Source organism: Lemur catta, chromosome 11 (assembly GCF_020740605.2).
Source record: "Lemur catta isolate mLemCat1 chromosome 11, mLemCat1.pri, whole genome shotgun sequence".
In the NCBI taxonomy this organism is placed as follows: Eukaryota; Metazoa; Chordata; class Mammalia; order Primates; family Lemuridae; genus Lemur; species Lemur catta.
The window spans coordinates 20,858,108-20,919,055 of NC_059138.1; the positions used below are offsets into that span (position 1 = coordinate 20,858,108).

The window sequence follows — 60,948 nt, forward strand, 5'->3', positions numbered from 1 at the left end:
TTTAATTATTTGTAGAGACTGGGGGGTCTTACTCTTGCTCAGGCTGATCTTGAACTCCTGACCTCAAGCAATCCTTCAGGCTTGGCCTCCCAATGTGCTAGGATTACAGGTATGAGCCACAGCACCTGGCCATTTTTTTTTCTTTCCCTTCCCTCCCCTCCCCTCCCCTTCCCTCCTCTTCCCTTTCCTTCCCTTCTCTCTCTCTCCTTTTCCTTTTCTTTCTCTCGCCCTCCCTCCCTCTCTCCCTCTCTTTCTTTCTTTGGTGTTGCTCTGTTGCCCGGGCTGGAGTGCAGTGGCTCACTGCAGCCTTGAACTTCTGGGCTCAAGGGATCCTCCTGCCTCAGCCTCTCGAGTAGCTGGGACTACAGGCATGCACCCCCACACCCAGTTAATTTTTAAATTTTTTTCTAGAGACGGGGTCTCACTATGTTGCCCAGGCTGATCAAGGTAGACACTTTTTAAAAACTAAAACATAGTCACTATTTTTAGTAAAGATATACCATGAGATCTATGTAAGATACTACTTCCTCTCCCAAAGAATGTTGGGAGGAAAATATATATAATGACTACATATTGGAGTGAAATGATTCCAGGAAGGAAATATTTGACAAGAATTCTCTCTGTACTCTCAAGGAAATTAAATATAATGTGGACTCTGTGAAATAAAAAATTAGAAAAACCAAAATAAGATGAAAAGAGGACCGGAAGGAGTAAAGAAAGAAACAGAAGAAAAACCCACTAACTATCTGGAAGTCACAAGTGGAGTTGACAGGACAGAAAACCGAGTCAGTGACGTGGGTGATGGGCGTGAGACTATCACATGATAAAGGTGACATGTATATCACACAATAAAGCCGGGTAGACAGATGAGGTGACTGGAGAGAAATCATACATTGTAGGACAGTTACGCTGAGCCAACACACAGACAGAATCCCCGATGACAAAGGAAAAGATGGAACTCCAAAAAGTAGTCAAAAACAAAAGAACAGAGTCATTTCTGAAACTTAAAAGACCCAATATGGCAAAAGAACAGAATTTACTATATTTCAGGTAAACTGAGGTAAGAAATCATTGAGACCAGAATAGCTCTAAAAAAAGGCTTCCTACTACAAACGTCCAGGTAAGAGAAGCAGACAATCTACTAAAGGGAGTAAAATGAGACTGGCCTCAGACTTTTCCCCAGCAATTTTAGATGGCATAAGGCAATGGAACAATGTAGAAAGAATGTTGAGGAGGAAAGGATGTGACCCCATAATTCTATAAATGACTTAAAATTAATTCAAATGTAAAGGTAGCAAAAATAATCTTAAAATAATAAGTGCACTAAAATAAATAACTCCATAAGCTGGTTCTTTGAAAAAAATTGGTTGAACCACTAGCTAACAGTTTAATTTTTTAAAATATGGGCATAAAACATAAAATTTGAAATAAGAAAGCATAAATATATATAAATAGAGGTACAGGCTTCTGGGTAAAGGTAGTGGCACGAAGCTGTGCTACTTAGGATATAGTCCAGGTAGTCAAAGACCTCAAAACTTTTGTGACTTAAACAAACAGAATTCTGATTTTCTCTTACATAATAGTTCAAAGGAAGGCAGTCCAGAGCTGGTACAGTGTCTCTGCCATTCTCCACATGTGGCTTCCATCCCTGAGTCCCAAGGTGGCTGCTCCAGCTCCTGCAATCATGTTGGCATCCTGGCCAGTGAGAAAGGGGTAAAGAAAGGGGAGCACACGCTCATTCCTTTTAAGGGCATGACCTGGAAATGGCATAATCACTGTTGCTCACCTCCCATTGGTCAGAATTCAGACACATGGCCACACCCAGCTACAAGTGAAGCTGGGAAATGTAGCTTTTAGCTGGGTGGCCAAGAGCCCACCTAGAACTGGGGAATTATTTATTATTTAAGGATGAAGGATATCCGTGGACAATTAGCTGCCTCTGTGAAGAAGCCATGTCATAGAACTACTCCCGCTGACATACACATTAAATACATAATAACTTTTTTAATCGCAAAAGAGTATCTATAGACAACCTGACAAAGAGGTTGACTCAGGGTGCCAAAGAGTAGGGAGAACATAAAGTCTGGGGATGGCCTGGTGATAGAGAAAAAAGGCTAATTAATAAAATTGTGCATGGTCTCACAAATTACCCCCCACCACCAAATTACCCCCCACCACCAAATTGGAGAGAGGCAGTCTGAGGGAGGGAGTGATCAGCTCAAACAATCCAAGAAAAACGTCAAGAGTAGAAGCCCCTACAAATCACAGCACTGTCTCAGCACAGGAAGAAAAGCTCAGCAGGGCTCACTGTTTTGCAGATCGTCAGCCTGAGTAGACAGAAAGATTACCCTGTGAGAATAGGATGCAGCCCCAAGTAGAAAAAAGGACATCTGAGCCGGGCATGGTGGCTCATACCTGCTATCCTAGCATTTTGGGAGGCCTAGGTGGGAGGATTGCTTGAGTTCTGCAGTTGGAAAAGAGGGCATCTAAAAAACTTTCAGGAGAGTTTGCAGTCTTAAAAAGGAAGAAAATTCTGCCATTGGCAACAACATGCATGGACCTGGAGGACATTATGCTAAATGAAATGAGCCAGGCACAAAAAGACAAATACTATATGATGTCACCTATATGTGGAATCTAAAACAGTCCAACTCATAGGAACAGAGAGTACAATAATGGTTTCCCCGGAGTAGGGGAGGGGACAATGGGAAAATGATAGTCAAAGGGTACATACAAAGCTCCAGCTATGCAAGATAAACAAGCTCTGGAAAGCTACTATATAGTGTAGTGCCATAGCTAATAACACTGTCTTGTGTAGTTAGAATTTGCTGAGAGGGTAGATGTTGAGTGCTCTTACCACACACACACATGTAATATTATTATTATTACAAATAATTATAATAAGGGGACAAGAGAAAACTTTAGGAGGTGATGACCTTGATGACCTATGACCTGGATGGCAGGGATGGTTTTATAGGTGTGTACTTACCCTCAAACTCATCAATTTGTATACATTAAATGTGTACAGCTTTTTACATATCAATCATACCTCAATAAAGTGGTTTAAAAAAAAAAACTTTCAAGAGAGCATAGCCCATGTTCTCCGACCAAGGCTATAGACAGCCCCACTGAGTCCTAGTCAGCCCGTACCTTCAGGCTACAGAAGAGGAGCTGTAAATAACACAGCTTGCAGCCTTCAAAAGTCTTGTAGCCCTTTGCATTTTCCCTTCCCAGAGTTTGATGTGGAGCTGCCCTACTGCCTGCTGCGTGGCAGCAAGGGGGAAGGAGGCAGTGATGTGCCCGCAGACCCCGGGGACACAGGATGCCCAGGGATGGAGATGGGGTAGATCAGAGAGCTTCCCAAAGGCAGAAGGCTTGCTCAGTCGGGGCAGGTGGCAGGTGACGCAGTCAGCCAGCATGGTTGGGAGATTGGTTATGTTGAACAAACAAGTAAATATATCGAGGATAATGGTAACCAGGTTTCTCACTATTAGAGAAAGGACTTATAAACATGGAAAGTTTGGGAAGGCTAGAAAGAACCCTGAGATAGTTACAGATGCATGAGTGTACAAATATGTGTGTATATGAATCTATATGGGTGTATTTTTTCCCTAAATCTGTCCATCGAGAGGGCCTAGAAGCAGTGACACCACAGCACAAGGAGCATACCTCATGCCCAGATTGGTTCTCTAAATACCATCTTCCACTAGAAGGAACCAGGATTCCTTGGAGGAATGGCTGATTCCAAGGTTGAGGCAGGAAAAGTACAAGACAAGAGTGGAACCTCCTGCTTGCCAGCAAGGAAGGAGGTGCTCAAAGAATGAAGGGGACAAGGCAAAAGAACACAGAAGCCAGCCTGGAGGGACTCCCACTGGCCAAATCTGGGACAGTTAGAGTATCGAAGCAAATAACGACAGTAATGAATTACAAATCCTTGAATAAACCCATGAGTCATACTGATGAGAGAGAGAGACAGCGAAAGAGAGAGAGAGAGAGAGAGAGAGAGAGAGAGAGAGAGAAAGCTCTTCCTTACAGTAGAATGCCAACTATTAATTGTAGAAGGGATACCAGAAATAGCAAATCACCATTTGGCACCATCAGAGTCCTGGCTGATTCAGCCAGGAGCTTTCAATAGAGGCCAAGTCTGGTGAGGAGAAGAGGTTTGCTGAGGAACTTGGTATTGACACATTCCTGAAATATCTTCCCAGAAAATCCTACTGAATTATAGAGGGGGAAATGGTGATGTTATGGTGGAAAAACCTGGCAGACAACAAAATCAGACCCTCTGGTGTGATGCTCTGAGGATAGTATAGCACCATTCCCACTGTATTCCTGCCAGCAAAACATGACCCAAGTCTGATCGTGAGGACACATTAGACAGATCCAGGTGAACATGTAAAGCCTGTACTGTCTCAAACTGTTGAGAATATGAAAGAAAAGGAAAGGCCAAGAAACTGTTTCAGTTTTGAGGGTGGGGCAGGGTCCTGAGGACACAGAGAAACTAAATTCCATGCACGTTTATGAATGTGAATGTTTATAGCAGCTTTGTCACCCCAGACTGAGAACAACCCAGATGTCCTTCAACAGGTAAATTGATAAACAGTGTGACATCACACAATGGGATACTGCTCAGCAACAAGAAGGAACAAACTATCAGTTCATGCAATGACAAAGCTAAGTGAAAGAAGATGGAAAGCTACATAGTGTATGACTCCATTTATATATATTAAACTTTTCTCTTGGCAGTGAGAAAGCCAGCGCTCATCATCCACAATATGTTGCCTTATTTGTTCAACCCTAATATAAATGTAATATAGTTTCAGAACTACTAACCCATACCCTGTGAGAAACAAATTTACGACTAAAGTACAGTGTTCCTGCACTTCTTTGTCCTTTAGCTAATCACACAGTTTCCCAAAGTCCCTTAGGTCAGCTCTCTTCTTCTCCATCCCCATCAGTGGAGTTGTGCCATTCAATTGTGACACAGATTCATTTGTCATAGTCTGCATTCCACTCTGGGTTCCCCTGACATTCTGCTTGGTTTTTTTCTCTTTGCATCCAGTGAAACTCACTCTCAGTGGCAAACTCACTCTCTATGGGTTTTGACAAATGCAGAGTCATGTATCCACCAACATAGGGTCACCCCTGTGAATTCCCTCGTGCTGCTCCTTTTCAGTCAAACCTTCCTCCCCAACCCCCAGTTGGCACCACTGAACTGTTTACCATCCCAATAAGCACTGCTTTGGCCAAATCCTACACATTTTGATGTGCTGTCTTTTCGTTTTAAATCAGTTAAGTTCGAAATATTTAAAAATTTCCCTTGAGTCCTTTTTGACCCATGGGTTATTTAGAAGTGTGTTGATTTCCAAATATTTCAGGACTTCCCAGAAATCTTTCTGTTACTGATTGATAGTTTGATTTTGTTGTGGTCTGATTATACAGTTTGTATGATTTCTATTCTCTTAGATTGGTTGAGGTTTGTTTTATGGCCCAAAATGTGGTCTCTCTTAATGAACATTCCATGTGTACTTGTAAAGAAAGCGTATTGTGCTGTTATTGGATGGAATGTTCTATGAAAGTCAATGGGGTCTAGTTAGTGGATAGTGTTCAGTTTTCTAATCCTTATTGGTTTGTTTTTGACTATTTTATCAACTTATTAAGAGAATAATATTGAAGTCTTCACCTATAATTATGGACTTTGTTTCTTTTTTTCAGTTTTATTGGCTTTGCCTCATGTATTTTGAAGCTCTAATGTTACATGCATATGCCTTTGGGACTGTTAGCTTTTTGGAGAATTGATCTCTTTATCACTATGCAATGCTCCCCTTATCTCTGATAATGGTCCTTGTTCTGAAGTTTACCTTATCTGATATTAAAATAGCTACTCCAAGGAGCTCTTTCCTTTAGCCTCTTTGCACTCCTGAAACCTAGATGGGTCACCAGCAGTTTACTGGACCCACCTGTGAAAATGTGGCAAGTGTTCTAGCTCTTGTTATATCTGCCTAAATTGGCATCATCTGATCAGGAAATAAGACCTCAGTATGTGCTGCCAGGGTTTCCATCAGTCCTCGAAGGACATAGATTTTATTAAGCTGGACTAAGCAATCTTCCTGGAATGAATTATCCAAGGCATCCACCCAATGAGAGAAACCATGCTAATTTTTTTTCCTACCCTGTAGTTGGAAACCAACATGCTAGTTTTTTATATACATAATAAAATTTTTAGAAAGTTACTCCAGCTTTCTTTTGGTGTTTGTGTGTTTTATAGCTTTCTCTGTCCTGTTATTTTAGCCTTCCTGTGTCTTTATATTTATAGATTTCTTGCACAGAGCATACAATTGGGTTCTATTTTCTTTTTAACCCAATCTGATAATCTCTGACTTTTAACTGATGTACTTAAGAGTGATCACCCACATTTAATCTGGTTATTGTTACAGCTGGGTTAATATCTACCATATTGATCACTATTTTCTATTTGTTCCATCTGTTCTTTGTTTCTTTCTGTTTTTCTGTCTTCTTTTGGGTTTATTGATCATTTTTGATGATCCCATTTTATTATCTCTATTATCATATAAATGCATATCACATTTATAATGTATAAAAACTTCTTCTTTCCTAGAAATTTTAGTGGTTGCCCTAATGTTTATAATATGCATCTTTACCTAATCAAAATCTACATGCAAATAATATACTGCTTCCTGTGTAGTGTAAGAACCTTCCTTACAACAGGTCCTTCCTACCCCTGCTCCTGTCTTTTCTGCTATTGTCATACATTTTGTACTTTTATAAATGCCGTAAGCCCACAATATATTGCTACTATTTTTGCTGTAGGCAGTCAGTTATCTTTTAGAGAAACCAAAATTTAAACAAAAATGAATTCCATCTTACCTTCTTTCATTCAGTTTCTAGTGCGCCTCATTTCTTTGTGTAGATCTAAGTTTCAATCTGATAGCATACTCCTTCTGCTTAAAGAACTGTTTTTAACGTTTCTTGTAGAGTAAGTCTGCTGGTAATGCATTCTTTCAGTTTTTGTTTGTCTGGGAAAGTCTTTATTTCTCTTTCACAATTTGAAGGATAGATTTACTGAGTATAGAATTTTGTGTCGCCAGAGTTTTTTTTTTTTCCTAACTTTCTGCATTTTAAAGATGTCAGTCCATTTTCTTTTTCGCGTGTGTGGTTTCTGCTGAGAAGTTTGCTGTAATTCTCATTTTGGTTTCTCTGTATGTAAAACAGCTGACTCTTGAACAACATGGGTTTGAACTGCTCAGGACCACTTATGTGAGGGTCTTTCCAACACACAGTCAGTCCGGGTGGGGCGGCCTTGCCGTGAAGTTCATGGGTGGGGCCGCCTGCGCGGCAAGGGCCTGGGAGGGGCGGAGCCAGTCCCTTGGGTCCCCGCGGCGGCGTGGCGCCCCTGGTGGCCGCTGTTCGCGCTGCTTACGTGGCCGTGGGAAAAATTGGGGTCTTAGGGCCGGTTGGGCTTCCGGCCATGTCTGGGTCCCTTGGCTTGGGTGGGGAGAATACTGGACGCAAAGGAGCGGCCCTCCACCTCCAAGGCTGGTTGCCTGCCTTTCCCTGATAGCTTTGCCCTGCCCTCCAAGCCCCACTCAGAGTGAATCCCGACTAAAATCAGGTTTGGGTAGGGCTTTCGAATCCACTTATTAAATAGGTTTTACTGTACTATGACCAGCTTTGTCATGATTTTCCAAGCTGTGAACAACTTTTGTTCAAGTGCCAAACAAAACAAAGTACCATCTTTCCTAGATTTGCATTATGATTACATTCCTGGAGAAGTCTGTGTATATTAAAGTGGGAGTGGGGGTGGAGAGACCTTTGGCTTACTGAGTTGGGGTCTAGAATAGCTGTAAATGAGATCGTGCAGGATGCTGGCTAGGTCTTTATTCTCTGCCAGGCTTCTAGCATCATGGGACTTACCTTAGATGCTGTTAGAGCCATGGTGACTCCCCCAAACAGCTCCCTCTGAGACTCACTGACTTAGAATCTTAGACTTGGAAAAAGTACACAACATGGTCAGACATCTCAGTCTAGACAAAAGTCTAGTCCCTCTGAGTTGACAGAGGGCTAGAGAGAATTGATACAAAGACATCTAAAATGGCCAAGGGAGCTGGGGGTCGTGGCACGTGCCTGTAGTCTCAGCTTCTCAGAAGGCTAAGGTGGGAGGATCCCTTGAGTCCAGGAGTTCGAGGCTGCAGTGAGCTATGATCTTGCCATTGCGCTGCAGCCTGCGTGACAGAGCAAGATGCTATCTCTAATAAAGTAAAATAAAATAAAATAGCCAAGGGGACATAGGGGATTTGGGACAGAGAGAGAGAGAGAGAGAGAGGTTTCAAAGTACAAAAAACAAAAGTGTGTAGAAGTTCCACACAAGCATCCACACTTCCTTGGGGATACCTCTTAAAACCTGAAAAGTGAGTTTGTGAAGCATATTATTTAACACAATGTGTAGTATAGGTATGGAATTCCTTCTATGGGAGACATTAAGGAAAGTAAATAAAAATAAAGTAATATAAAAAATAAAAAGATGTTCAAGCAAGATTTATGTCTTTCTTCTGAACTGCATTCTTCAGAGTACTAGTGTCAAGGAGTATTACCAGAACTTTCATGAGGACAAAAGTGCTCTCAGTTCAAGTGGGCTGGGCCGGTGCTGTCTATCCTCCCTCGTGGTGGCCATGACCTCCAGCTGTGGGGAGACCCCATCTGTTGCCCCTCTGGATCCACCACTGCATTTGTGCCACTGAGTCCACGCTGACCACAGTTGTTCCTGCCAGTGGCTGAGGACAACAGGGGTGTGGGACTAAGAGGGGCCCACTCTGGGGACACACGGACTCCTCATCAGTCTGCTGGAACTTGCTTGGAACTGTGCTGCAGCCTGAGAGTCTCCTACCCCAGGCTTCTTGCTTTCCCATTGGCCAGACCCACCCAAAGCCAGAGGGCACCGGCCCCATGGACCCAGTCCCTAGAGTTCTGCAGCCTGTGGGGCAGAGAGCAGCATGGAGGACGGTGGAGAGTGGCCTGGCCTGGGCTGAGCTGGGCTGGGGCAGACGGAAATACCCAGCGTACTACCAGCGAACTTGGTTTGGCCTACACAGATGGTGACATCTTTTTCTTCAAAGGTTAGAAACAGTGAAATCATGATCTCACTCATAAGGCCCAGGAGAGGAAACTCCTAGTTATTTCAGCCACTGTTGCCTGGGTTCTCATTGCTCGCAGCTAAACACGAGGCTGACTGACATAGACCCTAAAGAAAGAAGCCAACTTCCTGTGAAGACCATGTGGAACACACAAAGACCAACGGATCAGGGAGGAAGGAGTCCAGGTAAGAGTTGAGCAAAGCAAATGTCAGTCTTTATAGCAAAGAAGGCTGGAAGTTCAGCCTTCAGAACTCCATGCAGAGTATTCATACTTGGGTGACTATATTTATGCCTTAATTAACTGCCTTGCAAAATATATTTAGTCTTTATCTTAGAATGTGAGTTTCATCATTCTTAACAAACCCTTTTCCTGTGCTCACAACCTCCCAAAGTGCTGTTATGTAAAGATGCATGGACCGAGAGAACTGAATTCTGATGCTCAGAGAGGAAAAATGCTGTGGTCAGTACCCCTTACGGAATTGTCTCATCAAAGTTTATTCATGTTAGGGTGGGCTGTAAGTTGCACATGCACTAAAGCCCACACACTGTTTTCTCATCTTTACTCAGCCTACTTCCTCTGATCTTAGAAATAGGCAACACAAACTAGGCCTCCTCTTTACTCTTAAAAAATATTTACAATCCCAAATATCCCCAAGAAAGTGGCTCTTCTTGATTGTGGGCCTTTTGTTTGCTGAGCACCTTGGCGAGCTTGTGTGTCTTGTTTACATGTAGGAGCTGGGGAGCTGCGTTACCCTGCATGTTAGAGGAAGAAGAGCTGGGAGCTGGAAGAGGGTCTGGGAGGAGGGGCTAGGGAGCCAGAGGCCTGCAGAGGGAGGAGGAAAAGCACATGTTAGGTGACCTCTCGATCTTTAATAGAGTCCCCAGACTCACAAAATGTTTGGGATAGATTTCTTTAGAAGCCAATGAAAGGACTGAGTCCTGCGCTCAGCCTGGTTGGGGGATTAAACAGTGAGGGCACACACTGGTGCCAGAGCAGAAATTAGCAGAGATGCTGAGAAACATGTGCCTGCCTCTCTAAAGGGCAAGAGGCCCGGGCTGAGTCTGGGTTACAAATGAGTTTAAGAAATGCACTCATCTGGTGTCTGGGCTCCCAGGGATTTGAGTAAGCCATGGGGAAGACTGTTAGTCAGGTACACAGAGAGCTGCTTTAAGAAGGCAGGAAGAAAATGTGGCAGGAAAAGTTTCCAGGAAAAAGATTAAATATTTTCTTTTAAAAAATACCTAAAGTGATATGATTTAGTTACCTGCTGGAAATGAGAGAGACAGAGAGAGAGAGAGAGAGAGAAGTTGGAAAAATTTGAACACCAGATGTTTGATGATGTTACGGTGTGGGGGGAACAGGTCCCACTTTCCAGGGAGGGCTCTGGAGAAGGGCAAGGCCAGCACCTTGGCTGCATGTGCTGGGGTCAGAGAAGGGCTCAAATCCCACGGAAACTGAGTCAACTTGGTGAGGGGAAGGGAAGGTCAGGACATCCATGTGCCCACTACAGGGACATGGCTCATCCCAGACTGCACCTGCTGAAGGTTGAACACCCACGGTACACCCTTCCCTTGGGTGCACTGGCTTAGAAGCTGGGCTGGGCTGAGCCTGCAACCCGAGGTCTCAGTGAGGACAGCTGAGAGGAAGGGGCACAGTGGGGCAGACCCCTAAGAGGAGAAGCCATCGCCCCACTGCCTGCTGCACTCTGAGAATCACAGCTGCCCAGAGCTTACTCCTGCACTCATAGGGCTTATTAATCTGGGCTTTACTTCTCTCATCTGTGAAGTACAGTTAACAATAACAGCTATTTTACACAATGATGAGAATCTCATTAGATTGTAGATGTGGAGACACTGTGAAAAATGCCAAGCATTTATAAATGGAATGTCCTGATATGTGTGTGTGACAATCCCCTACCACATTCTTTTGCATCTAGATATGGCCCTTGAATGGCAGGGAGGGGAGAGATGGCTGCGACAGACATTCCTTTCCTTCTCTGTCCGAGGCAATGTGCTTAATTGGAGACTTGAGGCAGGTTATAAAACCAACCTAGAATAAGCCATTTATGAATATTTATTTGCATGTCATGGATACATGGTGTGTTTCTGATTACTATGGCAATTATTAACATCATAATGAAAAATGTTTAGTGCTAGTTTACTAAAAAGCATTATCCATATCCGCCATGGAGAAAAAAATTGATTTATTCTAAGTCAGGCAGAAATCAGAGACAGAGCAAAAACCAGAACTGCCTTCTCTAAGAATCTCCAGATTGCTATACCTCTGGTCATTTCCATTGGAATTATACTCCTGTAAGTGGCTTTAGCCTTAGTAACTCTGCATGTTCATTTTTTGTGAAGCGTTACCACTCTCAGTGGTTGAAACCATTTGTGAAAGCATGGTCTTGGATTTCTGAGACTGGCCTCTTGTGTTTTGTTTTTTCTAAATCAATGGCCTGTGTGTGGTTCTGAGAGTTCATTAGTGAGTCCCTGGGAGCCCTGGGGGTGCAGGTCTAGGTACTCCCTGCGCTCCTAGCTTCTCTGCTTCCCTGCGGGCTGCCTCATCACCACCAGCAGAGCCCTAATGAACTCCATGTTTATTTTTGCTCTCAAGACTTCCAAGGGCATTTGTGAAGCTTTAATCTCATTTCCATCACATATTTTTAAATGGTATTATTCCCTGAGGACGTTTTCTCTTTTCTCTGAATTCCACCTCAGGAACTTTAAGATGCATCTTTACATTGTTCTGGAGATTGTTTTCGCAAATGCCACGTCCTGGTGGATTTTAATTGACTCTGGATAACAGTGTTTTGCTTCTTTTCTCTTTTAAATGGTGTGTTTATTGGTCATTAAACGCTTTAGCAATCCGTTGTATGATGCTATTTTCATCTGAGAAATCAGTTTCGGGGATAAGCCCGGTCAGCAAAGGTTGCAGTTTCTTCCTTTGTTTTGGGGAGGAAGAGTGTGGGGCAGCCAGAGCTGGCTGTGCAGACGTGGGTTTATTTCACAATGAACAGGCGCTGGAGGACAAGCAGGCACCAGAGGATAAACACACGAATGAGCCACGTATGTGTGGCATGTTTGCCTACATGGCATCCACTTTTCTGAGAACAGCACATATCAATTAGACTTCATGGCTGTCCACATAGAAAGTGGCCAACCTGAGCCAAAGTGAATTTATTGGAAGACTACTGGGGGCTCTTGACGCCAACTGAAGCTGAAGGAACGAGACATGGAGAATTTGCTGGAACCAAAAGAGAAGCAATAGGCTTCTGTCTCACAGCCAGAACGACCTAGGCAAGATGCTGTCCCCACTGCCACACCTGCGTGGAGATGAGAAGCACCCAGGTGCATGGTGCATGACGTGCAGTTTGGGACAGGGGAGGGGAGGGAGCGGTTACTGGAACCGGGGAAGAGTCCATGAGAGGAACCCACCACGAAAGGTGCAGTGTCCATCTGTGAGGAACACAGCCGGCCTTGTGTGACCACAAGGGAGGGAACAGCTGTCCTGACCTCATTCTCCTCTTACCTCCTGCCTGGGCTTCCCATTGGCCAAACCCCCCTGGAAACCAGAGGTGATGAGCCCTTAGATACAGCCATACAGATCAGCTTGGAGAACGGGCAGGAACCAAAGGAACCCTGGGACAAGGACATCCAACTATGGAAGAGGAGGATTTAATCTTCACCCTCCTTCCCCCAGCCCCCTCTCCCCACACGCTTGCTTCTCACCCACCCTCCAAATACAGTTTTTGGTTACCTTTGATTAAATCTATGTTCATTGTTTGCAATATTATGAATAGTTACAGATATAGTGCATACTTAAATTATATTTCTTTTTTTGTACAATCTTTTTCCCTTGGAGTTCATAGTTATATCCCTTTTTTGTTTGCTTGGTTTTATAGCTCTACTGCTAACACACCCCTAAACTCTGCCATACCTGTGAGCCTCCTCTCAGTGCGTTCAGACACGTCAGAGGTCCCAGCAGTGTGGCCTCTGCGGAGACGTGTTAGCAGAGGCCTGGCTCCTGCTGCAGGGAGAGCTGAGCACTCCCAGGGCTGCTGCTCTGGGCTCCCCCTTCACCAACACCCTCAATATTCCCTTCACTTCTTTTCTCCATTGAACCCCACCCCTTTCCTGGGTCCATGTTTTCCTTTTTCTGAATTGGCTTCATTTTTTTTTTTTTTTTTTTTTTGAGACCCAGGCTAGAGTGCCGTGGCGTCAGCCTAGCTCACAGCAACCTCAAATTCCTGGGCTCATGCAATCCTCCTGCCTCAGCCATCCGAGTAGCTGGGACTATAAGCCTGTGCCACCATGCCAGGCTAATTGTCTGACTAATTTCTTCCTATTTTTAGTAGAGACGGGTCTCAGTCCTGCTCAGGCTGGTCTCGAACTCCTGAGCTCAAGCAATCCTCCTGCCTAGCTTTTTTTCGCCCTTCCTTTTGCTCTTCCTTGGCTGCGACAATGGATCTGTTCATCATCTATGGCGTATGTACCATGCTCTGTAAACCTATATCTTGCTCTTGCCCTATAATACTATCTTTCTCTCCTCAATAAACCTCATTTTCATGCTTGCCTTAAAAAAAAAATAATCCTCCCGCCTCAGCCTCCAGAATGCTAGGATTACAGGCGTAAGCCACCACACCCAGCCAAGATTATTTTTAATAGTGAAAAAAATTACAAAATAAGAGTGTATGTGGGTTTGGACAGTGTCAGAGAAGGATCTAGGTCTCACAGAGGATGGCAAGGAGTAACAATATAAAACAATGACTAAGCAAGCAGGTTGAGTTACCACAATCACATAGGTGACCAAAGCAAGACAGTCTATTATTAGCGGCACAGCAGACAGCAGGGACATCATGACAGCAGTATCAGTTGCCCGGCCCCCAGGCAACACGATGGCCAGAGGAGCACCGTTCATGCCATGGACCACGCTATGGCTGAAGCAACCAGGGACAAGGGTCCAGTGCCCTTTACAGCAAACAATAACCAAACAAGTCCTTTCCCCTGGAGAGCAAGTAGTCATAAAGTAGTCATGCTTAGTCACCTGGACCTACTTAATTGCCTATGTGACTAGCTACAGAAATGGCTCAGAGTCAGAGGACATTTAGGTCTTGAAATTTGGCAGACTTAGCAAGGACGTGTAGAGATGCTAGAGGCTCACGCCAACTGCCTCTCCCAACAGACAGCAAAGAGTCAGACTTTGCTGGACATTCGTCATTATCAGCCACTAGACATTCACTCCCCCATTTGTTCTTGTGTAACACCCTCAATTTCCTTTGGGGAAGCCACCCAGCCCGCTGCAGCACTCGATGAGATGGTCAATTAGCCACCCCTACCCAAATTCCTGGAGCCATTCTGGTGTCAGTGCATCCCAAGACGGGCTCTTCAGTTGCTCTTTGATTCTGTGAGCCAACCCACATCTTTCCAATGAATTGCTTTCGGTTTCAATTAGAGTGAGCCTCTCTCATTGGCAACCAAAGAACTCTGTTATTAAATGATATCTGTTCTCAAAGAATTCATCATTCCACAAGGAGACAGGTATGTAAACAAATAACTATGGTGGTGTGAGAAATGGTATCACACACGGCACACGCAGGGCACGATAGCAGCATAGAAGAACTCCATCAATAAGGACAAGGGTCATGAGTGCAACGGGTATAAAAAACGAAACCTGGACAAGGTGGTGTATACCTGTAGTCCTCGGTACTTGGGAGGCTGAGGCCAGATGGAGTCCGCGAGACCAGCTGGGGTTGCACAACAGTCTAGGTGAGAGCTGATGGAGGCTCAAACCAAGGCAATAGAAGTGGGGGTGGAAGTCCTTTAAATGTTCGTAAACACGTCGTATTAGTAGGGTGGCCATAAGATTTGCCATTCATACAGGGACACCTCTGAGAGCTAAATGGGTATATGTTAATAATAACACTAGGACTGCAGGCATAAGTTGGGAAGTATGGTCACCCTTCTCATTAATCTCTTCTAAGTTCAGCTTCTAGATGTCCCTCACCAGCATCAACAATGCTCAGCTTATTTGACTGTAACATGTTGCAAGGAAATTTGCTTTGTTTTTTATTTTTATTGGGTACAGGAAGAAACCCACAAACATTAGGCCTCCTCTCAGCTCAGATGCCTTTTCTGGCCCAATCCAGCCAGGATTTGCCAGCCTAGCTGAGCACATGTGTCTGGCCCCTAGCAGAAGCTTGATAAATATTTATTGAATATTGTTTGGTATTTTCTGAGTAAATATCCCGTACTTGTCCAAAGGTTGGCCAGAGCTCCTTCCCCATCCGCAGTACACAAGATGCCTCTGTTTCCCTTTCCCCTTTGAAAGAGGAAGTTGGTTTCTCCCCAGAGGCCCTTTCCTTCGGCCTGGCTTTCTTGGCTTTGCTTGGCTGCTTTGTGGTTCCCATTGAGCAGACAGTAACTTTTTCCCCACTTATTTTCCCCATGAGTGAGCTCCTGTTCCCATGGTACAACTTACAACAATTAGGGACTCACTTGGAGGTTTATTGGTGGAAGCACAGAAGCGCCTTGTTATAAACACCATCTTACCTCTCCCAGGGTCACTCAGCCTGCAGTGGGAAAACAGCGTGATAGGAGGTGGTAGCAAGTGCATGGATGCCAGGGAAGATCACCCTGTTTTGGCTAGGTGTCAGGGTCCCAAAAAGTGCTCTCCTAGGGAACTGGCTACAGGAACGTGCTGGAAGTACTCATCTGGGTCCTCTTGTTCCCAGAGGCTGTGGCTCAAGGTGGCTCTCATGGGTACTTTCAAATTGATGGAAGATTCCACTGGCAAGGGTGTCTTGTTGTTGCTGATGAAATTGTCTATATCAATGGCAGTGTTGATGCTTCTGTTGGAGCCCAGAGATTTTGGGGTCATTGAAAGCAATAGAAGAAAAAGAAAATGTTGTTAAAATCTAACTTTAAAACCATTTTTTTAAATCATGTCTTTTCCAGTACAAGTGCCGTGAACATAAATGGAAATATGGAAACAAAAGGCAGTGACAATATGCACATATGGAATGATGTATCTAAGAGCGACCTGAGGAGAGAGGACGAGGAGGAGGAACTGGAGCTAAGCGCTGTCCTACAAAGGGGAGTACGCAACTCTCCAAACCTTAAGCCTTGCTTTGATGTGTTGAGAACCTAACGTGTGTTATGACCAAAAATTCAAGACCAGAAAAGTGAGTTTGAGCTGGGGCTGCCCGAGGGATTGCCAGCCTGGGGAACCAAGGGCTGTGGTTGTCACACGTGGAGAGAGTCCTTTGTAAAGAGCTGCTGTCTCCTTCTCCTCAAGCTGAAAGAAAGGGACTTCTTGGGGCCACCCAGAGAGCTGGAGCTGTGGCCCCTGGGCTGTGGAAGACCCAGCAGATCGGGGCACAACCCCTGCCCAGGAACATGGAGGGCGAGAGAGAGGGGACAGTGGGTTTCTCTGTTGGTGCAGTGAAGAAGAGCTGCTTCTGTGTCCAGGAAGCATGGCGCTCCTCTCCAGTGGCTGGCTGAAGTAGAGAGGACATTTCTTGAGGACTGGATGTGGACTATGCCAGAGAGAGAGAGAGAGAGAGGGAGGGAGAATGCCGGCCTGGAGCCACTGGAAGGCCTACCCAAGAGGAGTCTTACAGGGATGAGGGGACTCTGACAGCTAGTGCCTGGGTGGCATGGACCGCTGCAGAGCCAGGGCCTGAAGGTGGTGGTGGCCAGATAAAAGAGAGGTGTCACAACATCACCAGAGTTGCAGTTGAGGGGCCAGGGAGGGGACTTCAAAGAACACAAGAAAGCTCCTAAGAGAAAAAGTCAGCTTTAAACCTTAGGAAACAGAGAAGAGGAGTGACAACACTGTCGCCCACTAGGAAAGGCCGTCTTGACAGGGGGCCAAGCTGAGGGTAAGGGATAAGCTGTGATAAGTTCAGAGTTTTGGTAATTTTCAGGCACTGGACATTTTAACTTCAGAATTGAGGCTGCTTTTATCATTTGAAGGGACAAAAGCACCTTTTATGTCTAAGGGGGGCCCACATGCTATGGGGCCTGCCCAGAGAACCAGCTCCTATCCAGGGGCAAGAAGAAAACTTCTCCCACTGAAAAATTACAAAGAGAGGATGAAAATAAATTTGCATTTGACCACCCCCTGCAAGTTGTGCTTGTTCAGGGTGTTGGTTGCACTCCCTTGCTTTAGGTTTCTATCCCTTGGTACAGAAAGAGTCTAACACGATTGGTTAGCAAATGAATAATACTTTGGAGCTAGTGGCAGTGTCCCCTTTGGGGTCCTGTCTTCTCTGTCCATTTTACGGAAGAGCCAGGTGAGGCGGAGCACCAGGATCTTACACAAGGGAGCTTGCGGGCTGGGGTGGGAAACAGTAGCTAACTCCACCAACCCGCTTCATTTGCTTACACTTCTTTGAATTAATGTACTCATCACTCATTCCTTTTACTGAGCACCTGTCATTAGAAAACACTGCCATTTGCCTAGAGAATGAATACTCAGATCACAGACCCTGTTTTTTTTCAAGGACAGGCTTACAATAAAGTTGACAGAAAAAGTCAAATGCATGACTACCTAGAATAAAAAGAAGGAACTGAGATAGGTTGGCAGGGTGTCACTGACCCCAAGACTTCATGCTGGGGAAAAGGACGCCAGAGCCAACCCCCATGGAGGACACACCTGTCTGCTGTGAGCTGGGGCCTTGATGAGAGTTGTGAGAAGCTGCCACTGGTCTTCTCAGCCGCCTCCAGCATGAGGGTCTCGCTGGGCTGGGAGGATGATGAGAGGCTGCTTTCAGGCTGGGTGGAGAAATTCAGAGTCAGAGGGCCAGGTCTGTTCACTGAGAGTCCTCGGCCTCCTTAGGGCAGGACTTTGAAGGAACTCGTGGGCTTGCACTTGAGTTCCACAGCCCGGCCCTGGGAGCCTGCGTGTTAAGCATTAAGCCCCAGAATCATCAGACCAAAACTGGGACCCCAGGCAGGACCACTCCCCTCTCCAGGGGCTGCTCTGTCCAGATGACAAGATCTGGACGTTCAGAATCAGAGCAGCTGGGCTATAAAACAGCTGAACTTTTCAAAGTCAATAATAACAAACCTAAAGCATACAACTTAAATGAGAGAAGAAAAGCATCTAGATTCTGAAATCTGAAGGTTTGAGGCAACCTAATCTGTCAAGCTCCCCTCCTTGTGCTTCCACATGAGGCAGGTCCTCGAAAGTTCCTATCTGTGTCCAAAAAACACCCTAAACTGAAGGGGAAGAGCAAATCCTTGAGGAAATATTTATAAAAACTTGTAATTAAAGGGTCAAAAATCTTGATGTATAAAAAGCTTTATTTTACAAATCAATTTAGAAAAACACAAGATTGCCAATAGAAAGATGGCCACAGAACACAAAGACAAAAAAAAAAAAAGATATACACATGTATGTAACAATGTTCAAATTCACTGAAAATCAGAGATGTCTTGATTGACTATCCTGACTGGGAAAATAAAAAAAAAATAGATGTCACTTTTTACCTATCATATTAGAAAATTTATTAAAATTTGTACTACTCAATTGTGATAGGATACAGTGACATAGACACATATTATTGGTGAGAGCTTAATTTGGTGTGAAATTTATGGAAATAGTCTGGCAATGTGTGTCAAGAGCCTTGAAAATGTCCATGCCCTTTGATTTCTACTTCTAAAACCCTAGCTGAGAAAGTAATCAGAAATGTGGATGATACATACATATGCTTGTTTTAGCATTATTTATAATAATAAAACATTTAGACAACCTTAAATGTCTACTATTAGGGGACAATTTTAATTTTAATTCATACAAGTGATTAGTGTGAAATTATCAAAATGCTGTTTACAGAGCACTTTTAAAAGACATGGAAAGGTGTATATGATATAATCTAAAGTGAAAAAAGCAGCATTCAGAAATATATATTTATATATATGCATGCCCCCATACATATACATGACTGATCTTGGTGGGAGGGCCCCACTTACTGTTGTCCCGGGGCAGTTGCTGGACATCTTGGGCACCAGGCAGTGAGTGAATTGGATTCTCGGGTCTTTGGTGGTGATGGACAGGCCTTTCTGCAGAATTTTCACCAGGCGCATCCAGAATTGAAAGACAGCCTCTGGGTGTTTTTCGTGGAGCCTCAGGTAGTAGATCTTTCCTGTCACTGTCCTAACCCTCAGGATGCGTTGGAGCCGGTCACAGATTCGTAGCTCCACATACTTCAGGGGGAGAATCCTGGGCATAATCAGGAAATTCCCGTAGCGGAGCCCGTGAGTTTAATCAACCTTGCGGGGTGCCTACTTCGAGCTTGGCCTCCCACCTCTGATCGGGGGATGGCAAAGGGAGAAAGCTCGCATTCTAAGACTGACTCTCTGATTTTCAGGACTTTAGATATTAAGGAATCAGCCCACTTCAGTGACAATGGCTGATACTGATGTATAATATTTCATGTAATTCTCACACAACCCTTTAATGAAGGAAAGATAAGTACTACTAATCCCACTTTACAGATTTTGAAGCTGAGGCTCAGAGAACCAAGTGATTTGCCTCAGTTTAGATCTTACTAAGCAGGCACTGGGACTGCGGTGTCCTGCCTCCATCCCTAGGCCTCCTTCTCCCTGTGTCCTGATTCACCGTGTGGAAGGGGGAGGAGGAAGGACGGGCGTCTTCCATTTGTGCAATATGCTTTCTCAGTCTTAACACCTCAAAGTCCTATTTGACTTTTTATCCCCACTTTTTCTTTGGAAACCCCTTATATCTATGTTGACAAAATAAAAGCACACAAAAGCTTCTCAGTGTATCAGTTCTACAAGAGAAAAAAAAGGGCACAAAAGCCAAGATCCTCACAGACTAGGCTTGAGACAGGGATTGTGTACCGCTCTGTCCCAACATGAAGCACAGTGCTCGGTACATAGAGATATTAAATAAGCACTTGTTAAAGGAATGAATGAACGAATTCTGCATTGTTTATACACTAAAGAACACTATCCCTTCTTTTGATCTAAAATCCAGCTGTCATATTAATACAATGCATATGCCAGTCAATCGTCCTACCCCTTCTGACCCCTCCCTCAAGCTTTTCTTTACCTGCGGAGTGTGATAACAGGAGCATGGCCAGGTGTGCTCTGGGTGGAAAACCAACTCCGGGGCCAGGTGACATTGGCCATGAGGAGGACGTTGGGGAGTGGTAGGCAGGGCACTGAGGAGGTCACCCCAAGGATCATGGTGATAGGTCCTTCACAGACATCCATCCAGTTCCCCGGCTCAGTGACCTGGAAATCAGCCCCAGGTACACAGGTGAGAAAGGAGCAGGAGACAAGGGTGAAAGGACACAGGTGCTAGACAGGGGCACTTCATCTTGGTGACAGGTGTGTGGGACACTGGGCTGGGCCCCAACCTGCTATCGATCTTTTTTGTTGATGTCCCTAAATAAACTTTAAGCTCATTGGCAACAGACACTCTGTGTTGCACTTCTTCATGTCATCTGTTTTATCTAATTGCGAAAAGATGCACTAGTAAGAAAAAGCTGAGTGGCCCTGAAATCTTTATTCCCTCACCCTTGGGTAGGAGAAGCCAGCACTGGTTTCTAATGGCCAAGACAGGAGATTATGTGAAGAAATTTCAGGAAGGGGAGGAAAGTGTGGAAAGAGCTATTGAATGGGGAAGACCCAGACAGCCCAAGTTGAGGAAGGTTGAGGCTCTTCCCCCAGGATGAGAGAGGGTCCGTCTTGTTACTGGGTCTTCAGTGGAATAAGGATTGTTCTCTTGAAGCAACTGTGGACTGTGGCAGGGCGGGGAGACTGGATGCCCAGGCTCTGGGACCAGTGTCTTGGCTAAGACACCTCCCACCTCACTGTCCAAGGCTGGCAGGAAATCACCAGGGCTGTGGCTACCAAGGAGGCACAGAGACCAGGGTAAGGAACAGATGAGGAGAGACCCCTATGTTCCCAAGGCCAGAGCACCTTTTCCCAAGGTTCTAGACTTTGTGAGCCCATCGGCACCATTGCACAGCCCCTGGGGGAAGTGGGGAGGGGAAAGCTCCAGGAATGATTGAAATTGAATTTCCTATCAGCCTGCCCAGAGGGTGCACCAAGAAAAGTAAATTTTGATTTAAAAAAAAAAGTGACATTTCTTGGAGCCCATGTTGTGGAATGAAATTCATATTCCCTACAAAAAGTAGAGGATTGCACACACTGAGAGAAAGTGCTCAGTGAATGTTTGTGGGTGACGATGCTATAGAGGAGGGAAGAGAGGAGTCAGCGTGACCACACTGTGACTACAACTGTGACCGTGGGGGCTGCATCATCTCAAGCAAACTTTGAACTCTGCTGTGAGTCCGCCTCTCCCTGGCAAGCTCTGTGTTTCCTCCTGCCTGGGTTACTTAATATCCATTCAGAGAATCCAAACAGTTTTAACATTAGGCCAAAGAGAACAAACCTGCTGCCAAAACACCACACCCAAACAGAAATGACTAAAAATTAGATCTGAGTCTGGATTTCTCATGTTACTGCTCCTTCTCCACCAAGAATGTTAGGAATGACCATGCCCCCAGGTTTGCTAGTTGACCACCCGATTACCAATTATGCACACCCCCCACTCCTGCCGGAGGCAACACAGGGTCCACAGAACACCAGGAGCCGTGGACACAGCTCTGGGAAATCTGGGGGCTCCATTAGACAGTAGCTCACTGCTCTGTGGAGAGTCGCCAAATTAAGCCCAAGACCCACCTTGAATTGTTCCCACCTCTCTCCTTCAACTCCTCACTGCTTTTCCACTCCATTCAAAAGGATTCTTGTCTACAGATCTCTCTGTGCATTCCAGCCCCCCTACCTTTCTGTATCCAGGTACTTTGAAGTCCCTCTGTCTGGGATATCCTCATCCCCCACCCCAACTTTTACACTTTCCAGCAACTCAGCAATTCCTCAGAGAATGGCTTATGACCCGTCTGGAAAGCCTTCAACTGCTGAAGTCCCGAGAGAATGCTCTGAATGCCCCGGCACCCGCTGTCTGTACTCATGCCTTGGGGATCAGCTGGTCCAAACTCTCTGACACACAGCTTGCTTGGACAGTTACCGTTTTATACCAAGCAAACCAAACTTACAAGCTTCCTGGCCAGGGACACTCTCTGATCTTTCTTTGCACCTCTTGCCCTACACATAGGCGGGCGTTTAGTACGTGCTTGCTGGCTGATTAAACAGTATATGCCACACCTGCAAAGGAGCACAGGTGCATGGATTCAGGCTAGACTGCTAGAGGGAGGCAGGCAGCACCTGGGTAAGATTTCATATATATGAAAACAACCACCCCCCCACTCCCAGTGGCTCCACCCCAGGCCACAAATGCTCACTTCCATTGGTCATATCACCACCCCCTTGGGGGATGGTAGGAGCTGGGCAAGGCTGATTTACCCCAGTGGCTTTGGTTTCAGATAAAGTTGTTTCTAAACCATCCCAGAGAGAGGAGGTTGGATTTAAGAGCAGGGTTTCTACCTTCGCTCCCTGTAACCACCCAGTTTGGAGACTGAGCTCTAATTAATCCTTTTGTAAGGTATAAATCTATTTCCTTAAAGCATATGACCTGCAGGGAGCTCCATCATGCTGTAGGCATAAACAGAGGTGAGCGTGGGGCCCAAACCTCCTCCTGTTCTCTAGCCTTGGAGGCTTTTTTGTCCTCCCCAGGGCTTTCAAAGGCCACAGCATTTCCTTACCAACTCCTAGGAACAAGTTTTGAAAAAGCAAAGACAGCTGGCCCTGAGCTGCACAAGGGTACCTGGATAAAGTAGCTTTCAAATACCACTGAGTCGGAGAACAAGTTGAATTCTGGAGAATGAATCAGTTGACAAAGAAGACCATCTTCCACCCCAAGTTCCACTCCAGGGCCTGGTTCCCTGACCTCAGGTGGGAGGCCCCTGATCTTATTCATCGGTTCTTGGGGGAAAAGGGCTGGGGAACATCTCTGGGGCCCCACGCAGACCCAGCCCAACTCCAAGCTGTTGATGTTGGTGTGACCACTGCCGACCCCTCGCCCCAGCTCCACCTCCCCTCCTTACTTGCGGGCTGTCCCCCAGGGCCGGGAGGCTTGTCAGCTCACAATGGCAGGAATGACATCAAGGAATGTGGTGGCTAACAGCAGGAAAGGAAAAATAGAAGAGGAAAGGGAGGAGAGAGGATGCACAGGGCTCTTTTCTCCCCGTTTCTACCAGCTACAAACCAGCAGTAATGTAGCCTATCCCACTTTTCAAGCATTCAGTCTTACCCTAGATGAGAAAAATGATCCTCTCCAGCTGTACCAAGGCAGCAGTGAGCTGGCCAGAACAATAAGCAAGGCTCCCAGGGAGCACACAGGCTCTGATCCTCTCCCCCGACAGCGAAGCCTCTCACAAAACTTCCTCTGTAAGTAAGGGCGACTTGTTCACCGAAGTCAGGCCCTGACCTGCCCAGAGGAGTCTCAGGGCAGGGGAAAGGGAGTTCCTCTTCCCTACATCATCTGATGAGATAAAATAAGAGTTTTATTTTTAAACACCAGGCTGTTAACAAAACCAAAAGGCTTATTTATTTGGAAACAGTGGGCGAAGGAGAAGGTAGGAGCACAGTGGTACACTGCAGCCAGCTCCAAATGGGTCATGAGAGCTGGTGGTTAGCGTTTCAGGAATTTTATAAGCCAGTTGTTAAACAAAACCGTTTTGAAAATATAAATGCTATGAACTTATGGTGAAATAACATATCAAAAACAAAGGTAATAAATTAATTTCTTAATTATTTTACTACTTCTTAATTTACTACTCTACGTTCTTGAGCTTATTTGCGTCTACTGTATCTACATGGTAGAAACGGTGTACAATGGTGTGCTGCTGTGTGTCCGCACAGTGCGTGTTCAGGAATCTCGTGTTGGCAGCTAGCTTGAAACATCAGCCCTGTTGGGAGTTATTTACACCATGGGAATCAGCAAATGCTGCAAATCTGGGCTTGCTTTATTGTTTTGTTGATTGTCTAGGCTAAAGTGACAGAGAAAATGTTAGTGATGCAGATTAAACTTGAAAGTGTGTCTGTAGCTATTATATTGTGGGCACAGAAAAATCGGAGGATATTGTCTTCCAGTACTTGAAGACTATTATCTAATTTCACAAAGAAGTTGCTCATGTCATTGACAGATGAATAAAGTTCCAACATACAACTTTGTTATTTCATTTTTGCCTTGCTCATTAACGTAAATGAAAATATCAACCAATATTCACACAGTGCTGCGGTCCTGCCCGTGATTAGGGTTAAATCTCCTGGTACTTCTCTTATCCTCAGGAGGAACACCTGCTTCTCGTTGGTGTTTCCCCAAAGCTGCAACATTGGAAACAGGAGCTTGCTTAGATCTCATTGGCTTATTTCTTCCTAAAATTCGCTCATCAGAAAACGAATATCGGTTGCCTAACAAGAAGGTGATACAAAGTTAGTAACAGCACTAATGTCACTGTGTAGCTGATCTGTATCAGGGTGCTTCATTTTCAGAATTAGGACTTTTCCATCTTTCTACAATTTCTGAATGCATTATCAATTTTGTCAGGTTTTTTTTTTATTTTAAATGGGGGATCCTCCAGTGAGAACCGGAAAACCTGCTGGATAAATTCTAAAAGAGCTGTAACACTAATTTTGTCAGTTTTTGACATCAGAAAATCTTTTAACATGACTTTAAAATTATTTAAGAATATTTGTATCTTAAAATGTTACAAAAATAATATATGCTTATTATTAAAAACTTAAATATGATATTTAAGGTAAAAAGAAAATGAGGAACATTAAGATCCACATCTAATTGCTATGATTATAAATTCACTGTGTGTGGTAGTACTATGTCAATATCACATGCATACCCTATATGATATAAAAATATAGATACTGATCCATCCTTTGCAGATTTGTCCCATATTATCATACTCATTTTTTAAAAAGTCAGTATTTCCATGTTGACAGTAATAAAAACCCAAGTGGGAATATAACTGTTCCAAAATCTATCTTTTCTCTATTTTCTTTTAAAATTGTATTTGGTGCACTGAAATGAATCTGCAAAAATAAGTAATTTTTAGACTCATATATTTGTTGTCCTGATTTGGTCAAGTTCTTGTAACTATTAAGGCCCCAGGAATACTCTGTCCAGGAAATCTTGTTAGCCACAATTAGACATCTCAAACTTTCTAGACAATATTACTTTAGGAAGATTGTCAGGTCACTTTTTTAGCTCTTCCTGGCACATATTCATACATATGCCAGACTTTGAGTGTGCTAACATATGAAATTTTGATTCTCCCCCCTCCAGTTCAACACTTTATAACTGTCTTGGCAACAATCTATTCATTGTTTTGTTGCAGAGGCTTGTGCAATACGAGCCTGTCCAACATGTATCCTTCAGTTATGCCCACAGCCATCTCCACAGCAATGAAGTCCTTGTAAGTGACCTGAAAAGGAAAAGGCAACTGTGGTGGCCAGTCTTCAAGAGGGCCCCAGTGATCCCCACCTCCTGGTCTTCCAACCTTTAAGAAGCCCCCAGGTCCCCATCCAGAACATACTGGGGTTGGTCTGTGTGACTACAAGAATAAGGCAGAAGTGGTGGTATGCCAATTCCAAGATTAGGTGATAAAAGCTACTGCAGCTGCCATCTTGGTAGTTTGTTCTCAACTTCTCTTTCTCTCTCTCATCATTCACTCCGGGGGAGGCCATCTGCCATGTCATGAACTGCCCTGTGGAGAAGCCCACAGGGTGAAGAACTTAGCCCCCACCCCCACCCCACCAACAGCCATCCAGGAACTAAGGCCAGCCAACAGCCTTGGGAGTGAGCTTGGAAATGACCCCCCACCCCAGCTGCTACGAGACTTCAGATAACTGCAGTCCCAGTCCCAGCCAACAGCTTGACCTCAACCTCATGAGAACCACCCAGCTAAGCCACTCCCACATTCCTGACCATCAGCAACTGCGTAAGATAAAAATTGCTTGAAGCTGCTAAGATTAGGGGTAATTTGTTGCACAGCAATAGACAATTAATATACTAACACCAACAAATACAACCCACCACATCACCACCACCACACCACCACACCACCAAATGTCCTAGAAAGAAGGGAAAGCTTTACATAAAAAGGGAGAGGGAAGCAGCTTTCTTTTTGGTTACCAGGTAATAGTCTAGTTTTCCTTTGAAGCACTTTTAACACACTTCCAGTAGGTCTTGTCTTCCTTTCTCTGCATTCTTCCATCAAATTGTTAATTTCCTTCACCCCTGGACACCTAAGATCTATAGAAATCTAAGGACTTTATGCAGTATTCATTTATTTAACATTATATTTTGCTAATAAGTCTTATGAATATAATGTTCTCCAAATTTAGAATTCCTCAGATTACATAAATCCACCTATTTTATCAATTATTTAATTCTGCTTGTTATAATGCTAGGTTAAAAAAAAAAAGGAAAAAAGGCCAAATTGCAACCATACAACAATATAGAAATGCCCTATGTCCATGGATATGGTCTAGAAGGAAAGAATAATGAAAACTGTGTTCAAGCAATGAATTTTGAGTTGCTAATTTGGTGTATTTTTGCCAAATAAAACAAATCAAGTCTATAGGCACAATCGATGGTCTATGGACAAAGCAGTATGCAAACATTCTAAGTTATACCCATTTTATGATTTTGAATTTATTTACAATAGATTTTTTTAAAATCCCACATGTTCCCACGTAAACAGTGCCTTGGGAGAGAAAGAGCTCATTATTAACATGCTTTGTTATACTGCATTTGGGAGTCCTAGAAAAATAAGAAAAAAAGCAAGCTGTAGAGAATAGTTGCATACTGTGAATTGACCACCCATTGGCTCAATGATACTGTCTAAGTCCCTTAGTCTTCTTTCATCAATTTCCTCAGCAGCAAAATGAAAAGATTGGGCTGGACCTGCACTGTCCAATGCAATAGCCACTAGCCTGTCACATGTGACTATTGAGCACTTGAAATGTCACTAATCCAAGTGGAGACATGTTGTAAGTGTAAAATGCCCACCAATACAAATACACACTCGGTACAACAGAAAAAGAATTTAAAGAGTCTCATTAATAACATGTTAACTATATGTTGAAGTGATAATATTTTTAATATATTGGCTTAAATGTTTTAAAAATACCTTCTGTTTCTTTTTTTTTAATGTGGCCACTAGAAATTTTTTAATTATATATGGGGCTTGCATTATATTTTATTGGACAGTGCTAGACTAGATCTTATCTTCCAGCCCTTAATATTCTGATATCTATCTTAAGCTTTAGAAGCACAGCCTTCCAAATTCAGACAGCATTACACAGCATACAGTGTATGAAGTAGTCCCTTCTTCCTTAGAGTCCACTAGATGGCACTAGAGTTCAGGCCTCAAGCTAATAATTAATAGAGATTTAAAATTTGTACTTGTAGTTTTCTAAATGTGCTGTGCAAAGGCTAATTTCCATGCACTTGGAATTGTTCCCTCCACTTGGAAACCCTTTGATAACTTGGCCAGCAATCCCACAAACTTTCTCATTTTAAAAAATTCAGATCCCCTTAAGAAGCTTTTCCTTAATATTCCCCTCCTGCCTACAAATAACTTTATGTACTGTCTTAAATTTCTATCATAAAACCATGACACATTATTTGTTCATGTTTTCCACCATGTACACTATCTTGTGTACATTATCTGAGATAGGTAGTGATGAGGTCTTAGCTGATGCCTGGCATCTAATAGGTGCTGTATGCATTATATCAGTCAGGATAGGCTAAGCTACACTGCAGTAACAAAAATCCCAACCCTCAGTAGTTTAACACAAAAAAGGTTTATTCCTCACTCATCAGGGATCAGTTGAGGGCTCTGCTCCATGGCATCCATACTCCAGGACCTACACTAATGGAATAGCTCCTTATGGAGCATTGCTGGTCACTGCACAGAGGGAAAAAGAGGGCCTTGTCAGTTTTTGAACCAGCACTGAAATGCTCTGACCTAGAATTAACACAAGTCACTTCTGCTCACAACTCATTAGCCAGAACTAATTACATGGTCCCACCCAACCACAAGGGGGTCAGGAAGTACCTGGAAGGCACAGGCAGAAATATTTGGAGAACATCAATGACTACCACTAATGACCCTTCTCATCAATAAGCATGGAATACACTCACTACATCTCCCCCAGTGGAAACAACCCAAGAATTCCATTTAGCTACAATATCAACTTCAAATTTAAGAAATCTCTGAGTGGAGTTTGAAGTTGCTGTGAGCTATGCTGATGCCACGGCACTCTAGCCCAGGCAACAAAGCAACACTGTGTCTTAAAAAAAAAAAAAGAATCTCTGAGTGATGCACAAGTTTCTATACCAGTTTCAAATGCAGCTTGAGCTGGAGGCCTATAAACCAGAAAGATAAGCCATGTGTCCCCACACATTTAATACACAACAGTGGAATAGGGACAGGCTAAATGCAATAAGGGAGAAGAGGGAGAATGGGTGACATAGCAGCCTAGTGACTATGACATCCGACGAACTGAGCAGAGGTGGTGAGGGCCCCTTTCCCTGGGGGATGGACTATGCTTTGCTTAGGCCCCCCAATTCTGCTTCCTGGGAGGGGATCCTTAGTTAATTGTTTTAAGCTTCTGAGATTTTAGGGTCCTTGCTGCAATGTAAACTAACCTAATGTGTCCTTGACTGATACAGAAATTGGAATCTAGAGGGAGGTGCTACTTGTTGAAAAACAAACAAAAAACTCTAATGTGTGTGACATAACTTACATGAGGGGCAACAAAGAGATCTTACTGGAGGCTGGAAGGAAGGCAACCCTGTTACGTGAAATATTGTGAAATATTTGGTAGAACTGTAGCCTACAGTAACTTAGAAGACAGAGACTTTATTCAATATGTTTGTGTATCTAGGAGAAAGAGTCAAGAGAACAGAATTTTAGTGGCATGAACTGGTTACTGTTGGTTGCCATTGACAAAGCACCACAAGGAAAGAAGAGCTCAGAAGAGAACTGGCCAGCTTGCAAGCAGGCAGAAGAGACCTAGGGAGACTACTGAAATCAGTGGGTTTACAGGGCTGGCAGAAGCAATTGCTTCTCATTAGGTAATAGATAAAACTGAGAACTGTTTGGAGTGACAAAATCCAGTTCAAACTCAGCTTTGTGTGCAGGGGGACCAATTGTCCTGATTTCCTCAGGACTGTCCCTGTTTTAGCACTGAAAGTTCTGCATCCAGGAAATCTCTTCTGGGCAAACAGGGACAGCAGTTGGTCACCTTACTTGTAACAAAGATGAAAACAATGATATGACCATCACTTCTGTTGCTGAAACCTCCAAGTGTATTAAATTGTCTTAGTGCAAAGACCTCATTAAGGTTGTGACCGCTTCACTTAAACCAAACCACTTGGGGAACAGTTAGGGTGAACCTCTCCAATTGAAAGTTCAAAAGTACCCCCAAATTAGTTAGGCATGAGAGTAAGAAAATATATCAAAGGAATACATTTAGAAAAGGGCAGCTACAGGCACATGAAACTGCTTGAAGTCAGAGAGAAAAAGCCAACTATATTTTTGAGAGTAGTACTATGCTAACAAAGTAGGAGTCATGTAAACCCAGCCAACCACAAAGGGACCAGCTTACCATGTGCCCAGCAGGCGGGAAGCTTGAAATATTTAATATATAGCCCTAATGACTACCACAGTGCAATACATAAAAGTGATGCCTAAACCACTGGCTTTCAGGTAGTGGCACTTTTTTAAGTTTAAGAACAGTTGGGAAGCAAAACTTGTTTAACAGAAAACACTGTACTCCATTCTTTCCCTTTGGCAAAAGTCAAATTCATTAAATGATGCACACAGCCAGATAGGAGTGTAAACAGCTGTATTGCCACAGGCAGGGGAGTGAATACATTTGTACATGGGACAGGGGAAGGAGGAGTGGTGGACACAAGAGAAAAAAAAAAAAAACCTTCCATTTTTAAGTGAAGGCCAAGTTGCTTAGAACTGGGAGAAAGAGTAGAAATATTCATATGTGAGGTGTGGACATTTTATCAGCTGACTTTGAGTAATCAGAATCAAGCAGTCATTTTGGTGGATAAGGAAAAGACATTGACAAGTACAGGAAAAAAAAAACAACCAAGGTCTTCTAGACTGATGGTCCTCCTTCCCCCAGAGACCCAAGATGAAGGGCTGGAAGAGGTGATCATTTTCTTCTTCTTTACAGATGGATGGGCACGGGAGGACTGTAATACCCTTGGCCTAGGCTCAGACAACTGGTTGATACAGGGCAGACCCAACTGTTCCTGCCCTCAGATTCAGAGGTTTATTTACACTGTGTTTTAAACAAAGTGATTAAAGCACTTTCCTGCTCCAAAGTTTTAAGATGTTAAACCTCAGATCTAGGAATTAAGACCCTTCCCTACCCCTAATTTCAAGGGCAGAAGTCAACATGACATATAGTAGAAATACATATTCAACTTAATTGCATTAGAAAATTAAATTAAGCCACATGGTGCCCATAATGCCCATGTCCTGAGCAGGCTTTGTCATCCCACCACCCCTTCAGTCCACACACACACACACATGCAATGTTAGAGGAAGGACTTAAAAATGTAAAACAATGAGAACAGGACATGGAATATGCCACCCTCTCTCTCCCTACAGCCAACCTACATACCCCTTCAACTGCTATCCAAACATAAAGGTTTCATGAAGTGAAGCTGAACCCTGGGCAGATGTTTAGGAAGCAGGGTTGAAAACATCATTTCCCAACAGGTGAAGTGGCAGCCCAAGTCCCCATCTAAGAGTTGTCAGAGCCATGGTGCTGAGCACAGCAAAGCACACAGATGCTGGAGAGAAGCGTGAGATCACTCCATCTCACAGCCATAAGCAATCTGTACACATCTGTACATTAAATAGGCTCTTTTTCCAGGACAAGGAGCATCCAGTTGGACAGGTCCTTCAAGGCCTAGTAACAGTTAGTTCCCTGGAACACTAGTGCTCAGCTTGCCTGCTAGGAAATGGGACACCTGGCTACACACATTTGGGTCAGTGTTCCAAGGTATGGCCAGCACAAGGGACATCTTTATTGCACTCCTCTGGATGGATGGTCTGGAAGGCCCTTGTGGGGCTCTGTGTTGGCCAGCTGACTTCTAGTGGTCCAGAAGCTCCCAGGTGATGGGCTCTTCAGTAAGCCCTTCAGGGTCTCAATCAGTCTAACGAAGATGAAGAGCACTGCCACCGCCGCACCCAAGAGGTAGAGGCTCAACGTGGGCCTCATGGCTGAAAGGACCCCACTCCTTTGCAGAGCAGTAGAGTTGCCTTCTGCTTCCAGAGGGCCTCTGGATCCTGAGGAAAGAGAGGAAAGGATTAATCTACCACTTTTGGGATATGCATACATCCAGCCCTGACCCTCTGTCTCCCCAGAGAGCTAAGGAGAGACTCAGCCAGCCAGGGAGACAGGGACCAGTGGATGTTCTTCCATAGCAGAATCTCCAAGTATATTTACACTACAAACCCCATGGCTTCCGAGCCAGTCTTGCTTCCTGCACTAATTCAAAAGTACTTCTTAAAACTTGTACTTCTCTTGAAGACTTTGTTTCTGCCGGGTGCAATGCACAAGCCCTGTGCTACAGAGCAGGTACCACTAATCTCCCTGAAGTATAGGCTGACTCCTTTCATGGGGGGAAGAAGGGAATATAAGAACATGCCCTAGGAAAGCAAGCTGCCTAGAAGTCTCCTCCACACCACACAGTCGGACTTAACATTTTGAAAGTCAAAATAAGTCTATGAGGGTCAAATCGTTGAAGTTCATTTATTCAACAAATATACCCTAAATATTTGCAATATGTTAGGCATTCTGGAAGGTATTAGGGCCACATAGCAAACCCTGTAGCCATGAACGGTGCCCCCATAGGTTAGTTACCACACAACACGCTGTGGTAGGAAGGAGATGCTCAGGGTGCTTTGGGAGGACGAGGCAGGGACGTGCACAGGATGAAAGGACCACGTGGATCCTAGCTAGGGCCGTCCCAGGAGAAAACAGGGCTAGGGCGGCCGGCCGGGGAACCCGGGTGGAGGTGGGGGCCAGGAGGGAGGCTCCCGGCCGCGCAGCCGCAGCCCGGGAACTCCAGGTGGCCGTTCCGCCACCAATCCCGGCGATGGGGGCGGGAAGCCAGGGAATCGGATCTCAGTCCGGGGAAGCCCACAGGGCCTCTCACCTTGAGGAGGAAGAGCCAGGAGTGGCTCGCTCTCTGTCGCAGGAGGTCGTGCAGGAGTCGGGAGGACAGTCGGCCAAGGAGCAGCAGTGCAGGAGCCCGACCGACGCAGCCGCCGGACGACCAAAACGCGGACCGCGGGGCAGCCCGCGGGCGCCCGCTTATAGCCGCGGCCCCGCCCCCGGAGGTGCGCGCACGCGCACTGGAGCCCGCCCGCACCCGCCGGGACGCACGTCCGCGGCCCCGACCGGTAGGGGCCGGGGGACCGTCCGCGGTTGCGAGCGGGCAGAGCTGTGTCCGAAAGCACCCGGTTCTGAGTCACTGCCGTCTGGAGTGGGACTAGGCGTGTGTGTTAACTGCCACTGGCTTCCCGTGATGTAGGAAACATTTGAAGGAGTCGGCACATTTACACCCCCGCCCCCGCTTACCAAGTTGGGGGAAGACACCCGAGGTGACCCCAGTCCAAGGGCCTTCGTATCGGATGAAGTCCCAGCCGCGAGGGAAGGGTTCTTTACCAGGTGTCTCCACAACGTACAATTGTCAGAGGGCACCAGACCACTGTCCCACCCCGTTTTTTCCATTTCAGGGACTGAAGAGAGGATTGTTTCACTTCTGAGAGATACCAAGATTGCAGACGCCACCCTCCATTCCAAATCCCGAGGTGTAATTTGCATATATATCTCTGGAATGGTGAGGCCCTTCTGCATCACATTAAGCTCTGCTTTTCTATGAGAGTTTCTCATATTGTTTAAGAAAATGAGAAATATTCCTGACACTGGCGTGGGCTCCTAACTGCATGTGGGCAAGTCACTTTGTATTCACTGGGTTTGAGTTTCCTCATCTAAAATGAGGAAATTGGCCACTAAATGATCTTCAAGGGTGTTTTCGGCTTGGCCTCAAGAGCTAGGAGGCCACAGTCCAGCCTAATGCTCAGATTTGGGGGCTGGGCTGCCTTTCTAAGCACCTCGCACCCGCCCCAACCCAGACAATTAGAGCCAGAAAATAGAATCCTGGGGAGGCCCCGAATGGGAGGAACGTCAGTCACCTGTAGGGAAGGCTGTCGGCGGCTGTTAGGACTGGCGGTTCCATGTGCCCGGGCCAAGTGCAGGGGCCGGATGGGTGCGAACCGGGCGACCCACAGCTCTGCGAGCTCGGCGGGCTCTGTGGAAGGGACTGAACGTACGGGAAGGGAGGAGCCGAATCCCGCCCCCGCCCCGCGACCTTTCCCCGACTTAGCGGCAGGCTTGTTGCAGTCTGTGGGGAAGGAGGGGGTTGGGAGGTGTGCTGGCAGGCAGGCACTTGGAAACCGATTTTCCTGCTTAGCCCACAGCAGTTTTTGGTCTTTCATTATACCAGAGTTTCGTCTGTTTTTGTGCTTGGCTCTGTGACTCTCAAGCTCAGAAAGCACACTGCCAGGTGTCCCAAACGCCACCACTTGCGTGTTGGGGGCCTTGGATGAATCCTTTAACCTTCTTGTGCTTTGGTTTTCTTAGCTGTTACGTGGGTTAATAACAGCCCTTACCTGGATATGAAATGAGTTATTCCATATAAAGCACTTACAACAGTGCCTGGCACATAGGAAACATCTGTTATCATGGACTGCAAAACTCCCAGTGGGGGAGTTTGCTCATTAGGAGCCTATGCTGGGTGAATGAATGCAGGAATTCTGCAATGACCCCTGGGGCTCTGCTTATTGTGAGCTCTAAATTTATATTTTCACACAACTGGAAGGAACGGTTTTCTTCCCCATGTTCACTGCCATTGTCTAAAGGCCATGCCAGGTGGAGACAAGCAGGTTTTGGGTCAGTGTAGCCTGTGCTTTCCCCTCTACTAACTACAAGTGGTAGATACCGGGCGTACATATATCAGGATTTTAGTCCTGTCTCCATCACGTTGGCCAAGTTAATTAACCCCTTTGAGCCTTAGTTTCCTTATCTGTAAACTGGGAAGAGTAATATATAAAACAGAGGTTGTTGTGAGGATTAGAAATAATGCAGGTAAAGTGTGTGTCACATAGTAGATACTCAGTAAACAGTAGCTATTATTTTACTAAAGAGGGTAAAGCCACCTTTTTGTCCTAAATAAGCTTGTCATCAGATTAGGTAAACAAGACCTAAAAAAGGTAACTAACCACCACGGCAGTATAGGGCAGTGGTTAGAAATTAGTCAGACTTGAGTTTGCATTCTGCTCTGCAGTTTGCGAGCTAGCTATTGTCCTTGGGCTACACTTGCTTCAGTTTCTTCATTTATAAAATGGGAGTAATAATAGTTCTTACCTACTAAGATTGTTATGAAGATTAAATTAAATAATGGATATAAAGTGCCCTTAGTATATTAAGGGCATAGTAAGTGGTAGTTATTACTTTGATTAGCTCTTAAGGTAGACTGTGATCAATGTACCGCTGTGCTTGGGAACCAGAAATGGAGGAAGGGAGAGAACTGGGTGATAGAGAAATACAAAGTAAGAACATAACGAGGGAGTTCGTGACCAGCCTGAGCAAGAGTGAGATCCCGTCTCTACTAAAAATAGAAAGAAATTAGCGGCCCAACTAAAAATATATAGAAAAAATTAGCTGGGCTTGGTGGCACATGCCTGTAGTCCCAGCTACTTGGGAGGCTGAGGCAGAAGGATTGCTTGAGCCCAGGAGTTTGAGGTTGCTGTGAGCTAGGCTGACACCATGGCACTCTAGCCCAGGCAACAGAGTGAGACTCTGTCTCAAAAAAAAAGGAACATAAGGAGGGTGGAAATATTTTGCTTGGGGAACTGGAATTTTAACATTCACCATGGTTATTTAAAAAAGAAAGAGTAGAAACAGAATAATCATTCACCAAGTAACTGACATGTGCCAAGCATTTTGCTAAATGCAGTACATGTATTATTTAACTTAATTCTCATAACAACATTATGAGGTAGGACTACAGGCCCTTCTTCATTTGTTAACCATGCTTTCTCCACCAAAGGAAAAATAGACTTCCCTTCACCTAGTCTTTTACTCATCCTTCTTATCTCGACTCAAACCCGGCAACACCTTGCGAACCCTCAGACCCTTGTTAGAGGCTCCAGTGGCTTGATACACATTTCAATGTTTGCTTCCCTTGAAAAACCTGAAAACATCAATGAAAGGAGTGTCTGCTCTGATTTGATTTTTTTTTCAAGCACTAAGACTAAAATGATTTGATTTTCATTCCATCCCCAACATCTAGGATCACATAGTATGCTTTCAGTAAATATTTTTTGGTTGAAGGAATAAATGAATAAATGATTATCTTACCCAGCATCTTCTGTGAGTATTCATTGTTCTAGCAAGGAAAGGTGAATAAGGGCCCCAAGACAAACCCTTTTCACATTCTACCTCCTCCGAAACTGCTAACCAAGGAAAGCTCTTTATGAGCTGCCCTTGATCCGAAGCCCCTAAAAATAAGTGACTCTAAAGTCTGCCCACGCAGGAGTACCATGTTAAGAACACAATATTTTCACAACTTTGATCTTATGATCCAGTGTCCATTTAAGGAATATGTCCCTACATTGCTGGTTGAGTATAAATAGGTATACTCTGTATGGAAATCAATTTGGCAATATCCATAAAAATAAAAGCATGCACATGCCCTTTAGCTCGGAGTTTCACTTTTACGGATTATCCTTACAAACAAACTCCTATGCACAAAGAATGGAGTATGTAGAGATAGTCTTTGTAGCACCGTTTGTAATAACAAAAGACTGGAAAAACAGCTCATCAACAGGGAACTGGTTAAATAAGTTATGGTACGTTCATACAGTGGATTACCATAAAGCCAGCAAAAAAAGAATGAGCAGTTCTGTGTTTACTGACATGATCTCCAAATATATTAAATGATAAAAATTAAGTGTGTAGTGTGTATATAGTATGCTATAGTTTGTGTTAAAACAAACACAAAATGAAGTGTACACAGTGAGATACCACCTCCCACTGACTAGGATGGCTACAATAAAATGAAAAAATAAACACTCAAAACCAGAAAAGAACAAGCGTTGATGAGGATGCGGAGAAAATGGAACTTTTTTTTCTTTTTTTTAGACAGGGTCTCACTGTGTTGCCTAGGCTGAAGTGTAGTGGCATGATCATAGCTCACTGTAACCTCAAACTTCTGGGCTCAAACGATCCTCCTGCCACGGTGTCTGCAATGAAGAGGAGGACCGGTGACCCAGAGTGGAATGTCTCTCTTATTCACTGCTGTGTACTGAGTGTCTGAAACACGTTCAGTAAATAGTTGGTAAGTGAATGGATGGATGAATGGCTCACTCTCTCACTTCCTCTGGACCCTAGTCAAATGTCATTTCTCAGAGAGGCTTTCCTAATCATCTTATTATACAGCAACATTCACCATCCTCTACATCTCCCTTACTCTGTTTCATTTTTTCTTCATAGTACTCAACACCACCAAACCTAGTTTTTATTTATTTGTTGATTATCTGTCTTCCTCCACTAGAACGTAGCTCCTCGAGAACAAGAACTTGGACTGTTTTGTCAGTTACTATGTACCTAAACCCAGAACTGTGCCTGGTGGATAGCAGATGCTCAAAAAATATTTATTGAATGAATGAATCATTTTTGTATATCTCATATATTTTATAATTTTTTTAAAAAGAATACAACAGCTGCTCAATGGCAAATTCCATTTATTGATATTTATTATGCAAAAACATTGTAACAATGATCATCTCGGGGTGATATGATGATGAACTCTTTTTTCTTTCTTCCCCCCAAATTTTCTCCCATGTGCATGTGTTAAGTTTTACTATCAGAGAAAATAATTAAAGCTTAACTAACATTTTATAAATTTATTGCTTGAGCAACATTGTGACAACAACAGTTATGCAATGAAGGGAAAACAAACAAGGGAGTTTGGATGGGGAAATTGTGTCAAGAGCTCAGGGCAGCTGGAGGTGGGAGTGGAGTGGGCGGGCCTGGCAGTGGGCACTCCAGAGGAAGGTGCCCCGTGAGAGTTGGGTCCAGCCCTGAAGGATGAGCAGAGGGCACCCAATGTAGGCAGTGGCTTCTTTACTCCCAGCCTGAGCCAGCAGCCTCAATTCTGAGTCTGATTCTGGCACTAACTAACCACCCACCGGGGGCCAGTCACTTCTCTAGGCTTCAGTTTCCTCACCTGTGAAACACAGGTCTGAGGGAGACGAGCTGACTCTCTCCAAGCCTTTCTAGATCAGAGGAGTGTGGGTCCAGCACCTGCACCGAGAGCTTGCAGCATGGGTTGGGGGGCTGGCTCTGACACTACGGGCCTCTCTGCTCTTGAGCTCCATTTGGGAAATATTGGATGAACAATGCAGAGTAGGAGAAAAAACAGCATCCAAAACTATATGGGCCCTATAGGGTATCCACAATAAATGTGTATGTATAGAGAGAGACTGACAGGATATTTACTCTTAAATATTAACTTTTTTTCCTGCTGGGCAGGCTCCTTTTATTCATTACTCACAGTAAGCACAGTTCCTGGGGCCTAGAGACTTTTCAAGGACTCTCAAACCTATGTTGAGATATAGAAAATAAAATATATTGGCTTCAGAAATTTTTTAAAGGCAAAGTTAAAATTAATAAACATTGAATCAATGATCTGCAAAATATGACATATGTCACTGGATAATTTCAACTCAGTACAGTAACTTCTGATGGGGGGACCTTAAGGCAAGCATGTCCAGGGCCTGTGGAAGTAAAGTGAGGATTAGGTGGATTGTGGAAGTTTTATGGTTTCCTGAATTGCAAATTTTCTACTATGAGCATGTATTATAAGAAGAAGAGAAAAAATTCAATGAAGAAGCATGTTAATGAAAAAGCTTAGGAAAGATCTGGGGCGAAGACTTCTCTATTTCCTCATCTCGATAAAGGCTTGTGGACAGCACTGTCATGTGTAGGTATTAATAATAAGAATCAAAAAGGAAACTCACTGGAAACATGTATTTAAGAGAGTTCACTCATTCTGGGCTGTCCTCTAAGTTATGTCCATCCAGCAATTTAGGATAAATCTGTGTGTTGACACTTTGCTGTCTACTTCCTTCAAGGAATCATAAAACTATTGAAAATTAGAACCTAGAGGGGACTGTCCTCCTTGCTGTCATCTCATCTTCGCGGTCACAGTGAGCTCCCTGGGCATGGGAGAGCCCGGCCAGCTGCAAATGGGCCAGGTCTGGAACGAGCTCTGTGCTGCTTGGAGAGTGTCTGTGGGAGCCACTAGAGGTGGCAAATGTCTTGCTATCCTGGCAGGGAGGTGGAGGCTGGGGTCAAGGGGTGGGAAGGCAGTGGGGTTTCTCCTGGTTTCTGTACTGCTTTCATTCATAATTATGACAGCTGCTTCCTGCTCTTTTGCGCATGGCCACATACACATGCCCTACATTGACAGACATGTATGTGTGCACATGGGTACATTCTCCCTCTGCCTAGCCGGCTGGCACCTCTCCCCCCAGACGCAGGTGCCCAGACATTTCTGCTGCCAGCTGACTAGCTCCATGGCTCTGCTGCAAGTCAGCTAGTGCAGGGCAAGGAGCTGTCTACTGCCTCTTATCCCAGCCAAGCACAGCGGCTTGGGAAAGGAAACCTCCACCCTCTTTTCCTTTTCCCAGCTGACTCCTCCTGCTTTGGCTATAATTAGAGGACCAGAGAAAAAGGCTGTCCAGTCAGAATCCCTCCCTTTCCTGCAATGATGATGGACCTCTCCTTCCTAAGCCCTGTCCCCACCATGCCCCTCCGCCCCGACCCTGACGGATCCTGAAAGGCAGCTAAAACCGCTTGGTGTCTCAGCTCTCAGCTCTCCCATTTTGCCCTGGAAACTTCCCCAGTTCCCCATCCCCGGTTCTTTTGCATGTTGGGATATCACTTGCTGATATCATAGCATTTGATGTTTATGCCTCTCAATTGATGAACATGTTCCATCTAGATAATCTCTTGCATTATATTCTTTTTTTTTTTTTTGAGACGGAGTCTCACTCTGTTGCCCGGGCTAGAGTGAGTGCTGTGGCATCAGCCTAGCTCACAGCAACCTCAAACTCCTGGACTCAAGTGATCCTTCTGCCTCAGCCTCCCAAGTAGCTGCGCCATTATGCCCAGCTAATTTTTTTCTATATGTATTTTTAGTTGGCCAGATAATTTCTTTCTATTTTTTAGTAGAGACGGGGTCTCACTCTTGCTCAGGCTGGTCTCAAACTCCTGACCTCAAGCGATCCACCCGCCTTGGCCTCCCAGAGTGCTAGGATTACAGGCGTGAGCCACCGCGCCTGGCCCACATATTCTTAACGATTATTACAAACATTTTACTTTTTTAAAGAGATGGGTCTTGCTATGTTGTCCAGGCTGTACTCGAACCCCTGGGCTCAAGTGAGCCTCCTGCCTCAGCTTCCTGAGTAGGTGGGACTATGGACTACACCATTTGTTCATTCATCTCCTCTGTTAGATTGTGATTACTTTGAGAGGGTTATTTGAAGATTTTAAAATATATTGTCTTGGCTGGGCATGGTGGCTCATGCCTGTGATCCTAGCACTTTGGGAGGTCAAGGTGGGAGGATTGCTTGAGGTCAGGAGTTAGAGACCAGCCTGAGCAAGAGCTGGACCCCATCTCTACAAAAAACAGAAAAATTATCTGGTTATGGTGGTGCACGCCTGTAGTCCCAGCTACTCGGGAGGCTGAGGCAGGATGATCGTTTGAATCCAGGAGTTTGAGGTTGCAGTGAACTATGATGAAGCCACTGCACTCTAGCTGGGGTGACACAGTGAGACCCTGTCTCAAAAAAAAAAAAAAAAATATATATATATATATATATATATAATATCCTTAGTCTGTGCCTCATACAGACCAGACACAGTTGTTATCTGTTGATCAATCTCTTATTGCTCACAAGCACTAAAGATCAGTAAACACCCTGAGCTACTGAAACCCTTCAGCTAGACTGATCCTGCCTGTCCCCCCTGGTCACCAGGCTCTGGCACCACCATCTGACCGGGAGCACTGGGCAAATCTCTTCCCTTCTGTAGCTTCAGGATCCTCATGCGGAAAGCAAAACTGACTGAGCTTGATAATGGCTCTAACATTCCCTCTAGCCCATTAGACTCTACAACCACAATTAAGTGCTTCTGTGGAGTCCTTGCAGTCTCCCTCCCTTGGTTTTCTGGAATACATTCATTGTTGTCCCCTGCCTCCTCTCTCTCTGCATAACAGGGAGAAGTCAAGGAGAAGGAGGACTAGAGGGATGTGCAGAATCTCCTCTCATAGCAAAGCAATGAGCAGCCTTGGGACTCGCTCAAAAAGGGGCTTTACCCTAAATGATGAGCTTAGTGCGTAATGGGATGTGTACAGCCCAGGGGGCTCTGAGTTGTAAATTAGAACAGATGTGTGTACATGACAGCAGGTGTGTGTATACCAGGAACCTTTGCACCTGTCAGTGGCTCCAGGCCTGTTGATGTTTTCATTGCCCGTGTGACTCTGGGCACCCGAGGGCCTGGGCCCGGGCCTGGGCTTTCATAGCCTTCTGGCGCAGGTCTCTGAGTCAAGGGGCATGTGACAGTTGATGGTTTTGTGTACCTGAGACTGTGTGCTGCCTCATCACTTAAGGAAGTTCAGGTTCTTTGGTTGGATTAGTGAATCACCCAGGAAACAGCAGACACGGGCTGCCTGAGCTTCCCTACTTTTTCCAAGCCAAGAAAGAAGGGAAGACCCCCCAGCCTCCACTCCCAAAGGCCAACATACCCTTCCCACAACGGAGGTGCACTGTGAAAAGTCACCCTTGACGCCTGAGGATGAGGCTTCATTTATGAGGCCCCTAGAGGGAAGGGCGTAAAGTCAAATTCATTCCAAAGGCTGGAGACAGGGCAAGGGCCAGTAACCAAGTGCAGTAACCAATCCTGCAGTTGCTACACCCCAGAGTCATCTCACCTGGTTGACCAAGGAAAAGACATTTTCATGTGTCAGACACGACTGAGAAGTTGCTGCTGTCGTCAGAGCCCAGGTTTCAACTTAACCCTACTTCTAAGGCTGGGTCACCCTGACCTGTCAGGGCAGGACAGAGAGCTGGCCCTGCTCTGGGGAGGACATTGCCTTCTTCCTCCTTCTCGATCTCTTGCTCCTCCAACTCTCTTACCAGACTGCAGCCTACTCACAGAGTTGGATTTCCTCCCAAATGGTGGGCTTACCTTCCGACCCCTTCCCAGTAATGCCATATTTCTGCTTCCAAAGCAGGGAGTTCACCAGTGTATACTTCTTGATTTTCTGCCTACTTTCCCCAACTTGGGACATCTGATTGTCCTGTCAGGCCATGCAGCCATCTCTCTCCTGCCCTCTAGCTCATCTGAAAAAGGCTTAACCCAGCTCTGCAGCTGAGTCCTTTTGCATTTTCGAACAAAGTCCCCCTTCACATACCTGACGTCCACTTGCCCCAAGGTGATTCCCGATGCTCTCTTGCAAAATTAATGTGCTAAGTTCCAGGAAAGGCATCTCCCCAGTGGCCTCCACCCAACCACTCATTCATTCCGTATTTAGCACTGTCATTTTTCTGTTAAAGATTTCATGATTTTCTTAAGAATTTTGCAAGTTCTTGATATATTTAGGAGTTAAGCCCTTCCCTAACTATGTATGAGAATATTTCCTTACCTATTTGCTTTTAATTTTGTTTATGATCATTTTCCTCTTTTTTACAGTCATTTATTTAACAACTATTTGTTAAACATCAGCTACGAAAAAGCACAAGGCAAAGCATTTTGGAGACTGAACAACGTGCCTTTAGGACTCTTCTTCCTCTGTCCTACCCTACAATTATTTAGCTTACAGTTCTGGAAGCTTGATAGTATCGGCCTGCCCTTAGGTGATAAGGCTCTGGGCCCTATCGCTTAAATCACTTAAACTTATATATGACTCATTATATGTAATAAAACTTTAAAATTAATAAAAATATACTTTATGATATCTACAGTTACTATAACTCAAAATTAGTAAAACACATACAAAATCAGCATATGAATATTTATTAACTTTCATTTATTAAATTACAGTGAAAAATAAACCTTCCAGGCCTTGTGCTGATTGGTCAGTGAGTGTTTTCTTTCCTTTGTACAAACATCCACTTGGGGACCCAAAAGACAACAGGCAGTAGCTTAAGCTGTAGAATCAGCTTAAGCTGGGAGACGTGGCTAGGGGATTGCGGAGGCAAGTGTCACCAAGCTCCTCCAGCCTGCTGTCCTCACTGTCCCTACAAGAAGAGACCCACCAAGAGGACTGGATTTTTCAAGTTGGTGTTTCAGGCTTCCTGGTTAAGAGCGGCAGCTTCCAGGACAAATGGACCTGGGTTCAAGCCCAGCTCCACACTTATCGACTGGGTGACATTGGTTAAGTTACTTAATCTTCCTCAGGTTCAGTGTTCTCATCAGTTCTCTCTCAATGTGGATGGCAGTGCCCACCCCATAAGACTGTTTTGAAGATGAAATGAGATTATGTAGGTAAAGTATTTGGCACCGTGCTTAACACTGAAGGGCTCAACAAATGTTAGTTCTATTTTATTATTATTATCACTACTATTAATATTATTATTGTCCTTATGCTGGGTGTCAGGGATGCAGCAATGAACAAGACAGACGGGGTCCCTGCACCATCCCACCCCAAGGACCTGACTGATCAAATGAAACTGAGTTTCCCAGCACCAGACTCAGCCTCGTTTACACACATGGCCTTATTGTATCCCTCCTTGCACTGCCTTTTTGAGAAAAGCCACTTTAAATTGGGGAAAATTTTAAACTATAAACTCTTTGAGGGCAAAACCTTAATTCTTGTTCCACTGAAGAGCGCAGCAATAGATGTTTGGAAAATTAATGAGTCTTAATAATCCCTTATTGTGTACAGGGCTGTCAGTTTGCAAAGCACTTTCATACTTATTTCATCCTAGACAACAACTGGGTAAGTTAGAGAAACAGATGACATTTTTAAAAAATTATATAATAGAAAAGTGTCAATAGAACAACTTTAGAGGTTGTGATCCCTAGAAGATTCTACCAAAACAATTCAATTAGACACATCCTTTGTCTGACTTTTTATTGTGGAGAGTTTAGATAATACACAAAAGTAGACAGAGAGCAAAACAGCCTCCACGTATCAAACCCTAGCAGGCCTTAGCACCCCTTAACCCATGGCCAATCCTGCCCCATCTACACACCCAAGCATTGTCTCCATCTTGTATTATTATTATTTTAGAGCCAGGATCTCACTCTGTTGTCCAGGCTGGAGTCCAGTGGCACTATCATAGTTCATTATAACTTCAAACTCCTGGGCTCAAATGATCCTCCTGCCTCAGCCTCCAAAGTAGCTAGGACTACAGGCATGTGCCACCACGCTCAGTTAATTTTTTAAGATTTTTTATAGAGATGGGGTCTTTCTATGTTGTCCAGGTTGGCCCCCTGTATTATTTGAGGCACACCCCATACAGCCTATCAATTCACCTGCAGATATTCGGTATACATCTCTAAAAGTTGAAGACTCATTTTTAACAAAGCCACAATGCCATTACACAACTAAAATATCAACAATGATTCCTAATATCACCAAACAATGTTTGAATTTCCAATTGTTTCATAAAAAATACACATTTAAATATCTACAAGAGTTTTGTGGTCCCAAGAGAAGGAAATATAGGTAAGAATAAAGGATTCAGTTACATTATAACCTCTTAAGATCAAATTAGTTCTCCTTTGTAGTCATTTAGAATGTTTATGTTTTTTACTGTCATAAAGTTGCAATGAATATCTTTATACTTACATCTTTAAACACTTGCCCAATTATTTCCTTAAGATTAATGTTCAAAAGTGAAAACCCGAGGCCATGCCTTTTTTAGGCTCCTGCTACATACTGTCAAATAGCCCCACCGCCTGCACTGTATGGACAGGCCCACTTTCCAATGTCCCACGCACACACAGTCCAAGTAGTATTATGTCTATTTGCAAATGAGGAATGCAGTGAGGGGAGCTGGATTAGGGTGGCTCCTAATCCAGTGTGACTGGTGTCCTTATAAGAAGAGGAAAATTTGGGCACAGAGACAGAGGGAAGGTGGACATGTGACAACAGAGTCAGAGATGGGGATTATGCCGCCACAAGCTAAGGAATGTGTGTGGCTAACAGAGGCTGGAAGAAACAAGGCAGGATCCTCCCCTATAGCCTTTGGAGGGAGCATGGTCCTACCAACGCCTTGATTCTAAACTTCCAGCCTCCAGAACTGTAAACAATAAGTTTCTGTTTTAAATCACCTATTTGTGGTGCTTCATTTCAGCAGCCCTGGGAAACTGATACAGATGGGGTGGAATAGTATGGAAAAATAGCGAGGAAAAGGATTCTGATGTGAATTGGCACCGTTTACACATTTGCAGGGATATGTCGGATTAACTCATTTTATGCCACCAGAGGCTGTGTTGGATCGTGGGGAGGGGGATGAGAGCAAGGCAGGTGGGGTGGGGCAGGGGGACAGTTCTCAGGACACTAACAACCGTGGGTGTCCTCTGGGCTCCAACGGGCTGAGGGTATCTGGGGCCAGACCAGGGCTGAGCTGGGACCAGAGGCCCAAGGAACCAGAAAGAAACAAGGCCTCAGAAAAACAGCTCTTCCAACAGTATTACCCAAGGAGTAACTTGGGACAGGCCACACCTCTGGATTCCCCAAAGGCAAAGATTTCTACTCTTCTCCCACCAATGATTCCTTTAATCAGCCTTCATTTTGTCTCCAAATAAGAAAAAAATTTACCAATCAGAGATTTAGGTTAACACATGAGGACTAAATTCATTCGTTCACTTCCACATTTACCATATGCTAGGTTTGTACTACCAGGTGGTGATAAAACCCCAGGGCAGTGCCTTCTCTATTCGTAAGCCATTAAACTTAATTCAAATAATTCTAGTCAAAATTAAGTCACCTGACTTTTCAGTGCTAGGAACCCCATTGAGCGGGATTGTCTGAGTTACATCAGGCTTTTTGAGATAATTGAAAGTAGTTCTGAAAAATAGCCCAGGGGAACTTTTTAGAGTGGATATGGGTGGTTCCTAATTCTCATGAGGAAATAGAGGCAGAATCTTTTGTTTTCCAACCTTGTGAGCTTCACACAAAGATCACAGACCCTATAGATGCAAGTAAGACCAAAGCAAGGCTTAATGTCACTTCCCATGGACCTTCAGACCCAGAGGCAATTAAAAAAAAAAAAAGATGACAAGTGTTGACAACGAAGCTGAGAAACTGGAATTCTCATGCACTGCTGGTGGGCATGTGAATGAAGCAGCCACTTTGGACAAAAGTTTGCTAGTTCCTCAAAAAGTTAATGACAGTTACCATTAGTGACCCAGCAATCGTATTATTTAAAAGGGTGAATTTTATTGTGTGTGAATTGCATCTCAATAACTAAAAAACCTCTCCGACCATCTCTGCACTAGACACGGACTTCCCATTTCCAAAGGCAACCACTTCTAACAGTCTCTGGCGTGTCCTGCCGGAGTGGGGAGAACAAAACACACACACACACACACACACACACACACACACACACACCCCGACACACACTCACGCAGACATATTCCCTTTTTTGGTACAATGTAAAAATTACTTACAAAGGACTGTTATTCCTTTCATATAGATGAATAATGTAATATATGGCCATGTGTCTGGTTTCTTTCACCTACCACAATGTTTTCACATTTCATCCATGTTGTAGCATGTATTGGAATTTCAGTTCTTTTTATGTCCAAGTAATATTCCATTGTATGGATGCACCACATTTTGTCTATCTGTTCATCAGTTGATGGGCATTTGGGTAGTTTCCACTCTCTGGTTATTATAGATAATGCCGATATGACATATGTTTTTGTGTAGGCATATGTTTTTAATTTTCTTGGGTATCTAAATGGGAGTAGAATTGCTGGGTTATATTGTATCTATATTTAATATTTTGAGGAATTGCCACTATTTTCTAAAGTGGCTGCATCATTTTATAATCCTACTGGCAATGCATAATGTAGGTTTCTCTACATTTTGTCAACACTTGTTATTGTCTTTCTCTCTCTCTTTTTTTTTATTTTAGCTACCCTAGTGGTTGTGAAATAGTATCCCATTGTGGTTTTGATTTGTATTTCCCTAATGACTAATGATGTTGAGCACCTTTTTATCTGCATATTGGCTATTTGTAAGTCTTTTTTGGAGAAATGTATATCCATATCCTTTGCCCATTCTTAAATTGGGTTGTCTTTTTATTGTTGAGCTGTAAGAATTCTTTATATTAATATATTCTGGGTACAAGTCCCCTGTCAGATACTCGATTTGCAAATATTTTCTCCCATTCCATGGGTGCTCTTGTTTTCTTTTCTTTTCTTTTCTTTTCTTTTTCCCACATTAGACAGGGAAGGTGCCAACATAGTAACAAGGTTTGAGGGAGGCACATCTCACATGTGAGTGTGAAAATGCCATCATCGTGCTTATAAACTACAAAAGGATCAATGTTCTTGATTTTAAATGCCAGTTTGGCTAAGTATAAAATTCTAGTTCGCTAGTTATTTACTCTTAGATGTTTAAAAATATTATTGCTTTGTGATCTAGCTTACATTAATGATAGAAAGTGAGGATTTCATGTTATTCATCATTGCTTCTACACAATTCTCAACCACTACTTCTTAGAATATTGCCTCTCTCTATGCTATTTTCACTTACAATATTCCAGTTGGATGAATGTTAGTCCTATTCATTTTGGTCTTCATGTCTCTTCATTTTTCCTTCAGATTTTCCAAGTTTTTATCCCTCTCTGCTGCATTCTGCATAATTTTTTAGATCTTAGAGGTTTTTTTAGTTCATTAATTCTGTCTTCCTTTCTATGTAATCTATTTACCTTGCCCATTGAGTTTTTTTCCCCCATTGAGTTTTTGATTATCCTGGCTTTCATTTGTAGATGTTCTATTTGATTTATTTTTCAAACCTCTCTCATCTTTTTTAATAGCATATGATCCCTTTCTAATATTTTCAGTTTATTTTTATTTTTCTTTAAACATTTTAAAAAATTCTTATTTTTTACTTCATACCTAATAATTCTGTTATAGGAGGATGGAAAGGATCTTATGCTGCTGTTTATTGGGTATGCTGATATTTGCTTATGTAGACTTGTTTCTGTGTCTTCATTTATTTATTTTTTGTATTTGAGCTCTACTTGTTCAAAATTTTTGTGTGAGAATCTACATAGCCTGAGTTAAGAGGCAGCTTCTCCAGAGAAGCTTTTTGCGAAGCCTCTTTGAGGAATGAACAATCCACTACCAATTGTTGTTAATATTTCATCTTGTGTTTTCCCAGACCATGCATCTTATGCATTCTGTTCTCAAATGTACCTGAAGCTCGGGGCTGTAAATTCTCAGTGGAAACTTTTTTTCAGGTCCAGAATTCGATTGAGACACATTTCCCTTTCCTCTCCTTTTGCAGATGGTCAAATTTCTCCTGGCTCACTCTTCCTTGAAAGCAAAGCCTCGAGGGCGAGGGCCTGGCTTAATGGCAGCCCTTGGTTATCAAGGTTAGGCAGCAACCCCAGGCAGCCACAGCTTCTGGGTCCATTCAAAACAACTTTGGTTTTCAGGCTTCTCTTTGTCCCTTTGCTTTGTCTGTTTGTTGTCTCTGTAAGATTTTCCTTCATTTCCCACACCCCTCACCCCCAGCCCCCAAGCTCGCTATGCATTTACAAGAACGTTTGTCATGTTTTAGGTGTTTTGTATGGACGCATTGTCCCGTTACCTAGTCTCCATATTGCCTGAAACAGAACTCCCAAGGAAAAAATGTATTAATACAAATATACGGGCAGATAATTTCCAGTATTCACAGCGCACACCACCCCCAGCCTTTTCTCAATCCATGTGCTCCAGAAGATGAGTTAATCAGGTAATGGAATTCCTATGCTCTTAGATATCTGATGTGTGACCTCTCTGGGTAATTTAGAGCCTTGACCCAATCAGAATGCATTATTTTTAAGACTGGTTTGAAGAAGGGAAATCGGTGCTCTAAATCTTGCAAGCAGTCAGGAGGAGGGATGTTGGAAATAAAGGTGGGTTTTTCTGAGACCCTTCAGTCAAGCACCTTTTGCCTAATTCTCTCACATGTGGCTCTAGGGGAAGCCCTGTGGAACATGGTTCCTGCCACAAAGTAGTGCGCAATCAATATTTGTGGATCGAATGTTGAAGCAAAACTGAGTCGTTGTGTCACAAGATAACTCCTTGATTTTCTGCGGTAAACTTCCCTCTAAGTTGATGTGACTGATCCACAATCCTGTGCTGGAGAGAAAGTTTGTTAAATCTTTGATACAGAGAAAGGACAGTAGGTGAGTGCATTGGGTGATGTGCAAAGGATAACCATCGCAAATTAATCAAAGAAAGCTTCCTGTACAGGTGTACTTGGGGTTGAATGGCAAAAGAGTGGGCTGCTCCAATGCTTAGGTATGAATTCAGAATAGTAATATCTACCACTATGGACTACTTAGTACATCCCAGCATCATTCTAAGTTCTCTTCATCTACCAATTCATTTAATCCTCCCAACAACCTTTGGAGGTGGGTACTATTATGACCGTATTTTACAGATGGAATCAAGGCATACAGAAATTAAGTAACTTGCTAAAAAGTGATGGAGCTGGAATCCAAACCCAGGCAGCATAGCCCGTGAGCTTGTGTGCTAAGCTTTTACGCTGTGTGGCTCAGCTTGGACCTTGGTTCCTGTACACAGAGCTGCATATTGTTCCACGGGAATACTGCAGCACGGGAAGCCTCTGAGTCTTGTCTGTTCTCAAGAGTTGAAATGACCCGTTCTTTCTTTATCTGGTGAACTCTTATTTATTTTTTCTGCCTCTGCTGAGATTTTTGGAGCTTCCAGAAGTTGACTAGTTTGGACAAGGGTATCCTTAAGGACAAAGAAGAAGGGAAGAATCTATACTCTATGATTTTATGATTTTTTTTTAAATCAAAAACTTTGATTATGTGAAGGGAACAAAGAAACATCCAGGTTGCTTCCTGGCCTATGGTTCTGGGGGAGCAAGATACAAGCTCATGTGTGTGTGTGTGTGTGTGTGTGTGCACGCACAGGGATGGGAGGATTGATTAAGTCATATTTGGGAGTGTTCAAAAACACTATTTGCATCTCAGTTCCCAGCTTGCCTTTAATAAGGACTGTTTTATCCAGAAGGGAAACAGAAGTGGTGGGTAGGAAACATGCTGTAGTCTATTCAATACAATTTGGGTGGCAATAAAAAACCTGCCTGCCCAAGCATATATTCTTCTTTGTGTGAAACCCCACCCTCCGGGATTAAGTGTTATCCCAAGAAAGGCACATTTTAAAGCCATGTACTGAGCTCCTACTATGTGTCAGGCGCATTCCATGTTTAAGTTTTTTGTTTGTTTGTTTGTTTGTTTTAGAGAGGAGGGTCTTGCTATGCTGTCCAGGCTGGCCTCAAACTCCTGGACTTGAGTGATTCTCCTACCTCAGCCTCCAGAGTAGCTGGGACTACAGGTACGAGCCATGTTTTGTCTCATTTAATCTTCACAGTAATCCTAAGAAATATGCAATCATAAATATTAGACATGTTATTAATACAAATGAGGAAACTGGCCTCTAGGAAAAGGAACTCACCTAGGGCAACAAAGCTCATAAAATAGCAGAATTGAGACTCAAGCCCAAGTTAGGATGCTAGAATCTGTGCTTTTAACCTATTTCTCATACTCTCTTTTATAGTTATGCTTTCCTCAAGCTTCTTGAGTGTAAGGGGGCCCTCACGGGAGAGAATTCCTTCCTCTTTGCAATAAGTAATTGCTTTACTAGGAAAGTCCTGAGCTAGGAAAGTATCACTCCTAATGCAAATGCCTGGGTGACACATTTTGTCCGAGGAAGGAGTGGAGATCGGGAGATCTAAGTGGGTGCCCTGACCTGCGGGGGTCAAGGAACTATCGGTCGGGGGGCAAGCACTGGCGCTGGTGGCCTGGTGGGAGCTGCCCAGCCCCAGTGGGAGTGAGCAGGCCAGTGCCAGGGAGCCTGGAGCTATCCCCACGGGGCTGACTCAGCCGGTAGCCGCCCAGGGCTGCTGTAACGGGAAGGCTCTGTTCTCACCTTTGCCCTCCAACTGAGACATACAGGCTGGGAGAGGCCAGGTTGTCGCAAGAACCAGAATTCCTGCTTGTGGGGTAGGGGCAGGGCAGGCGCGTTTGCAGGTGATTTTGGGGTACCAGGTCTGCCCTGTCCCATAGCCAGGGACAGTCTCCCTGTCACCTCGGAAGCCACTCTATTCTCAGGTCTTAGCAGAGGGATCTGTAGGTGCCTTCAGGGTCCTGTTTTAGATCGTGCTCTGGGTGGAAGGGCCTCCGAAAGGGATGGTCCCAGAACTCAGGGAGGCAGCTGCTCCACCTTCCTTCCTGCGATGGGCGCACCGTAGCCTGTGATTGCCTCCGGTATGGCCAGGGGCTCCGCAGCTGGCCAGAACTGTAAAGCCCCTTAGGGTGGTAGAGCCCCATCCAATTGCCCTAGGCCAGAGAGGAGTCAGGGCAGCTTTCTACTTGCACACTGTAGGGGCCTGCGGCTGCAACAGGGAAATAGTGAGCAGGAAGGAGGTGAAAGGTCCCTTCCAGCTAGACCTCCACCTGCACCCATGACGTCAGCAACCCGGGCTAGGCAGGGAGGCCCAAAGGCAATGAGTCTTTCCTCAAAGCTGGGAAGGGCGTTAGGTCTTCCCCTGGTCACAAGCAGGTCAAGGACTGAGCAGCCAGCTCAAAGGCTTCTCTGAAGTAGTATCTTTTTGGGGACAGGGGCAATGTCTATTCTAACCAATTTTGCTTATAATAATTTTTGAAGAAGGTGGTAAGGTTGGTGTTTTGTATTAGGCAACTCAGGGGCCTGGGGTGGGAATGGACGTGGGCATCAGGACTGGCCTTGGACGTCACACCCCGATGTCATGCCACCTGGACATTACATAGCAAACATGTTCAGAACTGGCTTTCTAACACCACCCACTCAACCTTCTGTCTTGCACAATCAGGGGCGGAGGGGGGGGTGCGCCAAAGGTTTCAATAGAATAAGCCAAATCACCTTCTCAGCTGTGGTCAGAATTCTGGTGTCCAACCCTCAGCTATAAAGCAAGTATCATCTTTCCCACCTTCCCCTACACTCAAGTTTAGTTTCTGACGCAATCCATAAGAGGTCTCCAGGCCCACAAACTCAGACTGGGTGCAGCGCCACGCTGCTTTGCGGCTTCACCTCTGACCCACTGCCGCACCCCCCCCCCCCGCCCCCTGCCAGCCCCAGGCGGCTGAGGGTTTATTACACACCTGACCTAAGGGTGACTTTTTCATCAGGGCTGCTGGAATTCAAAGCATGTCCACGGTTGGGACACAAGACAACCAAGACTCAAACAAATCCTGCCATCTGGGTAGGGCGCAAGCCTGGGATCACTAGAGTCTTAAGACAGCGTGTCCAGATGAGGCAAGGTCATGCTGTCCTGGTTTGCAGGTGTCCTTACACACAACCCACGCAACAGCAAAGGGCCTTTACACATGGGGAAGCTCAGTAAATAGTTGCTAAATGAACATTTCTGGCTAAATTTTGGACTTGAAAAAGGCAGTTCTAACCATGCTTCAACCCTTCACCCAGTTGTGAGGTGTACCAGAGTCCCATACACCACGCTTCTTCACCCCAGGGCTTCCACTTCTGTCCTGCTTGTCTGCTTGGAATGGTCCTTCACAGGCCTAACTCCTCCTCATCCTTTAAGTTTCAGTCTAGATGTCACTTCCTTCCAGAAGTCTTTGCCGACCCTCTGGGTCTGGGTTCGGTGTCTCTCCTATGTGCTGCCGTGATACTGACGCTTCCTTCCCGTGTTAGCACACATCACAGAGGACTTGTAGCTGCCTGTTTCCTAGCCTGGGGCCTTCGTTAGACCATAATCCTGAAGGCAGTGATTGGGTCTTGTTCATGTCCGTGCCCTTGTGCCTAGCACATAGTAGATGCTCACTACATATTTATGGGATGACTGTGTCAGGGACACTGCTTCTTCTTCCACTTCCTCCTCGGTAGCTGACCTGGAGTTCACCCACCTGCTGGGCGAGACATCAGATTTACCTCTTGTAGAGAGAGGTCTGTTTTATAAAAATCTTCAAGCCCAAAGAAATAATAGGTAAAGGTAAAAGCTCAAGCACCTCGGCTGGTATAGAGGCCTTTCTCCTGCAAATAACGCCTGGAAGAGAGTAACCTGTTCTGGGGCCAATGGTGTTAAGAACCAATGGCAGGCCGGGTGCAGTGGCTCACACCTGTAATCCTAGCACTCTGGGAGGCCGAGGCAGGTGGATCGCTCGAGGTCAGGAGTTCGAGACCAGCCTGAGCAAGAGTGAGACCCCGTCTCTACTAAAAATAGAAAGAAATGATCTGGCCAACTAAAAATATATATAGAAAAAATTAGCCGGGCATGGTGGCACATGCCTATAGTCCCAGCTACTCGGGAGGCTGAGGCAGTAGGATCACTTAAGCCCAGGAGTTTGAGGTTGCTGTAAGCTAGGCTGACGCCACGGCACTCACTCCAACCCGGGCAACAGAGCGAGACTCTGTCTCAAAAAACAAACAAACAAAAAACCAATGGTAGGGCGTGTGCATGTGCTGAGATGAATGAAGAACATTTTGGGGTCCTGAATATCCCTTTGGTCTAGTGGCACAATGTACAGGGCTATGATGGGCAACTGGAGAAGGAGGCAGATGTGGACATACTGAGTGTGCACAGTACTGTGGGGCTGGCAGAGGAGCTCTCAATAGCAGTAGCTATTCATAGAGGATGTGTGGGGAAAGGAGAGTGAGTCCAAGAGCTTATTTTTCCTGGCGCATGGCTCACACCTGTAATCCCAGCACTTTGGGAGGCTGAGGTGGGAGGATCACTTGAAGCCAGGAGATCAAGGCTGCAGTGAGCTGTGATTGTGCCACTGCACTCCATCCTGGGCAACAGAGTGAGACCTCATCTCTAAAAAAGAGAAAGCTTATGGCTGGGCACAGTGGCTCACGCCTGTAATCCTAGAACTCTGGGAGGCCCCGGCGGGTGGATTGTTTGAGCTCAGGAGTTCGAGACCAGACTGAGCAAGAGCAAGACCCCGTCTCTACTAAAAATAGAAGGAAATTAGCTGGACAACTAAAAATATATAGAAAAAATTAGCCGAGCATGGTGGCGCATGCCTGTAGCCCCAGCTATTTGGGAGGCTGAGGCAGGAGGATCACTTGAGCCCAGGAGTTTGAGGTTGTTGTGTGCTAGGCTGACGCCACAGCACTCTTGCCTGGGCAACAGAGTAAGACTCTGTCTTAAAAAAAAAAAAAAATAGAAAGAGAAGGCTTATTTTATTTGCTTCATTGTTCTGTCCATTTATTTTGTGCTGATTTAATCAGCCAAGCTGTGGTGATTGTATGTGTATATGAGAGTATGTATGTATAAATAATGTGTTTGAGGTTTAGGATTAGGCATAGATAGATGGTCAGATTGTGTAGTGTGTGTGTGTGTGTGTGTGTGTGTGTATTTCACACCTCTGTGGATACTTGTGTGTCCCTATGTCTTCAGATCTGTCATGGAAGTGAGGAGGGACAGAACAAACACTTATTGAGTACCTGTTCTATACCAGATATTTCAGGATTTTTATCTTGTTTAATCTTCACAACAACCCTGTAGTGTAGATTTTGCTATCCTCATGTACAGATGAGAAAACTGAGATTCAGGGACATCATGTAACTTGCCAAATGACATTGTAATAATTTGTGGTCCCAACAGTAATATTTAATTTATGTCTGCTCTATCATTTTTCAGGTTGACCCCTAACTCGATGTTTAGAGTTTGGCATCTAGAATAGGACACAGAAGAAAAGCCCAGATTGAATCCAGTTCAGAGGAAAGCTAAGCATTCAGGCTCAGGGGTCAGACTGATCAATTTTAAATCCTACCTCTGCCCCTTTATTGTGTGGCCTTGGCATTAGGAAAGTGCTTTTTTCCAAAAAATGCCATAAATTTACCTTTATTAAGTAAATTAAGTTGGGTCCAAACAACATAATAAGTATTTATGCCCTAACGATTTAGCCATTAAAAAAAATAATGTACGTACATTGAAAGAAAAAAATATTTTTTATTTTATTCTAAAATTACCTCAATTACTTGTTAATGGTATATCTGTGCCTGTTGGGCATCGTACTACTTCTCCAACTTTGGAATCAGATTGAATACCACCACACTCATATCCTGTCCACACTGATTTTCATGCTGAAAAATCCAGGTTTGCAAGGCATTGCATCATTGGCAGGAATGTAGCGCCGTCTACTGTACAAATGGTGGACTACGGTAAACTAGTACAGTAGTTCGCGTGGTCTCCCGCAAATGCCAGGTATTGCCGTGTTTCCCTGGAATTTTTCAAATATCGCGTGGAATCTCTTTGAATTCGCTGTGGCAACGTGGAGCGCCTTAGTGAACAGCTTGGGGATTGTGGTATTAGGAACTATCCAGGATCAATTTATCCTTTCTGTGCCTTGGTTTCCTCACCTGTAACGTGTGAATAATATAAGACTTAGCTGATGGGATTGTGGTGAGGCTTAAATGAGAAGGTGTTTCTAAAGCCCCTACACAGTGATGCTTGATGTGTTACATTAGAAACACCCACGGGAGCTAATAAAAACACAGACGTCTGGAACCCAATTACAGATCCTGATGTAACTGGCTGGGGAGGGGGGGGGCCCAGGCAGGAGGAGTTAACTGTTTTAAGTACTGCAGGAGATCTTAATGTGCAGCCAGGGTTGAGAATCACTGACATAACACATATTAAATAAGATATTTAAAAAAATAAAACTGATATTTTCATTATGGTTAGGCAGAGCGAATGCAAACCCAGGTATCTGAAGGCCTGGGTTCTAGAATTTCTTTCCCATGTACTGGCTGTGTGGTCTAGGGCAAGTCATTGTCTCTTAACCTAAGTTCTTCCACGTACAATGAGGATAATAATTTGTGTCCAGTCTCAATTCACAGGATTCTCATGGCCTGTGAAATAATGAGTGTGAAACTGTTCTTTAAACTGTATGGCACTGTACTGATGTAAGGCATTGTTGGGAAGTAGATGTGGTCTCTTTCCTCAGCTAGTATTCCGGAAAGGCTTCCAAAAACCCAGGAGACTGAAGACCACTGTCCCTTGTTGGTCTGTATGCCATGGAGACTCCTGCTCACCCCCAGCGTGAAGAGGGAGAGGGATGCCCTGGCTCACCCAGGGCCCCTTCCAGTGGGTGAAAGCTGAGAGCCCACCTGGGCAAGGAGTCACTGCAGTACTGAAAAGTCCCAGAAGGGGGCAGCCCTGTCTCATTCCCAACATGCGTTTAAGCACAGCCAAGCCAATTTGTTTAAGTGCATGTTTACAGATTTATTTTTAGTAGGCACTGTACTATAAAACATAAAGTAATTAAAAACTCAAGAATTAAAGCCAGAACCACAATGTAAAAACTGTACATTGTAAAAAAATGAAAGCTAATTTTGAATTTGCTTAAGGTTCTTTGGCAATAGATCTTAGCAAAAAGTTTCTCTGGAATTCTTCTTTTTATTTTTATTTTTATTTTTTTTTTGAGACAGTGAGAGTGTGTCTTGCAAAAGGTTTCTCTAGAGTTCTTTTTATTTTTTGTTTTTATTTTTAGAAAGAGTCTCACTCTGTCGCCCAGGCTGTAGTGCAGTGGCATCAGCCTAGCTCACTGCAACCTCAAACACCTGAGTTCAAGTGGTCCTCCTGCCTCAGCCTTCCGAGCAGCTGGGACTACACGCACATGCCACCATGCCTGGCTAATTTTTTCTATTTTTAGTAGAGACAGGGTCTTGCTCTTGCTCAGGTTGGTCTAGTACTCCCGACCTCAAGCAATCCTCCCGACTCAGCCTCCCAGAGTGCTAGGATTACAGTCCTGAGCCACCATGCCAGGCCAGAGTTCTTTTTAATCACCACTTTGACTTTGATTATTACATCTATATTCATACTAGACTCATATTTCATCCATGCAAATTAGATGTGCACATGTAATGAAATCAACAAAAATGATATAGTTATTGTAATAGGAGACAAAGCACTAGTTTTAGTGAATTAGCAGTAATACTTGATCCTTTTAATCTGAACATAGCCCAAGGTCAAGGGAAATGAAGTTCCAGGCCCCCAGAGCTCACTCTCTGCAGAGTCTGTACGAAAATGCACAAGGCTTCTGTTTAGCTCCAGGTATCAGGGCAATAATAGCACCATTCGTTAAGCAGCTACTGTGTGCCAGGTGCCCCATTTACAAACTGCTGTTTCTCATAGCATGTTAACAGAGGTTACTAGCATCCTCATTTTCCAGAAGAAACCACTCAGAAAGTCTGTCCACGCACACACAGCTGATATGGGAGGAACTCAGAGTTTCGGCCAGGCCTTCTGTCTGCCAAGCTCGTGGTCGTTCTGGCTGTTCTAGTCCCAAAACGTTTGGCTGAGGGACTCTCTGAGAGCTAGTCCAAGGCCTCAGGAAGGACCATGCAGAACTGCCTTTACCCAGAGCTCCCTGCCTCCTCCCACATGATCTGCCCTGTGGTTTCATGACCCTGAGGTTCAGGGTGTAGCTGCCACCTACTCCCAGAAATGGAATCAGGGTGTGGCTGGAATAAGAATACGAATCCAAGGAATTGAGTAAGGGGTGAAAGGGTTGAATTTTCAGCCCATTTGTTGCCAGATGTAATGGGAACCATGTTTATAGGGCATATGAATCCTTCCTGACTCTAGGAAGAAGGGCAGCTGGAGGGCCTGTCTGTACAGTTGCGGGGCCTCTGCATGCAGCTAAGGCGTTCTGTGGCAACTGTGAAGAGGGTGTTGAAAATCCTGGACAGAATTAATCTTTGGAATAATGCAATCCCTTATAAGAACCCCTTTTCACTTAGTGTTGCCCTGTGCCTTCTAAATAGTCAACAGTGATTTTTAATGCACACGGTAGATGTTAAAGCTGGGCACCAAATTTTTCCTTCTCTCTGCCTTCTGGCCACTTGATAGGATTGCACTCCCTGGTCCCTGGCCCCTCATGATTGGGTGTGGACATGGACTACAGTAGGTGTTGCCAATGGGATGTTAGTGGAAGTGACGTATCACTGCCTGGCTGGAACATTTGATTGACTTTGTGAGACCTTCAGAGCTCTCTTCCCCTCTGCCACAGCTAGCGGTAATGTTCCAGATAGAGGCTGCCCCACCAGCCTGAGTTCTGGGGGCCCCATCTGATCCACAGTGGACATGTAGAATACACGAGAAATAAACCTTTATTATTTTAAGCACTGAGACTTCGGTTTTGTTGTTGTTCTTACTGCACTATGACCTAGGCTGTCGGCTAGGAGAGCGTATTTACCAGCTATTTAGCAATGTGCTCTGAGTTAAGGCGGAGTAAATGAATGGAGGAGTAGCGTGTGTAGTAGAAAGAGAATAGATTTTGGAGACAGATAAAGTACTGTTAAATATCAGCTCTGCCACTTACAATGTCTATGATTTTTTTTTTTTTTTTTTTGAGACAGAGTGTCACTTTGTTGCCCGGGCTAGAATGAGTGCCGTGGCGTCAGCCTAGTTCACAGCAACCTCAAACTCCTGGGCTTAAGCGATCCTACTGCCTCAGCCTTCCGAGTAGCTGGGACTACAGGCATGCGCCACCATGCCCGGCTAATTTTTTCTATATATATTTTAGTTGGCCAGATAATTTCTTTCTATTTTTAGTAGAGACAGGGTCTCGCTGTTGCTCAGGCTGGTCTCGAACTCCTGACCTCGAGCGATCCACCTGCTTTGGCCTCCCAGAGTGTTAGGATTACAGGCGTGAGCCACCGTGCCCGGCCTACAATGTCTATGATTTTAAGCAAATTTTAAAACCACACCTATCAGAATGGCAAAAAACAAACAAACAAAAAACCCTGACCCTACCAAATGCTGGGAAGGACGCAGAGCCACTGGAAGTGGGGGTGCAAAATGGTGTGGCCACATTGGAGAATAAGCCGGCAGTTTCTTATAAAATTAAACATATGCTTACCCTATGCCCCACCAGTCCCACTCCGACTTACCCAAGTGAAATGAAAGCTTCATTTTACACCAAAACCTGTATGTGAATGTTTGTACTATAGTGGCTTTATTCCTAACTGCCCCAAACTGAAACCCCCCCACATGTCCTTCAGCTGGTGAGTGTTGGACAGCCTGTGACACATCCATATAACCAGCTACTGCTCAGCAATACAGAGGAAGGCCCTGCGGGGACAGAAACAACAGGGGTGAACTGCAGGTGCGTTGTCACACTAAGTGACAGGAGAAGGCTCCAAAACTTTATTGTATGATTCCACTTATAGGACTGTCTGGAAAAGACAAAATTATAGGAACAGAAAACATGTTAGAGGTTGCCAAGATTAGGGTTGAGTGGGGTGGGGGGGGCAGGACCGTTGACTCCAAAGGGGCAGTGTCAGGTGGTGGGGACTGTTTTATATCTTGTTTGTGTTGGCCATTACATGATGCTGTACATTGTCAAAACTCAGAACTGCATATCAAAAGCAGTGAATTTTACTGTATGTAGATAAAAAATTTAAAGTGAATTAAAAACCAGACATAAAAGGCCACGTATTGTTTAACTAATATGAAAAGTCCAGAACAGACAGATCCATAGAGACAGAAAGTAGATTAGTGGCTGCCAGGGGTGGGGGAGGGGGGAGTAGGGAGTGACTGTTGATGGGTGTGGGGTTTCTTTTTTGGGGTGATGAGACTTAGACAGTGGTGATAGTTGTAAACCTTGTGAATATGCTAAAAACCACTGAAAATTATATACTTTAAAATGATGAATTTTATGGCATGTGGATTATATCTGAAAATTTTTAAGTGAATGAAAAAAAATTTCTCAGCCGGTTTCTTCAGCTATAAAATTAATACTCGTACTTCCTAGGATTGTTGTCAGCGCGGTGAGGAAGACTGAGCAGTGTGTGTAGGACGCTCAGTGAGAGGCGGCCTCCCGGCCTCCCAGTTCCGGCTAAATCACTGTGTGTGGCGTTGGGGAAACCAGTTCACTTCACCGAGCCACATGTTTCTCACTTGCGAAATGAGAGAGTTGGATTAGACGAACTCTCAGATTCCTCACAATCTGGTAAGGACCTCTATGGCATGCCTTGATCATGAAGACACTAAGAATCGTGGCTTGTGTTTGTGTAGTTCTTGTCATTTTTCAAAGCACTTTCAAGTAACTGACTTCATTTGTTATTTCAGCTCACATTTCATATATTCTATCCCAATGACAGTCTTCAGAAAAATGGGTGAGCTGAGGCCGAGGTGTGACAGGGCCAGAGCAGGCGAAGCCGGCACACTGGACACGCTGGCACAGCGGGGCCCCTGTAGAGTCGCTGCAGAAGCCCCGTGTGCTCACGAGCGCCCACCCCAGGCCAGGACGAGCGCCAGGCCCTCCCTGCTCCTGTGCAGCACGCAGGGAGACAGTGGCAGCGCGGCCAGCGCACGTGGGGGGGCTTGTCCCAGATGTCCCTTCCAGACCCTCCCCCTGCCGGCTAGGGTGCTAGGGCCACAGAAACCCACTCTTGCAGGCCACCACATCCTACATCTGTTCTCAGTCTTAGGAGAATTTCCTTGGTTTTGTTGGCTAGCAACTAAACAGGGCAGTATCTCACAGAGCTTCGAGACTGCAGATATGACGTCCTTTTTCCTTTTTTTCAGCTTATGAAGGGAGAGAGAGACCTAGGGCATCCTTCCTCCCTCCCTCCTGCCTTCTCTCTCCTCTCTCTCTCTGTCTCTCACACACTCTCTCTCTTTCAGGCCTGCCTGGGAGGTGGGGTGAGATTGTGCCAGGGGTCCCACAGCCCTGACGGGGGTAAAGCCCACGTAGGACGTATAATGGAAGGGTGACAGCAGCATGAAGGGTGCTTCTTATGATCCCAACAAGATCTCACCTGGCCTGGGGCATCGGGCCCACCTCTGTACCTTCAAGGGAGGTGTCGGTCGCCTGCTCCCCTCTCAGCCCTCGGTGGCTCTGGGCTGAGCTGCAGGTGACCTGAGGGAGGGGAGGCGGTGCTGTGGATCAGCCCAGAGGCCCAAGTCCCCAGGCAGGAAGCCCTGAGCACCCACTCACACCCACTTTAGGGACCGAGGGGTAGAGACAGGAGCACAAGTCATTCCTCCCCGGCGTCCCCTCGAGGGCGCGAGTAGGTGCGGCAGGAGGGAAATGCATCAACCGTGGGAACCATGAGGGTCTCAGGCCTGGAAGCAGGGTGGCAGGTGCCACTTCCAGATGTGCCTTTGGACTGATTCGGTGAGTAGGAGGCATTGTCTGGGGTGCAGGGAGGCTTGGGGGAGTGAGGTGGGCCTGGGACTACCCCTCCTGTGGCTGGAACTGTACCTTTTCCCTCCCTCCCCCAACAATGGGCCTTCACCACAGAAGGAAGCCCCAGTCCTCCTCCCTTCTCCCTGCCCTGTTCTAAAGCACAGCAGCCTTCCTGTGCACTGGGGCCTGGCAGCAGCCCCTAGGGGGAGGCAGGGGGTTAGGCAGGCAGGTGGGGCTCTTTCTGAACTTGGGGCTCAATTACCCTC

At 44.8% G+C, this 60,948-nt stretch overlaps 2 protein-coding genes and 2 non-coding genes across 6 annotated transcripts; all 4 read right to left on the reverse strand.

Moving 5' to 3' along the window:
* Window positions 1-15,646: 15,646 nt before the first annotated feature.
* On the reverse strand, window positions 15,647-23,135 carry GARIN1A (golgi associated RAB2 interactor 1A). 2 transcript variants are annotated; one of them, XM_045564194.1, is made up of 5 exons: window positions 22,912-23,135; window positions 20,230-20,414; window positions 19,128-19,377; window positions 17,809-17,927; window positions 15,647-16,000 (listed from the first exon to the last, which is right to left on the reverse strand). In XM_045564194.1, exons 1-5 carry the CDS (start codon window positions 23,062-23,064, stop codon window positions 15,802-15,804), a joined length of 906 nt encoding a protein of 301 aa, XP_045420150.1. In that variant the 5' UTR covers window positions 23,065-23,135; the 3' UTR covers window positions 15,647-15,801. The 2 variants fall into 2 exon arrangements, with proteins under 2 accessions (XP_045420150.1, XP_045420149.1); XM_045564193.1 differs by having other exon boundaries at window positions 15,668-16,000; window positions 20,230-20,441; window positions 22,912-23,064.
* A 1,582-nt stretch (window positions 23,136-24,717) lies between these two features.
* Window positions 24,718-24,779, reverse strand: LOC123647860. The gene has a single exon (XR_006738391.1). It is a non-coding gene; the product is annotated as a U7 small nuclear RNA (small nuclear RNA).
* Window positions 24,780-30,003: 5,224 nt separating this feature from the next.
* HILPDA (hypoxia inducible lipid droplet associated) lies at window positions 30,004-33,513 on the reverse strand. 2 transcript variants are annotated; one of them, XM_045564195.1, is made up of 2 exons: window positions 33,401-33,513; window positions 30,004-31,486 (listed from the first exon to the last, which is right to left on the reverse strand). In XM_045564195.1, the coding sequence occupies exon 2, from the start codon at window positions 31,416-31,418 to the stop codon at window positions 31,224-31,226; it is 195 nt and encodes a 64-aa protein (XP_045420151.1). In that variant the 5' UTR covers window positions 31,419-31,486; window positions 33,401-33,513; the 3' UTR covers window positions 30,004-31,223. The 2 variants fall into 2 exon arrangements, with proteins under 2 accessions (XP_045420151.1, XP_045420152.1); XM_045564196.1 differs by lacking the exon at window positions 33,401-33,513 and adding an exon at window positions 32,359-32,687.
* Window positions 33,514-46,735: 13,222 nt separating this feature from the next.
* LOC123647902 lies at window positions 46,736-46,839 on the reverse strand. Its single transcript, XR_006738428.1, has one exon. It is a non-coding gene; the product is annotated as a small nucleolar RNA U13 (small nucleolar RNA).
* Window positions 46,840-60,948: the final 14,109 nt, after the last annotated feature.

Excerpts from the sequence above, each read along its gene's own strand:
- GARIN1A (XM_045564193.1), bottom strand. The coding sequence starts at position 23,064 with ATGAATAAGATCAGGGGCCTCCCACCTGAGGTCAGGGAACCAGGCCCT. Across the intron at positions 20,442-22,911 it reads TTGAAAGCTACTTTATCCAG|ACCTGTGTACCTGGGGCTGA; the intron begins GTACCCTTGTGC and ends TGCTCCTTTCTC. Across the intron at positions 16,001-17,808 it reads CCCCAGCTCACAGCAGACAG|AAGCATCAACACTGCCATTG; the intron begins GTGTGTCCTCCA and ends GGGCTCCAACAG.
- HILPDA (XM_045564195.1), bottom strand. The coding sequence starts at position 31,418 with ATGAGGCCCACGTTGAGCCTCTACCTCTTGGGTGCGGCGGTGGCAGTG.